This window comes from Molothrus ater, chromosome 22 (assembly GCF_012460135.2).
Source record: "Molothrus ater isolate BHLD 08-10-18 breed brown headed cowbird chromosome 22, BPBGC_Mater_1.1, whole genome shotgun sequence".
Taxonomy (NCBI): domain Eukaryota; kingdom Metazoa; phylum Chordata; class Aves; order Passeriformes; family Icteridae; genus Molothrus; species Molothrus ater.
Genome location: NC_050499.2, coordinates 7,097,429 through 7,157,724, shown reverse-complemented (window position 1 = coordinate 7,157,724; position 60,296 = coordinate 7,097,429). Strand labels below are relative to the sequence as shown.

The 60,296-nt window shown below is 53.0% G+C and overlaps 6 protein-coding genes across 7 annotated transcripts; 2 read left to right on the top strand and 4 right to left on the bottom strand.

The window, feature by feature from the left end:
* Positions 1-1,882: 1,882 nt before the first annotated feature.
* LOC118695653 (junctional adhesion molecule-like) lies at positions 1,883-4,285 on the bottom strand. The gene is made up of 6 exons (XM_036397310.1): positions 4,061-4,285; positions 3,441-3,666; positions 2,803-2,914; positions 2,457-2,517; positions 2,213-2,311; positions 1,883-2,044 (listed from the first exon to the last, which is right to left on the bottom strand). Exons 1-6 carry the CDS (start codon positions 4,283-4,285, stop codon positions 1,883-1,885), a joined length of 885 nt encoding a protein of 294 aa, XP_036253203.1.
* A 5,676-nt stretch (positions 4,286-9,961) lies between these two features.
* On the bottom strand, positions 9,962-15,845 carry MPZL3 (myelin protein zero like 3). The gene is made up of 6 exons (XM_036397613.1): positions 15,767-15,845; positions 14,580-14,746; positions 13,951-14,161; positions 12,671-12,836; positions 11,885-11,948; positions 9,962-9,988 (listed from the first exon to the last, which is right to left on the bottom strand). Exons 1-6 carry the CDS (start codon positions 15,843-15,845, stop codon positions 9,962-9,964), a joined length of 714 nt encoding a protein of 237 aa, XP_036253506.1.
* A 1,988-nt stretch (positions 15,846-17,833) lies between these two features.
* Positions 17,834-22,872, bottom strand: MPZL2 (myelin protein zero like 2). The gene is made up of 6 exons (XM_036397516.1): positions 22,807-22,872; positions 21,259-21,425; positions 20,239-20,449; positions 19,160-19,304; positions 18,392-18,479; positions 17,834-17,884 (listed from the first exon to the last, which is right to left on the bottom strand). The coding sequence occupies exons 1-5, from the start codon at positions 22,853-22,855 to the stop codon at positions 18,419-18,421; spliced, it is 633 nt and encodes a 210-aa protein (XP_036253409.1). The 5' UTR covers positions 22,856-22,872; the 3' UTR covers positions 17,834-17,884; positions 18,392-18,418.
* Positions 22,873-25,753: 2,881 nt separating this feature from the next.
* LOC118695770 (T-cell surface glycoprotein CD3 epsilon chain) lies at positions 25,754-29,644 on the top strand. 2 transcript variants are annotated; one of them, XM_036397540.2, is made up of 7 exons: positions 25,754-25,904; positions 26,918-26,938; positions 27,202-27,216; positions 27,343-27,543; positions 27,760-27,912; positions 28,705-28,751; positions 29,373-29,644. In XM_036397540.2, the coding sequence occupies exons 1-7, from the start codon at positions 25,856-25,858 to the stop codon at positions 29,427-29,429; spliced, it is 543 nt and encodes a 180-aa protein (XP_036253433.1). In that variant the 5' UTR covers positions 25,754-25,855; the 3' UTR covers positions 29,430-29,644. The 2 variants fall into 2 exon arrangements, with proteins under 2 accessions (XP_036253433.1, XP_054373077.1); XM_054517102.1 differs by lacking the exon at positions 27,202-27,216 and having other exon boundaries at positions 26,918-26,944.
* A 493-nt stretch (positions 29,645-30,137) lies between these two features.
* LOC118695652 (T-cell surface glycoprotein CD3 delta chain-like) lies at positions 30,138-32,569 on the bottom strand. Its single transcript, XM_036397309.1, has 6 exons — positions 32,464-32,569; positions 31,973-32,176; positions 31,552-31,683; positions 31,352-31,392; positions 30,723-30,968; positions 30,138-30,236 (listed from the first exon to the last, which is right to left on the bottom strand). The coding sequence occupies exons 1-6, from the start codon at positions 32,534-32,536 to the stop codon at positions 30,138-30,140; spliced, it is 795 nt and encodes a 264-aa protein (XP_036253202.1). The 5' UTR covers positions 32,537-32,569.
* Positions 32,570-33,321: 752 nt separating this feature from the next.
* Positions 33,322-42,046, top strand: ZW10 (zw10 kinetochore protein). Its single transcript, XM_036397586.2, has 16 exons — positions 33,322-33,438; positions 33,974-34,108; positions 34,629-34,730; positions 35,171-35,248; positions 35,350-35,509; positions 35,677-35,826; positions 36,225-36,416; positions 36,605-36,756; positions 36,932-37,114; positions 37,315-37,553; positions 38,329-38,400; positions 39,019-39,188; positions 39,738-39,868; positions 40,115-40,246; positions 40,446-40,648; positions 40,845-42,046. Exons 1-16 carry the CDS (start codon positions 33,322-33,324, stop codon positions 40,963-40,965), a joined length of 2,337 nt encoding a protein of 778 aa, XP_036253479.1. The 3' UTR covers positions 40,966-42,046.
* Positions 42,047-60,296: the final 18,250 nt, after the last annotated feature.

Sequence of the window (60,296 nt, the reverse complement as noted above, 5' to 3'; positions counted from 1 at the left end):
TGCTGGAGGCTCCTTCCCCTTCTCCAGCAGGACCCTCTCCCAGGATAACAGGGACCCTCTCCCTCCTCTCCCAGCCCTGGCACAGGGAGGCTCTGCCCAGCAGCAACAGGGCTGGACAAACTCTTTGGTCCCCTTTGCACCACCCAGGGAGCCTTTGGGCCCCACACCTGGGTCCCACTGCAGGGATGGGGGCAGGAAGACAAAGATGGGCCCAGAGGGGCAGTGACAGCGCTGCTCAGGCCCCGGGACACGGGGGACAGCATCCCTGGGGACAGAGGCGAGGGATGCCCCAGGGCCAGGCCACACCAGAGCCAGGAGGCAGGAGGGATGCAGAGGGCAGGGATGGACAGGGCAGGGATGCAGAGGGCAGGGATGCAGAGGGCAGGGCTGCAGAGGGCAGGGATGGACAGGGCAGGGATGCAGAGGGCAGGGGTGCAGAGGGCAGGGATGGACAGGGCAGGGGGGCAGAGGGCAGGGATGGACAGGGCAGGGATGCAGAGGGCAGGGGTGCAGGGGGCAGGGGTGCAGAGGGCAGGGGTGCAGGGGGCAGGGGTGCAGAGGGCAGGGGTGCAGAGGGCAGGGATGGAGAGGGCAGGGCTGCAGAGGGCAGAGGTGCAGAGGGCAGGGATGCAGAGGGCAGGGCTGCAGAGGGCAGGGATGGAGAGGGCAGGGGTGCAGGGGGCAGGGGTGCAGAGGGCAGGGGTGCAGAGGGCAGGGATGGAGAGGGCAGGGGTGAAGGGGGCAGGGGTGCAGAGGGCAGAGGTGCAGAGGGCAGGGATGCAGAGGGCAGGGTTGGAGAGGGCAGGGGTGCAGAGGGCAGGGGTGCAGAGGGCAGGGGTGCAGGGGGCAGGGGTGCAGAGGGGCTCTGCTGCCTGACCACAGCCAGGACAGCCGGGAGAGCAGGCACGGCAGTGCCCCAGCAGCTCTGCTCAGCAAACACTGCACGCACAGCACTCTGCCACCCATCCTGGGCAGGCAAAGCCCTCTCTCTGCTCTGCTGCTACGGCTGCCACGACCCTACAAAGGCGCTGTGCCATCCCCCGAGCCCCCAGCCCCAGCTCCGGGGGCTGGCTGCTCCCAAATCCCGTCCCGCGGCCGCCTGCGGGAAAAGAGAGCCGGGTGTCAACGAGAACCAAGGAGCGCAGCGCGGCGCTGCAGTGAGCGGCAGCGGTGGGAGGTGGAGGGTCCCGGCTCCCTCCGCACCTGGAGGTGTCAAACATCTATAGATAGCGCCCGGCACCAGAGACAGCGCGGGAGCAGCGCCAGCGCCCGCCCAGGCGCTGCCCCGGGGCCCGGGAGGGGTGGCCGGGCTCCCCTTGCCCATCACCGGCTGCTGGCCATGGCCAGGGACACACGGGGGGAACCCCAGTGCCCCAGGCTCTGTCCCGCTCCCCTCAGTCCCCATCCTGCTGCCAGGGAACCCCTTCTGTGCCCCGTTTGGCTTTGCTCCTGCCTGGGTGCCCCGTGCCAGGCTGTACATGGGTTCAGGGGCTGCCGGGCCCTGGGCCAGGCAGGTTTTGGCACACTTGGACATCACATGCTCAGGCTGGAGGTAAAACGAAGACAGCATCAGGGAAGACTCCCTGAGTTTTATTATGTACAGAAAAACGCTGTGACAGCTCCTGCTGCATCTCCCCCTTGGGGATCCTCACCCTGGGCCAGGATCAGAGCTGGAGCGTGAGGCTGTGCCCACTCTCTGGAGTCCAGGGGGCAGGAGCCACGGGGACAGGCGTCCCCTGGTGCCCTGCACACAGCTGGGGTGGGCTGTGCCCCGGCAGTGCCCTGGCACGGGGCACACAGCGACGTGTCACCAGTTCTCAGTCCTCAGAGGCACAGAGGTGTCCCGGACACACCTGGAACGGGGCTGCCATCCACAGCACAGCTACTTCTGCAGCTCTGGGGGCTGGGGCAGAGCCTCCTCCGGCCTGCTGTGGGGCTCCTGGCTCTGTCCATGCCCCTGGGTCCCCTCTGCCATCCACTCGGACGGGATGGCCCTCTTGGCCAGCTCCACGTAGACGCCGTTGTCCCGGCAGTGAGACGGGTGCTGCAGGGAGCAGGGACAAGGAGTGAGCATCACCACGGGTACCAGGGGCTGTGTGGGGGCACGGGATGCCGGGGTCTGGCACAGGGAGTGAGGCCTGGGTGCCATGGCCCTGGTGAGGGGGGCAGTGAGTGCTGTGGGGGTCCCAGCATGCCTGCTGCAGCTCCTCACCATGGTTATGTACGTGTCCTCAGCTCTCTTCTTCTTCTTCTTTGCTTCCTGCTCGGCCTTGGGCACCTCAGCTCCAGGGATGGAGGTGTAAATTGCTTCCTGCGAGGGGCAGATCAGGCTGTTTGGGACTGAGCAGCCCCCAAACACTCAGGGGCTGCCACAGGGCAAGGTGCAAGAGCCATGGCTGGAGCTGCCAGCAAACAGCCCCGGGTGCCCGGGCAGGGTGGGATCCCCTCACTCTCACCTCTGCTTTGCCTTTGTTGCTGCTCTGTCCCATCCTCTCCAGGGCCGTGACGGTTGCAAACCTCGAGGGAAGGCAGCAGCAGTGTCACCTGCGGCCAGGAGCATCACCCGCTCCTCCCGTCCCTCCCTCTCCCGGGACACTGACACCCCTCTGCACACGCCCGGGCCAGGCTATCCGTGCTGCTGGCACAGCCCAGGAGGTTTGGGAGCCGAGGGGACACACACGGTGACACTAGATGGCAGCAGGGGGCTGGCACCCCACACCTGGGCAGCTGAACCCTCACACCTGCGGGCACCAGGGAGGGCTGCAGGGAGCTCACCCCCTAAAGCCAGAGCAGCGTTTTTACCTCTTCCTCACGCAGAGCCCGGCCAGGAACGCCACCACCACGGCCACGCAGCCACAGCCCACCACGGCCGGCCAGAACCCGGAGTCCTTCGGGGGCGCCGCATCCTCGGCACCTGCGGGGGGACACCGAGGAGGGGATGGATGGCACCGGGGGGACACCGAGGAGGGGATGGATGGCACCAGGGGGACACGGAGGAGAGGATGGCACCGGGGGGACACCGAGGCGGGGATGGATGGCACCGGGGGGACACCGAGGAGGGGATGGATGGCACCAGGGGGGACACCGAGGCGGGGATGGCACCGGGGGGACACGGAGGAGGGGATGGCACCGGGGGGACACCGAGGCGGGGGTGGCACCGGGGGGACACTGAGAGGGGATGGCACCATGGCACCAGGGGGACACCGATGTAGGGATGGCACCGGGGGGACACCGAGGCGGGGATGGCACCGGGGGGACACCGAGGCGGGGATGGCACCGGGGGGACACCGAGGCGGGGGTGGCACCGGGGGGACACTGAGAGGGGATGGCACCATGGCACCAGGGGGACACTGAGAGGGGATGGCACCAGGGGGACACCGAGGCGGGGGTGGCACAGCCGGGACGCCCCGAGCCGGGGCAGCCCCGGGAGCATCGCGCACCTCTGGGTACGGCGGGGCTGACGAGCAGCACCGTGCGGCTCCTGAAGACGCTGCTGGTCTCCAGCAGGCGCAGCTCGCACTCGTAGGTGCCGCTGTCGTTGAGACGCAGGTCCTGCAGCAGGATGGAGCCGTCCCAGCCGGAGATGTTCCCCCGCCACTGCGCCCGGTTCTTGAAGCGGCCCGCGGGGACGCCGTGGTTGCTGTAGTAAAAAAACACCATCTCCTCCTGCCAGGGCAGTGCAGGACGGCAGGGGCAGGATGTCAGGTGCCTGCTCCTCCTCAAGAGCTCCCGGTTCACACTTTCTCCCGTCCCGTGGCTGTTCTGGGCCACACTCAGGGAAAGCCCCAGGATGCAGCACCCGGAGCTGAGCTCCCCCTCTGCCGCTGGAACTGCCCCCACACGGGGACCCTCTCATGGAAACTCCCTCTCCTCATGGCCTGGAGGCAGGAGGATTGGCTTCCCCACAGCTTCTCCATGGCTGCATCCCCATGGCTACTCCCATGGCTGCATCCCACAGCCTTTCTAGGGCTGCATCCCACAGCCTCCCCATGGCTGCCTTGCCCTCCCTCCCCTGCCACCAGCCCCGTGTCCCTGTTGTCCCAGCCCTGTCCTGACCCACCTGTGTGCCAGCTCCTGCCCTGTGCAGCCAGTCCACTTTGTGCAGGGTCCATCCCTTGCTGTCGGGGTCCAGGAAGAGGCACTGCAGCAGCACAGAGTCCCCAGCCCTAGCTCGGAGCTGGGGCTCTGTGAACACCTCGGCAGCCCCCGTGCACCGCCCTGCCCGGGACAAGGACAGCAGCATGAGCCCGGGGAGGAGGGCCAGCTGCAGCCTGCCCGTCCCCATGGCTGTCTCCAGTGCAGGACAGCCTGGGGCTCACGGCCCTGAGCAGCCCAGAGGCCCAGCCCGTGCCTGAGCCCTGCTCAGGGGTGCGGGATGTGGGGCAGTGCATCCTCCCGCCGCCACACCAAGGGCTGCTGCCGGTGATGCAGCCGAAGGGGAGCTGGGAAGCTCAGCCCCTGCCCTCCTGAAGCTCAGCCCCTGCCCTCCTCGCCTCGGAGCCAAAGCCTGCAGCTCCTGCTGTGACTCACTGCCCGGGAGAGCCTGTGCTGCTCTCATCTCCGCCAGGCCAGGGGCGATTCCAGCGCTTCACACGAATTTCAGTTCCTCCCTCACTGCTCATTTGGCTTCCTTCCCCTTTGCTCACAGGCTCCAGACCTGGGCTTGTACTTGTCTGGCCACATAACCACAGCTTGGGGCTTCCAGGGCGGCTGGACAGTGGGAAAACAGCAAAGCAGGGGAACATCAAAGAGCACAGAGCTGACAGCCCCCACGAGGCAGCTGCGGCTGCGGACGGCGGCAGGAAGGGGATTAAAGGTCCCCTCTGAGCTAAAAGGTTCTGTGAAACGAGCGGGGCAGAAAATGTCACTGGAGCTCGTCAGCCCCACCTGCCCCAGCCTGCAGTGGCCCTGCAAGGGGAGGCTGAGGCTCTGCTGCTGTTTGCTGGGAGCTGATTCAGCTCGGGGGAGCTGCTCAGACAGGTAGGCTCGTCCTCGTGGCTGAGCCACTGCGCCCAGCCTGTCCACAGCCACCGAGGGCTGGGCCCTGGCCAGGCACCAAGTGTTTGTCTGAACGCTGTAAATAATGAATGCAAAGTGCTGCAGCTTCCCAAACAAGTTCTGTTGGTCTTGACCAGCTGAGGAGCTGAAAATGACAAATATTTGCCAGCGGAGGGGACCAAGGGAGCTGCCTGCCTCGAGCAGAGCCAAAATCAATACCTTGGAAACCTCTCCCTGTATTTAGAGTTGGTGAAGCAGTTCTGCTTCTTTCAAAGCCTTGGAGCCTCAGTCCGGGGCAGATCCAGGGAGGGCAGTGCAGTTTGCAGGGTGTTTACAGGGGAGATCAGCACACACAGGGCCAGAGAGGGGCTGGCACCCAGGAGAGGAGCAGCTCCACAGGAGGAGAGACACTGATGGGTCTGAGAGCAAAGGCAGAGGGGAAAGCAGAGGGGAATAAAACTTAGAGCTTACCCAGCCATGTCAGCAGCAGGGCCAGGCTCAGCAACACCTTCATCTCCCTCTGAAAAGAACAGCACAGGTGACACATGCTCCAGTGTGCCCTGGGGCAGGACACCAAGGGCTGGCGGCCAGCTCAAGGTCAGAGGAAGACTCTGCTGTGCAGCCTCTGGGGTTGGGAGGCTGGAAATCAGCACAGCACAGAGGGCAGAGACAGGGCTCTGGTCTGTGTGACCACCTGAGCCAGGAAAGGATGAGCGAGTGTGGGGAGAGGGCTCTGTCCCCTTATCTTTTCACCTAAGCCAGTCACGATTCTTTCCGGTGGTTTGGGGGTCGAGCTCTGACATCTCTGAGCTGAGATGCTCACAGCTGTTTACTCTGCTCATCAGAGAAGCTGGGTCCTAAAACAGGAGCTCCTGCTCCAGATCCAACCCTTGCCCCCGGGTGCTGCTCGCCGTGAGCGGCTCTGCTGGAGCAGGGCCACATCTGATCTCTGCTCCAGCTCCACCTGCTCCACATCCCTCAGAACAAAGCTGACTTCTCCCCTCTGTAGGTTTGTCCTGCAGCCCAGGGAAGGACTGGCAGCCACCCCAGAAGGTGCCAGGCAGTGTCCCAAGGGAGGCAGGGGTCAGCTCCCTGCTGCCCTGTCCCTGCTCCACAGCTCCCAGCTGGGGCCCTTCATCTGAGGGTGAACGGTTCCTGAGAGCAGCTCTCCTGTCCCAAGAGCCCTCACGTGAAGCTGCAGCACTTTGGGGCTGCCATTACCAGCAGGTATTTGCCAATACTGCAGAAATGAAATAGAAATAGAAAGACAAGAGCTGAATCATCTCCGGCATTTTGGTGGTTTCTGTCATTTTGCTCCACTGTGCAAGGGAGAGGCTCTCCAGGCCAGCCTCAGACAGGGATTCCAGACCCAGAATCAGCTGCTGGGGACCCTTGGATCAGTTCTAGGCTGAGAAAATCACTACAGCTTTGTTCTTTCATCACCCCACCCTTTCCACAAACCAAGAATCCTGAGAAGTGGCAGCAAACCTTCTGGAAGTCTCTGCCATCTGCCTCTCCAAACACAGGACCCCTCTGGGGCCGGGTTTTTTGCGTGCTTTGCTGTGCTCTGTGCAGCTCTGCCCTGACACACTTGGCCGCACAGCCGACCTACAAACACAGCTCCTGCTCAGCCCAGGCCCACAGCACAGCTCAGGGCAGCAGGCACGGCCCCAGTGCCAAACCTGCAGAGCTGCACCCCCTGCAGCAGCCAGAACAGCACAAACCCAGTCCTGTTTGGCTGCAGAAAACTGAGATTTCTGTACCCAGAACCTCCCAAAGCTCCTGGGGCCCTGGGCTGTGTTTGCCAGCAGGTCCTTGCTGGGTTTTTTGCCCTGGTTTCGAGGAGGATTTCTGGTCCTGGCTGGGAACACATTTTTGCAGGGTCTCCCCCTGTGACACACAGCAGTGAGAGGGTGCTGGGAGGCACCAGCTGGAGCCAGCACCCACTCACCAGGCTGCTCTGAGTGTGCCAGTGCTGACACCTCCAAATCCCCTCTCCCAAACAGACTGGGGGAGAAGGGGCACAGCCAGCACATGGCCCTCACATCCCCTGCCTTTGCACATGGCACTTGTGCTCCCCTGGTTCTCTTCTCAGGAAAAAAAAAAAAACCAAACAAATAAAACCATCCAGAAATAAATATCACAGCAAAAATTACTCACCTAGAGTGGCCTGGAAAGGTCAGCTTGTCTTGCACGTTCTGCAGCAGCTGATTCAGTGTCTGAATCTGGAGTATCTGAATCAGTTGCTAAATCATCTCGAAGCTGCATATGCAAGATGTCTCTTGGCAGGTTTGGTCTGATGGTCACTTTTACACAACAGAAAGCAGAACATGAAATCAGGATGTGCAACAGAGAGGGGAAACCAAGTGCAGATGCATCTGCCCGAGAGGGGTGATGGGGCAGCTCCAGGAGGCACTGACAGCAGAGCTGGGGCTCAGGCCAAGGTGAGGGACCAGCCTGACCAGTCCCAATGACCAGTCCAGGACACAGAGGCTCCTGGCACACCCCCTGCGCTCCCTCCTGCGTTGTTTTGGGGCCCAGAGCTGCTCAGAGCAGCTGTCACTGCTGCACCTGATCCTGTCCCAGTGAGGCAGCAGCAGCACTGCTGATGGGGGTGTGCCTTCCTCCTCAGCTGCCAGGGCCCTGAACCTGCCTGGCCCAGCACAGGCAGCTGCCTCCTCCTGAAACACACACCAGGCACTGATCGGCCTCTGCTGCAACCCCCCTGGCCACTTTGAAAGACCATTCTCACCCTTCCTCTTTCCTTGAAACACCAGAGCAGCTCCTGTTCCCCATTGCAGCATCCGCTCTCCCCATCCCAGTATCCCCTCTCCCCATTCCAGTATCCCCATTCCCCATCCCAGTATCCCCTCTCCCCATCCCAGTATCCCCATTCCCCATCCCAGTATCCCCATTCCCCATCCCAGTATCCCCATTCCCCATCCCAGTATCCCCTCTCCCCATTCCTGTATCCCCATTCCCCATCCCACTATCCCATTGTTCCCCATCCCAGCATCAGTGCCTTCCATGGCACACTGTGGCAATAAAGCAGTCAAGACTCAGTGTTTAAAGCAGAAAAGCCCCTTCTTTACTCACAAAACTCATTTTTCACAGACTTTGTGTTCCATTCTAATTGGCAGCAGTTTCCTTGCTGCACTCATTGGTTAGTAAATGGCATTTTACCTTTCCATCAAATCCCTCTCTTCTTGGATTGTTTACGTATTTTGTTCACTGATTCTCACAGGACAAATTTCTTGTTATTACAAGTGCAGCCTGTTTTCCCTACTAGAATAGGTTGTTTGGTTAACTTATGAGAACTTACAAGCTAGCTGCACTGAGGAGTATCAGGCCAGCTGGTAATTCAGGCCTGATTTTAGGTAATTTAGCTGGCAATTCAGCCTGATTTTCTAAGGCCTTTCTTTTATCTCTACTTGTCTGCATCAGCACACCAAGAAACTCCCATATGGGTGGCAGAGGAGGAGGAAGCTCAGCAACATCCACAGCTCCAAGGTGGCAGCTCAGCTTTGCTGCAGGAACATTTGCCCAGGCTCCAGCACACTCGTGGCCAAGGAGGCCCAGCTGAAATGCAGCATTTTGCAGCAAAAAAGAGCCTTTGGTTCCCCAGGGGAAGTCGTGAGTGCTGAGAGGGGAACAGCAAAGCCACTTCCCCCCGGCTCTGTGATCCCACCAGCCTTTCCCAGGAAAGTTTTGGCTGGCAGAGATGCTGGGTCACCAGGGAGCACAAACACTTGAAATGTTGCTTTATAGCAGACAGAGAGGAAATGGATTTATCTGGAGGCACAGATCTACAGCTGACCTACATCTCACCACACCTGAAAGCTGCAGCCAGCAGAGATGCTGAAGGGGGGTACTTGTCCTCTTTAGGGTTAAATCTGCTCCCTAAAAACCTTCACCCACCATCAAACGACAATTTTTACACCTCAGGGTGGCAGTTTTATGGGTTCAGCTGTATTTAGCCAAATAAACAGACCCACAGCCCAGAATGGAATAATGGAATTTATTGGTAATTGCACAGCAAAATCAGCAGTAAACGTGGAGCACATCTGTAAAAGGAGAATATTAGACTGATACAGAAAGAAAGCAGCTTTTTAGGGATTGAGTGAATGAATTCCACTGCTGTCTGCTATTCATTGTGCACAAGGCTGGTGAAAGAGGAAATGCCCTTCACCAAGGGGAAGTAATTGCTTCACAATTAACCATTTCCCTAAACCAGGTCCTAGAAGAAGTGAGGAAGAAAACAACTACTGCAAACAGAACATTCCTTTGGGCAGTGCTTGAGTCCATGGCTGAGGTAGATGGGGTTGTGTGTCCCCAGAAACAGAGTCCCCATTTGCATTTCTGATTTCAAAAAAGAAGAAGAAGAAAAAAATGGTTTTCTATGAATTGTGCTTCGCTTCTACAGGTAGAAGGAGCAGTACCCAGTGGTGCAGCTGAATAAAAAAATACTTCAAAAGCAGTAGGTTCTCTTCAGTCCAGCACAGAGGATGCCAGGTATCACTTCATCAAACTGCTGTGAGTCAGTATGTTCCAAAAAAACCTGAGAACGAACCTTGGCAGTGCCCAGAGAGCTGGGGCAGCCTTTACTTCAAAAAGTTGGATTTCCAGGGCTCAGGAAAAGAGGGATGTCACCAAAACAATCAAACCAATGAACCAAAGCAGCTTGCAGGAAAACCAAGGCACATTGGCACTGTGGGCACTGAGGCTTCTCTGGGCCCCACAGATCCGAGGGCAAGAGATTTTCTTTTCCCCAATAAATTAGAAAGATTTTTAGGAAATCATCATTTTGTGTTTAAATGGAAGAGAATTATCCCATCAGCATTATTATTCCAAACCACTGAGAGCAGAGCACGTCCTTCAGTCTGCACTGGTTACCCAGCAGCCTCTGGAAGGGTCTAACCATGATTTTCAGTGCTGTAATTTTGGTCTTTTTCCACAGCTTTGGTCAGTAGGGATCTTCCTCATCCGTGTCCTAAACGGGGAACAAGGAGAGAAACTGAAATTATGTGTGAAGAAATGAACCAAGCTATGAGTTCAGCCAAAGGCTGAGCCTGGCTGGGCTTCTGAAATGCTTCCCAAAAATCCTGCTGTGCTTGAGCAGGCCAGAGGACTTGGAAAACCACTGCTATAAACATAAATATAAATATGTTAAAATAAAAATAAAGATTAAAATATAAATATAAAATATAAATATGGATATAAGCAGAAGCACTAAATCTGTTTGACTTCTCCCAGACACAACCACCATGCTATAACCTACATGAAATGTGTTTTAAGAGAAGCAGCAGCTAAAGATGAACCAGAAAGTGCAGCACAGCCCTGCAGAGACAGCCCTGAGCAGCACCAATTATTGGTTTTCAGCCACATTTAGAAGCCCCACAGGCTTCTAAACCACAGCAGGACTTGGTGTCCCACAGGCAGCTCTGCAGCTCTGAGCTGGGAGCTCACCCAAGACCTCAGCTCTGCAAGGCCAATCTCACTGACACCCAGACATTGCAGTCTAAAGAGATTTTCCATTGGCTTTGCAATTTTAATTGTCTGCTCCCATATGAAGCATGAAAAAGCACATTAGGGAAACCTCAAACACGCAGAATTGTTAAAGTGAGAGGGCAGCATTCTCAGAGACCTGATCGGATAAATATTTCAGAGATAAATGTTTCAGTATCAGACAGCAAAGGGTCAAACCTGGCAGAGCACTGCCATGAAAGCAGCAGGATTTTATCATTCCAATTCCACTCCTCCCGAGGGATGAGAGGACAGTTTTCAACGTTTAACATCTCCCACGTCCCGACAGCATTTCCTCACCAAGCTGGGGCTCCATCCTTCCCCACCTCCTCCTGGCACCTCCCTGATTACAGAACATCACCTGGAGCAGCCCTCCCACCTCCCAGGGCAGCCCAGCCTCTGGCCCAAGGCGTTTCCTGCCTCTCCAAACCCTCGTTCCCAACCCAGCAACTCAGTGCCTGCCGTGTCTAATGCAGAACTGTAAATATTTTATGTACCACTTACATAATTGCCTGTTTTTCATCCTGTATCTAATAGAAACCATCAGCACACGCCTGTCTGCAGGCTTGGGCATTTAGGACAGTTTAAAATCACTGGCATTAGGAGAGTGGATCAAACAACACATATTTAAACCCTCCTTAACTCACGTCCCGAGCGTGTGCAGGAGAGGCGAAGGTGCCCCAGAGGGAAATGTGCTCTGCAGGACACAGAGGGAATGAAAGCCCTCTCGAATTGGGCATTACTCTGGAATGCGGCTCCCATTCCAGAGAGCAGGACTCACACAGAACGAGGGCAGCAGGTGGCAAAACCACTCGGGGGCTGGAGCGCAGGCACCTGATTACCAGGAGCTGGAGCTGGGCTGGCCAGGGCAGCAGCAGGATTAGAAGGCAGCCGGCACTGCAGAGAGCGCCACAAACAAAAAGCACAAACAAACAAACAAACAAACGGCGAGGGTTTAGCAGCGCTCTGCTGGAGGGAAAGGGAGGCGAAAGGAGGAAGATCTCCAGCAGCCCTGCAGAGACACAGAGAGGGCTGAGGGGTCACTGCCTGCCTTCCCCAGCACAGCCCTGCCAGCCCCAAACTGCTCGTGCAGAGCCCCCAGAGAACCCCACGGCAGCTGCCGCTTCAACCCCGATTTGCCATCTCCAAGTGACAGCTTTGATTCCATCGGGCCCAGAAAGATCAGTTTGATGGATGTCAGGACAGCTTCCCCAGCAGCACAGGCAGCAGCTCTCACTGCGAGGAGCCTCTGGGACAGCCCTGGACAGCCACAGGTGTTGGGACACTGTACCTGCTGCTCTCAGCACCTCCCTGGAGCACCCAGGTTGGCAAAACCGCTGTGGAAACAGCAACTTCCACTTACCAGGCAGTTCAGGCACCACTCCTTGAGCTTCCCCCCGCAGCCAGCCCTGTCTGGGTGCTCAGGCCTGCAGGAAAAGCACAGCATCAGGCTGGACTTTCCCCCCAGACACCCCAGTGCCACCCCTGGACTGTGAATTCTGGTGGTACCACACGGAACTGAAGGTCTTTCATGGTGAGGAAAAGCCTTTAAGTCAGCACAGCAAAGCCAAAAGGACTGAAAGCTGCCAGATGCCTCATTTTGAAGGTGAAATGAAAGCAAAGAATGAAAACAAAAGTTGCTTTTTGACTGGCAAATCTTACACCACCAATCAAATCATTAATAGACTGCAGTAAAACAAAAATCATTTTGCAAGGAATTGAGCAGAAGGGAGTTCAGTCTCCAAGGCCCTTTCAGCACCTGGCAGCCCTGCTCAGGCCACCACAGGCGACATTATTGGGTTTGTTTTGCTGTTATGGGGATTCACCCCAAAATGCAGCACACAAAGCTCACACATGCAAAACATCCTGCTGACTCAGGCTCAAATAAACCTCATTACAGAAGTGAAATATGCCTGAGCCCAGCGTGCCTCAGCTCCATGGCACTCCTCACACGAATGGCAGCACGCAGGGGATGTGCAGCTCTTGCTCTGTGCTCCAGCTCGGGGATTTCCAGGGCTTTCTGCCTGCTGGGTGAGCAGCAGATCCCAGTGCCTGAGCTGCACTGAAGGACAGTGGGGAAATCATCCCTCGTGCCTGAGCCAACACCCCAAAGTGGAAATACAGGCTCCAGCCTGCAGCCAGGACTTACTCATCAGACACTTCAATGGAGGATTTCTTGTAGCCACATTTTCCTTTCTCCTTCAGCACCCGGAATTTCCTCCCCATCCTCACCAGCAGCAGAACGACCACGAGGGCAGAAGGGAGAAACACCAGGATGGAGAGCAGAGCTGCTGAGCTCAGCTGGAAGGCCAGGCCTGGAACACAGCGAGGCACGGCCTGGCTGAGCCCTGGGACAAACACCAGCCAGGGCACAGCCTGGTGGCCCTTCCATGTGGGACACGGGGCTGGCGGGCTGGGAACAGCCTGTGCCCATGTCTGCAGGGCTCCTGTCCCCATGTCTGTGGGGCTCCTGACCCCAAACCTGTGGTCCCCACACCCGTGGGGCTCCTGACCCCAAACCTGCAGTCCCCATATCTGTGGAGCTCCTGTCCCCAAACCTGTGGTGTCCAAACCTGTGGGGCTCCTGTCCCCACACCTGCAGTCCCCAAACCTGCAGTCCCCAAACCTGCAGTCCCCAAATCTGTGGGGCTCCTGTCCCCAGACCTGTGATGCCCAAACCCACAGGGGTCCTGTCCCCAAACCTGAGGTCCCCAAACCTCTGGGGCTCCTGTCCCCAAACCTCTGGGGCTCCTGTCCCCAAATCCGTGGGGCTCCTGTCCCCAAAGCCATGGGGCTCCTGTTCCTAGACCCGTGGGGTTCCTGTCCCCAAACCTGAGGTCCCCAAACCTGTGGGGCTCCTGTCCCCAAACCCGTGGGGCTCCTGTCCCCAAACCCGTGGGGCTCCTGTCCCCAAAGCTGAGGTCCCCAAAGCCGTGGGGCTCCTGTCCCCAAAGCCGTGGGGCTCCTGTCCCCAGGCCCAGCCCAGGCTCAGGTCTCAGGAGCTGCAGAGGAAGGCACGGCACAGTTCAATCAGCACACTGAGCTGGGAATTTGGGGCAGGGCTGGCACGCAGGGCAGATGAGGAAATTGGTGCTGACAATCAGCGCTTGTGATGTGGGGATTATTTTTAGGCCAGCGTTTCCTCAATGTTTAACTTGTTCTGCCGCAATTTGCGGAGGCTGAGACTCCTGAACAAAGGGACACTTTTGATTTCTGCTGTCACCACAGCTCCCCCCGTCCCTTCCTGCCCCAGATCAATTCAGCAGCTCTCAAAGCACTGAGCTCAGAGAGCGGGGCTGGGGCAGCCCCTGCTGAAACTCCAGCGTGGAAGTGCAGGGAGCGTTTCCCATGTGATGCTTGGAATTCCAGGGTCCCACAAAGCAACTTTTGTCACAGGGGTGAGGCCAAAGCGAGGGCAGGGAGCCTTACCCCGCTCTGTCACCAGCAGCACGGTCTGGGGAATGTTGTGATAAACATCTGGAGGGTTCTTCACGCTGCAGATGAATGTCCCGTTGTCGCTGAGCTCCGGGCTTTGGATGGCGATGGAGGCATCACCGTTAGCAACGTTCCCAACCCAGATTATCCTGTCCTTGAACCTCCCCCCTGTTGTGGGGTGTGGGACGGACCGATAGTGAAAAATCTGCAAGGAGGGAAAGGCGGTGATTGTGGCAACAAAACGCTCATCCAAGGAAGAAGAGTGAACTGCTTCTGCATCGCAAAAATAGAGGAATTTTGCATTGGAAAAGTAAAGGAGTAATGTCACATTAAGAAGTCAGGAAGAATATTTCCTACATGAAGAGAAATAAGGCCACCAACTGAATCTTTACAGTCATCCTGTGCAGTGCACAGTGCAGCACTTGTGACAACCCCCTAAATTTATCTACTTTATCATTATGATGCCGTTTTGTGTTTACCTGGAATGTTTTTTTCCCCCCCAGAGAACACTAAAGGAATTTTACAGGGGAAAGAAGGCAACAACGAGAGTCCCAAACCGCAAAGTGAGGTAGCAGCCCAGCAAAGCAAAGAGAAAATTCTGACTTTGGCCCTGTTCCACCTACTGTCTCCATCTGGCCCCCAGTGAGGGGCCGGTAGGTCCAGTCCACCAGCAGGCTCTCGGTGATGGGGGAGCTGGATCTGAAGGAGCATTTCAGCAGCGCTTGCTCGCCCACAAAAGCTCGGACTTTAGGACTGACTTTAATTTCCAGGGAAAGAGCATTGCAGACGCCTGATGGAACGGGCACAAAAGGCAGGGATTCATTTTGTGCTATGTGTGAGGTGCCCAATTGTCCCAAAAATACCAACACTGCAGGTCAGCCAGAATTCAGGGACTAAAGCACAGCAGTGACTCCCTCCCCAGCACTGAAATTTGCAGCAAAGCAGAAATCTTCCCTGCCCTATTCTCAGTGAGACTGGAACCAGCCCCAGATGAGGCAGCGGGGCAGCAGCACCAGGGGTGCTCGGATTTGGAGACAAGGAGCTGAGCAATGGGATCGGCTGGGTCTCTGATGAGTTACCAGGTCCCGGCTTTTGGGACGTGGAGCAGTTCTGCCCTGTGGTTCCGGCCGCAGCGCCCCAATTTCACACGCACCGGGTCAAAAGTCTCCCCACAGCTCCACAAACTTTCAGTTCTCGTTCCCAGGGTGCGCGGCCGCCTCTGCCCCGTTCGACCCCGGCCGTTCCCGAGTCTCCCTCTGCCCCGGGACATCCGCCGCTCCGGGCAGACCCTTCCCGAGCCTCCCACTGCCCCGGGACGGCTCTTCCCGAGCTTCTCTGCTCCCCCAGAGTACGGGACCGCCCCGGGACGGCTCTTCCCGAGCTTCTCTGCTCCCCCAGAGTACCGGGACCGCCCCGGGACGGCTCTTCCCGAGCTTCCCGGCTCCCCCAGAGTACCGGGACCGCCCCGGGACGGCTCTTCCCGATCTTCTCTGCTCCCCCAGAGTACCGGGACCGCCCCGGGACGGCTCTTCCCGAGCTTCTCTGCTCCTCCAGAGTACCGGGACTGCCCCGGGACGGCTCTTCCCGAGCTTCTCTGCTCCTCCAGAATACCGGGACCGCCCCGGGACGGCTCTTCCCGAGTTTCTCTGCTCCTCCAGAGTACCGGGACCGCCCTTCCCGAGCCCCCCACCGCCCCCGGAGCCGCATCCCGAGCGCTCCCGGCCCGGTTCCAGCGCGGGACCCCCCGGGCACCGCCGCTCCCGTCCCGTCCATCCCATCCCGTCCCGTCCCAGCCCGGAGCCCCCGATACCGAGCAGCAGCAGAGCCCCCCGCGGGAGGAGGAGGAGGAGGAGGCGGCCGCCGGGCCCCGCCGCCCCTGGGCGCCGCATCCCGGCCGGGCTCAGCCCCGGAACATGGCGCTCACCTGGCGCAGGTGAGGGCGGGGCAGCTCCGAAATGGCCGCGGCGCCTGGGTAGCTCTGGGTACACCTGGGTGGGAACATCTGGGAACACCTGGGTGGAACTCCTGGATACACCTGGGAACACCTGGGAGGGAACACCTGGATACACCTGGGTACACCTGGGTGGAACACCTGGATACACCTGGGTACACCTGTGAACACCTGGGTGGGAACACCTGGGTGGGAACATCTGGAAATATCTGAGTACACTTGGGTACATCTGGATACCCTTGGGTACACCTGGGTACACCTGGGAATACCTGGGAACACCATAGCACACCTGGGTACACCTGGGCACACCTGGGTGGCCCTGCTGGGAAAGGTCTGGCGCAGCCACCGTGTTTGTCCCCAAATCCCCGGGCGGCTCCTGTCACTGTCACCGCCAGCCCGCTCTCTGAGCTTTGGCTTTTCTGGGTGCCAGACAATGAGGAATGTGTCAGGATTACATTATTAAGTCAGGATGTTCCTCACTGCGAGATCTTTGTAGATTTTCCAGCACAATCCATCGGCAAAATCAAAGAGACCTAATCAGAGGAACAGAACAGCCACATCCCTCAGCCAAGGACACCCTGGAACTGACAAGTTTTAGGGATGTAATAAATCAAGATGTTGATGTGTGTTTGTGTGTATGTTGCTAACTGGGCTACACACGAGGTTTATATATCCTAGAGCTGAACTATCTTGGTTAAAATACCAAAAATCACACATACAGGTCATAAAGAGCCTGGCCAGGTGAAGAGGCTGCCCCTGAGCAGGGGTAGAAGTTGGCTGGGGTGACATAACTTCTATGGGAGTTAATAACCCATCATAAGAGAGGGGCTGGACTTGGAGAGTTGCTAACTCTGAATTCTGTGCACAGAAAATGCTGGTAAAAGTCCAGTGGATGTGCTGGACTTGTGGGACACCACTAAGCACTCACCCAGGCTTGGACTCCTCTGAAAGTATTTCATTCTCCCTCAAGTATTTTATTATTGGTTTGTTGCACACGGAGTAACAAATCCGATTTTGGGGACAAACAGTGCAAATCTGCTCATCTGAGGTGTCAGGGGCCCCCAGGTCACAGCCCACTCCACACTAGCCCAGCTCTCAGCAAGGTGCCTTTATTTACAACACAGGTGAGTGCAAATGAAAACAGCCAGGGAAGAGCCAGGGAACGCTGGCACTTCTCAGGTTATAAAGCCATAAAGACACTCTACAAACAAACAGGCCAATGCTGTGATTTGGGGCTGGGTAAATACTGTAACAGGATCCCTTTGGGGCTGGTCAGGCACCCTTAGAACTCCGTGGGTTCCAGTTTTGGGGAACAGGGGGAGCACTGGGATAGTGGGAATGGGAACAGGGAGGAGCACTGGGGTAGCGACAGGAGTGGGACTGGGAGCAGAGTGGAGCTGCTGAACCCAGGCAGAAAACTCTCCTCAATCCCCAGATTCTCCCAAAGCTGCCAGAGAAGGATGTCCAAAGCACCCTGGCTGGTGAATGCCATCCCTGGTAACAACCAGCACACCTTGCCCAGCTCCAACTCTGTCCATCTAATGTAGAAAAGGAATTCCAAGGATGTTTGTTGTACCAGCTGAGACCTCACTGCTCAGTCTTCCTTCTCAGGGTGCCAGGGAGAGTCTCAGGGAATAAAACCAGGGCAGGTTTAAAACAAAGGCACGTTGTGGTTTCCAAGGTGCAGGAGTGCATCTGCTCAAACACCTCCCAGCCCTCTGTCCAGTCAGTCTTGGCACTTCCAGAGAAGCTCCCATTCCACAGGTGAGAAGATGAAGGAAAAGTTCTTTGTTCATGGGGCAGGATCCTCCTGCTCTGCTTCGCTGAAGGGAATTCACAGCTCATGTAAAGTCACCCTCTTTCCATGCAAGACTTTCAGGTTGAGCAGAGCCCCATGCCAGCAGCGTGGGGCGTCTGTAATCCAGCTTTGTTCTAACACCCCAAATTACAAGCTTTCACCAGCTGCTTTGGAAGCACCTGAGAAGAAAGATTGTAAGAAAAGCAAACATCCATTACTCAGGGTTATTGTCAAAAGGCAAAATAATAGAGGCAACTGCTGACCTCAGAAACTGTGGGTAAAATTTGTGCTGACATGTTTAAGCAAAGACAATGAATATGGAGACAGTGCCAGACTTCCTGATGCAATTTTAAGACAATAAAGGTTAAAGTAATCAAAAAGCAGATTTCAAACTGACAAAAGGGAAGCAATTCATTCCTCTTCATCTACAAAGCAGGAATGCCATGGAAAGCAGCAACAATGGCTTTCCTACAAATGCTCCTCAACACCAGGGTGGAGGAATCTCTTGTACATTAAGAGGCTGTGATTGTTCAGGGATTGTTCAGCTGTCTCTGAAGGATCTTCAACAGCAAAGTGTGACTGTGGCCTCAGTTCTGACTGTGAACAGCAGGGAAGTACCCGAGGGAATGTCTTGGAGAGTCCACAGGAGCACTGAGACATTAATTAGAGAAGGTTTGGATGTGTACCTGCATTGTGCACACCAGCAAAGACCTTTAATCTTCCAATGGAATGGATTCCTTTTTTTCCCCCATCTTCAGGCTCTCCTTTTCTTTACTGTTATAAAAATGGGAGGGAAAAAAAAAAGAGAAAAAAAGCCCAAATGAGTGTCAGGCAGAGCAGCAGGATGTCCTGAGTCACACACAGCACACCCAAGGTGACATGGTGAATGTGCCACACGAGTGGTGATCACAGCTCAGGGGACAGGGTGGTCATCTCTCCTCCACCACCACGGCAGCTGTGTCCCTCTGAGTGATGAGCCACTGAGAAGGGCAAGAGCCAGATGAGGACTCCAGAGCTGGTCCATCCTGGGGCTCTGTTCTGCCTGCACGCAGCCAATTATCCCTAATTGGGTTGGCAGTTTTGCATTGTGGATGCCCCATGCAGCGTCCAAGCCAAGAATTCAGGAAGGCCATGGGCATAAACTGGCCAAGAATTCAGGAAGGCCATGGGCATAAACTGGCCAAGAATTCAGAAGGACTATGGAGATAAACTGGCCAGGAAATCAGAAAGGCCATGGGGATAAACTGGCCAATAATTCAGGAAGGCCATGGAGATAAACTGGCCAACAATTTAGAAAGGCTGTAGAGATAAACTGGTCAGGAATCCAGAAAGGCCATGGGGATAAACTGGCCAGGAATCCAGAAAGGCCATGGGGATAAACTGGCCAGGAATCCAGGAAGGCCATGGGGATAAACTGGCCAGGCTGTCCCAGGAGCCCCCCTGCCCTCCCTCACCGCTCGGTGTCCGCCGCCTCCGTCCTCTTGTCTCGCGCCTTCCTGCGGTGCTGCCGGCAGATGATCACGGCTGTCACCACGATGATCATCAGCCCAGAGGCAGAGCCGATGGCCACGGCCAGGAAATGGATCTCTGAGAAGCTCACTGCGTGGGGAGAGACAGGGGAATGGAGCAGAGGGACGCACGGGGGGAACGAGGCTGGGACGCTGTGTGTGTGAATAAAACCTTTCCTCAGGCTCCTCCTCTCCCCTCATGCTTTCTGCTTGTGAGAAACGCCAATCACTTGTTTATAAAAGTTTAAAAGTTTAATAGTGATAAAATGGTTATAAAAATAGTAATATAATTGGAGTAATAAAATTTTGGACAATATGAGACAATAGAAATAAAGACTTATGGACAGTCTGGGTACCTCTTTCTGGGCAAAATAGGCCCGAAAAAGGACCCACGTTAACAGAGGATTAACTCTTAAAAACAACAGCCTGTTGCATATTCATACACCTCATCCATGATGCAGAAATTCCATTCAAACACAGGATTCTGGCTGGGCAGTGTCAGCTTCTTCCTCTGAATCCTGACAGCTCTTCAGGCTGAGCAAGGCAGGCAGAAGTTCATTTCTTCTGATAAGGGAGCAATAAATTCCTTTCTCTGAAAGATTCAGGTGTCCTGTGGCTGCTATCTCAGTGCGAGTACCTCATTCCTCTCTTTAAAAAAGTATCTTACACAGCATAGCTTCTATTTTAACATTATAAACCTAAAACTATATACAACCTAAAACTTATAACCTAATAATACCTAATAACCTTATAACCTTATAACATTAACTTATAACCTAAAACTATCTTTAACACACTACTTAAGAGAATTAATACAGCATCACTTTCTAACACAACACATATAATATTCATTTTAATATTTGCAAAAAGCCAATCATAAGATACGCGACTTACAACCCCCTTTCACAACTTACAACCCCTTTTCACAACTTACAACCCCTTTTCACAACTTACAACCCCTTTTCTCCCACGATTTTCCCTCTGCTTAAACCCACACAGCCTCTGGGGGGTTTTTGGCCTCTCACCTTTCTGCACAACCCGGAGCCGCACCTCCCCGATGGTGCCATAGACATCTGGCCAGTTTGTCACCTGGCAGGTGAAGGTCCCGTTGTCACTGGGCTTCAGGTTCCAGACCATGATGGAAACGTCGTGGCGCTCAATGTTCCCATCCCAGGTGACTCGGTCCTTAAACCTTCCCGAGGGGGGCTGGTAGGGCTCCTTCAGGAAGTAAAACACCTGCAAAAGTCACAGGTAGTAAAATATCTGTGAAAGTCACGGGAGCATCCAATGGCCTGGGCTGGAAGGGACCTGGGAGATTCCTGAAGTCTCATCAGGTGCAGGATGTCACCCAAGAGAGTGACATCTCTTAGGTGACATCCTGCACCCGATGGGACTTCAGGTTTCAGCCATGGTGTCAGCAGGTCCAGCTTTGTAAAGCCACAAATATTTTAACCTGACCACTCAAAACTAAACATGAGAGTGTTTTTTAGGCAGGGTCTGTAAACAGGACTTGGATTAATCACTGCGAGTGACGAAGGCCCAGATGTACCTGTGGGTTTGGGGTGTGCCTGTACCCACTCACTGCTCACCTAGTGCTGGGTTTTGGGGTGAGAGGAACCCCTGGAAGGGAGCATGGAGATCTCACTCACTGCTCATCCAAAGCTGAGTTTTGGGGTGAGAGGAGCCCCTGGAAGGGAGCACGGGGGTCTCACTGCTCACCCAGCTCTGGGTTTTGGGGTGAGGGGAACCCCTAGAAGGGAGCACAGGGATCTCACTGCTCACCCAGCTCTGGGTTTTGAGGTGAGGGGAGCCCCTGCAAATGGAGCACAGGGGTCTCACTCACTGCTCACCCAGCTCTGGGTTTTGGGGTGAGGGGAGCCCCTGCAAATGGAGCACAGGGGTCTCGCTCACTGCTCATCCAGCTCTGAGTTTTGGGGTGAGGGGAGCCCCTGGAAGGGAGCACAGGGGTCTCACTCACTGCTCACCCAGCTCTGAGTTTTGGGGTGAGGGGAGCCCCTGGAAGGGAGCACAGGGGTCTCACTCACCGGCTCGTGGGCGCTCAGGTCCTCGGGCTGGAAGTTCCAGCTCACTGACAGCTGCTGGCTCACGGGGCTGCTGCTGGAGAAGGTGCATTTCAGCCGCTGGTTGGTCCCGTTCACGGCCACCACCTCCTTGGCAGTGTGAACTTCCACTGCTGCCGCCAGCCACAGCGCTGCAGGGCAAACACAGGGGGAAATCGCTGTCAGGAGTGAGCTCATCCCTGCTCTTATCGCCTTTAGATCCCCGGGAGCCTTATCTATGCTGGCAAGGGATCGCCTGAGCGGCTCAGGCATTCCAAGGGGGGTGATCCTGCCGATTTATGCAGAAAACCCCATTCAAACTGGACCGAACCCACCCAATAATTGCTATTTCCCATGCCAGAACTTCCCTTTCTACACTTTCTACTCACTTTCTTCCCTTTCTACTCTTCTCCTCAGCCTCGTGCACACCACGGCGAAACTGCTCTTACTGGTGTATCCAGAGCCAGTTTTAGAGGCTTTATAGCCCAGCTGGGCAACTGCCGGCAAATTCAGTCAGGTCTAGAGGAAACCCTCAAGGTAAACGTGGATTTGTTTTTCCAAGAAACATCCCCACAATCACCATGGCTGCTGCTTTAAAAAAAAGTGAGCATCGAGCGAGTGATGCTCCCCTGGAAGAGGGACAACCAGCAAGAGGGAGAGCAAGGAAAGGAGAGGAGGAGAGTGAAAAATAAGAAAAAGGAATGGTTTGCTAGTGAAGGAAATAGAAAATATTAATATCCTCTCACATTAGGAAGATAACCCAGTGTGATTCAAGCAAAAAAAAGCTTACATAGGGCTGTAAAATACAGGTTCAAAATAAAGATGTATTTGGAAGTAATTCATGACTAAACACTTCCTTCCAAATAATTCCTTATCTCAAAGGGGAAAAGACTTGAATGCCAAGGCACTGAAAGCATTCCCACGTGAGAAACCTCATTGGCAGAGATCACGTTACTCATACATGGATTCGGTGCCAAATCTTTTCATTTTTAACTCCTTGAAAAGAACTAAGTGAGGAACAAGAGTAAGATACTTATTTTCAAGCCAGATTACATCCATGTGCTAATGCATTTGGGAAAGGAGGATGTGTTATTATTAAAATCCAGTTGTTTTGATATAAACCAGTGAAAATTCAGATGAGTTTCTTGTCAGTCTGGAACCTTTGCTGTGTAAAGGATCTGAGGCCGGAGCTCCTGGACAATCCCTGACTGTTTAGGAGCAAAGGTAGCAAAAAAAAAAAAAAAAAAAAAAAAAGAAAGAAGAAAGGATGGGAGTAAAGTTCAGATTCCTGGCAGGAGAGAAAAGGACGTTGAAAGCGGAGCCGAGGAGGAAATCAGTGGAGGAGATCGGTGCTCTTCCTCCCGAATACGCCCAGACCTGTTGGGGAAGAAACCCAACCGCTTCGTGCCACTTCCAGCCAAGCCCGAGCAGGAAGAATCGCAGCAAGGACGGGGGGAAAACCTCGGCCTTGGGGACAATTTCAGCGATCGGAAGAGGGGAGGGAGGGCAGCACGGCCGGGTTTCCTTCCTTACCTCGGAGCTGCGCCCCAAGGACGAGCGCAGCGCGCAGCCAGGTGCGCATCGGGGACACAAATCCGGGCTGCAAAGGCAAATCCGCTTGGGGGAAAAGATGAGTTTCTCGAAGTCCTCGCAGCACAAAGGGGCAGATTCCTTGCCCCCAGCCCGGCCTGCTGGCTGGGGAAGGTGAGCGCTCCCCAGCCCGAGTCAGGGCGCGCTCCTTGCCGAGATGTGCCCAGCCCCTCCTCGCTGGCTCCTGCCGTAAATCAGCGATTCCCAAGGTAAGATTAATTTCTTCTCCCTCCCATATTCCCCTGCTCTTTGGTGTTGCAATCATTCCTCCCCCCAGCCGCCACCCGAAACCACTCCCCTTTTGTGGGAGGTAAAAGAAGATTTGCCTGGAGGTGTTCATAGGTGGCTCGAAGAAATGAGAGCCATTTGCTCGGCAAAAAAAAAAACAACCCTGCAAACGATCCTAAAAAGAGCAGCCCAAAACTGACAATCCGTGGCCGCAGTGTGGGCCCTCACCCAGGGGATGGAAACGTCCCACCAACCACAGACACCCACCCTAAAGTGATTTGAACGTTCCTTGGTTGTAGCCAAGGATTGGGAGCTTGGTGCTGGGGAGGTTCTGGGAAAAATCAGGTGGGAAATGGGTCCAGCCCGGCCATTTTCCAGCAAGTGAGAAAATCCGTGGGACACAAAATATTCCGCAGCCGGCACGTGGCTGTTGTGAGAGTGTGGAATCAGTCAGAGCCTGTGTGTTGGCAAAATGAGGATGTTTACACTCGAGGGCCATAAATCACTGGAGCTTGTGTCTGGTTCACCATCCCGTCCCAGAAGTCATCCCAGGTCACCGCTCCCACTTGTGCCTGGTGCGGATTTCCCTGGCAGGGGTGCAAGGAGAGGGTGCCCCAACCTCGGGGTGTTTGGGGGGCTCCTATCAGAGATTTGGCGATGGAAAAACGGCGCGGAGGCCGTCAGCTCCCTGGGTTGTCCCCAGAAACAGAGCAGGGAATCCCGTGTGCGCTAACACAGCCCTGCTAACGCCGCCGGGGCACCTAGGGTCTCCATTCTCCTGGAATTATTTGGGACATCAAGGGTCTCTATTTTCCTGGAATGATTTGAGACACCAAGGGTCTCCATTCTCCTGGAATGATTCGGGGCACCAAGGGTCTCCATTTTCCTGGAATGATTTGGGGCACCAAGGGTCTCCATTCTCCTGGAATGATTTGGGGCACCAAGGGTCTCCATTTTTCTCGAATGATTCGGGGCACCAAGGGTCTCCATTTTCCTGGAATGATTCGGTCCCGCGTTAGTCCTTCATCACTTCACGTCCCCAGACTCCCACTCGGTTACAACTCCAGCATATCGCCTCCTTTTGTTTCCTCCCCGCTGTGAATATTTATCACTCTGGGGCTTTGTTCAGGTTCAGTTTAATGTTTAGCAGCCAATTTGCTGCCACTTCCTCATCCTGATTCCCAGGCACGGGGCTGGGAACAGCCCCTTTTCCTGCAGACTTTTGTTAATCTTTATCTTTTAACAAAACACTTGGACTCCGACTTTTAAGAGAAGACCACGTTCCTGGCACACTCACCGGTAATCTAAATTCTCTGATGTTTCACTTGGAAACATAAATAAGGAAAAGAAAGCCCTGGCGGCCAAAGAGAGCACCCCAATGAAGGAAATGGGGCACACCAGCACCCCCCCTGTCCCTTCAGAGCCTTTACAGGTACTCTGCACTTCATCCTAAAGCAGCCGGGCCAGGAGCCCCCTCTAGCGGGGCCAGGCACGGCCACGGCAGCGCCCGAGCGGGAGAACATCCCAAAAATGCTGCTGGGAGAGGGGCTGAGCGCAGGGGATGTGTTACAGACATGTTTTATGAAATATCCTTTCTTTAGGATTTTTTTCTCTTGAGAAGACTCAAGAGCAAAATGTAAACAATAATTATCTGTTGCCGTAGGATGCAACAAGTGTATCTTTGATTAGTTTCATGTAGTTGTTTGTAATTAATAGCTAATCACAGTCTAGCTGTGTCTCTAGTTAGACACAAGATCTTGTAATCATTCTAATTTTCTCTTTTGCTTTCAAGCTTTCTAATAAAATCTGTTCTTCTATTATTGTAGTATAGTTTTAATATAATGTATATCACAAAATAATAAATCAAGCTTTTTAAAACATGGAGTCCACATTCTCATCTCTTCCCTCATCCTGGAGCCCCTGTGGACACCAGCACAGGGGGTGGGCAGGAGCCATGGCCTCGGCTCTGTGCCCGTGCAGGGCTCTGGGTGCTCAGCCTTGGGGGCAGCTCCTGCTTCCCTCATTCCAGCCTGCCAGTGCCTGAAGGGACCTGCAGGAGCATGGAGAGGGGCTCTGGGCAGCAGCTGTGGGGCAGAACAAAGGGGAATGGGTTCATACTGCCAGAGGGCAGGGCTGGATGGGAGATTGGGAATCGGGAATTGTTCCCTGGCAGGGTGGGCAGGCCCTGGCACAGGTGCCCAGAGCAGCTGGGGCTGCCCCTGCATCCCTGGCAGTGCCCAAGGCCAGGCTGGGCACTGGGAGCAGCTGGGGACAGTGAGGGTGTCCCTCATGGCAGGGGTGGGGTGGGATGGGCTTTATGGTCCCTTCCCACCCAAACCTCGCTGGGATCCCACGTGAAATCCTTTGCCACACTTGGAGCCTCTCAAGCTCTCACTTTGAGGAGCTGTTGGGAAGGTCCTGATGGATTCCAGCTCGTTTCTCTCTCCTCGGCTCCCAGGGCAGCTCCAGGAGCTGTCCCGAGCCTGCAGAGCTGGTGCAGAGCAGAGCAGCCACCCCTGGCTGCTGGTGACGTCCCATGAAGACATTTTGAGCCTCCGCACTTCCTGACCTGGGCTTATTTCACGTGTCTGCCTCAGCCTTGGCTGCTCTGGAAGGAGTGAGTGCCCCAGCCCTGCTCGGGTGGGCAACAATTCTGGGAAAAAGAATCCTGGGCTCCTTTCTAGGAAAGCCGCCGTGTTCTTTCCTGCCACAGCCACGCCAGTCTGATGTGGTGGAGAGGAGCAGCAGGAGGAGGAACACGAGGATGAGGCTGGAGCAGTGCCTGCCCCTCCTGGGGCTCCTGCTGTGTGCAGGTGAGTCCCCAACCTTCAGGCAGCTGGGCTGGAGCTGGGTGCAGTGTGAGCTGTAAGGTTCCACACCTCGAATTTTGGGTTTATTATCCTTTATCGGTGCACTTTTCTCAAAGCGTTTGGGGATCCAGGGTAAGTGATTCAGGCTTGATGGGATGTCAGGGGTGGGGCGACAGCTGGGATGCCCCACTGGCTTAGGATGAAGTGCAGAGTACCCGTAAAGGCTCTAAAGAACCCAGTAATGAGGAGAGAGAAGTGTGCAAGGTTAATCTATTTAGAGGTGCTACAAGACTCCAGCTACTCTGCCAAAGTCCTGCGAGTACCAACCTTTGTGAAGATAGAAAACGTGGTTTATCAGTGTCCTGTTCTTTTTTCAGATTTAAATGTATCTCTGTAAAATAAAAACCATCAGGTCACCTTCTCTCCAGGGAAATCCGCTGTGGAACTCAAATCTGCAGTCGCTTATTCAAATCTGCAGTCGCTTATTTAAGTTGTTTTTTGCAAAAGGACAAATGTCTTTAAAGGAAATCACAAATGATTCACACCTCCTAAAAACTCTTTCTTTAATATTCCATCTCCAGAGTCTCTCGTGGAGCAAGTTGTTTCCTACAAGGCAGAAAACCCACACAGATAAACAGTTTTACAGCCTTAAATCAACCTCAGGCTCCCACTCTTGCAAAGGACAGAGGTTCTTACCAGGATTTTCCGGCAGTGTTTGCTCCACGATAATAAAGCAGAATTTTGGGGTTTGCATCTTGCAATAACAACCCTTTTTCTGAGCTGGGTTGGAAAATTACTCAAGTTTCCATTCTGCGTTAGGCTGTGTTGAAAATGGCTTCCAAGTTCAGAACAACATCCTGTCTCACCAGCAGAATATGTCTGATGCCTTCAGCATGAATGTGGGATTATAAACATCTCTTTCAAGCTGAGTTCAGAAAGGATGTCCTGGGAGTAGGAAAGGTGTGTGATATCTGAAGCTCAATTATTTAACATTTCTTATTCATTTTTTTTTGCAGTTGGCACCACAGCTCAGCAGGGTAAGTGTATTTTACTGCCATCCTTAACTATTTATCATGCTAAAAACCCCAAATATGCCTCAAAAGTGAGGACTAATAGTCAAATAGAAATATTTAAATTTTGTAAATACTGCAGGATAGGAAAAAATTCACTGTTCATTAATTGACAGTGGTCTTACTGATTGGAGAAATTGGTCCCTAATTATTAGCAGTGTTGGGCATTTCCAGCACTGTGAGGCAATGGTGAGATGGTTTTTTAACACTCCTTGTTTTCTGTTTTGCAGATGAAAAATTGGAGGGTAAGTGAACTTTACCAGCATTCTTTAGTATTTACCGGGATATAAAGACTGTAGCAGACTAAAAACCAGGTGGAAATATTTGACTTTTGCCCTTGGTTTCCTTTCCCATTGGTGTGTCCTCCCAAGGGGAGTTCCTGGTGGAGATTTCTGGCACCACGGTGACCATCACATGTCCCCTGGAGGACGAGGACATCCAGTGGGAGCTGTCTGGGAAAACCCAGGACACCAGGGAGAGGAAGTTCATTATAAAGGACCACGACAGCACCCCTGCCAACCTCAGCTGCTCCTGGGGTAGCGAGAAGCGTCAGCTGTACCTGAATGCCAAAGGTGAGCGCTTACCCCTCACCTGGCAGCTTTTGGGGGCTGACTCTGCGTTTCCACTGGGGCCTGGGGTGAACGTGGTGCTGTTGAGACCAGTCCCAGAGCCCATTTTTGGCAAATCTGCCCTCCCAGTTTGCCCTGTTCCCTTTCCCAGCTGCCCATAGCCCTGTGCCAGGCCTGGGCTCTCCTGGCTCTGAGCATCCCCTGCCCTCACCCCTGCAGTGTGTGCCACCTGCGAGGAGCTGGACGCCCTGACCGTGGCAGGGATCATCACTGCCGACCTCCTCATCACCCTGGGCGTGTTGATCCTGGTTTATTACTTCAGCAAAGGCAGGAAGGGACGAGCCAGCTCTGCTGGGGACAGCCGGCCACGAGGTGAGAGCCACTGCAGGCACCCCTGCTGCCCGTGCCGCCCTCTGGGCACACAGGTGTGGTATTTTCGGGGTCCCCAGATGGAGGAGGAAGGAAATGATGAATCTGACTCCATGTTTTTAGAAGGCAGATATATTATTATTATATTATATTATATTATATTATATTATATTATATTATATTATATTATATTATATTATGCCATACTAAAACTATACTAAAGAATAGAGAAAGGATACAGACAGAAGGCTACAAAGAACGATAATGAAAACTCGTGACTCTCTCCTCAGAGTCTGACACAGCTTGGCACTGATTGGCCACTAAGTAAAAACAATTCGCATGTTGGATAAACAGTCTCCAACCACATTCCAAAGCAGCAAAACACAGGAGAAGCCAATCAGATAATTACTGTTTTCCTTTTTCTCTGAGGCTTCTCAGCTTTCCCAGGAGAGAAATCCTGGGCAAGGGGATTTTTCAGAAAATGTGACAGTGACACCCAGGGAAACCCTCATTGCATCCTCTGCTCCCCACGAGCTTCCAGGCAGTGCTCCTGCATCCCAGGGGTGTTCTCCAGGTGTTCTCTGAGCAGGGACGGGCTGGCTGCTGCAATGGAGCCCATTTCCCAGGCCGCTGTGCTGGAGCCAGCCCTGCAGCTCCTGGCAGCAGGTGGCTCTTCAGGAGCTCAGGATAAATCCATGGCAGTTGATCCATGGTGTGCCTGGCCCTGGCATCAGCCTGGAGGCCCCTCATGGCAGGAATCCCCAGGGATTCACCCTCTCTGTGCCTCTGTTTCAGGTCAGAAGATGCAGCGGCCTCCCCCTGTACCCAACCCGGACTATGAGGTGAGGACAGTCCCTTTCCATCCCTGCAGGTTGGGGAGGGACATCCAGGTCATCCATCCTTGGAGGAGCATCCAGCTCCTGGCAGTGCAGGAAAAGGGAAAAGGGTGCTGGGGGTGCAGCCCCTTTCCCTGGTGCTGCCATGGGGGTTTATTTGGGGGCAGAGCTGTAGCTCCCTGGGCACTGCCCCTGCTCTGCTGTGCCCTTCTCCACGCCCTGTGTGGGCTCAGGTGAGGGCTCCTTATAGCTGGTGCTGAAGGAGGAATGATGAGGGGGACTCCATCTTATCAGAAGGCTAATTAATTACTTGATTGTACTATATTATTCTGTACATCCAAAACTGAACCTGCCAAGCACTCAACTCTGCACACACTGCACAGAATCTCGTGACTGTCCCGACAGTCCTGACACACACACACACACACACACACCCCCTGATAGGCCCAGGAAACAAAACACCATCACTGTGGGTAAACAATCTCCACATTGCATTCTCCTCTGGCACAAAAACAGGTGCATCAAATGAGATGAGAATAATCTTGGGAAGAATTGTGCCTTGCTTTTCTCTGTGAGGAGAAATGTGGGGCTCCAGCTCCTTACCCAGGATCTCGTGTCTCCCCACAGCCCATCCGGAAGGGGCAGCGGGAGGTGTACGCAGGCCTGGCCCCCAGGGCCATCTGAAACGCCTCTGATGGCAGCCTGGAGCCAGCAGCTCGGGGTGAAACGCTTCTGCCCACCTTGTCCCAGCTCTCTGCAGCTCTGCTGGGCCTCTGGCGCTCTGGCCACAGGACAGGGACGTGCTGTCCCACGCTGGGGTGTGCTTGGGTTTGCCAGCCCAGAGCAGAAATGAGCACATTGGCAAGAGATTTCCTTCTCATTAAAGGACTGCAGCCTCACTGGGCCTCCCTGGTCTCCTTTTCCCCTCACACTTCCCTCTGCTCCTGCAGCCTTTCCCTCAGGTTTAATGTCTGCCCTGAGTGCCCTCACTTGCTTCTGGTGTTCCCTGGGCTGAGAACAGATCCCTTTCAGGGGAATTTGCCTCTGACCTTTTCCTTCAGGTTTAATTTCTACTCTCAGTGCCCCCACTTCCTTCTGGTGGTTCCCTGGGCTGAAAACAGATCCTGTTCAGGGGAATTTGCTTCTTCTACTTTTCCCTCAGGTTTAATATCTGTCCTGAGTGCCCCCACTTGGTTCTGGTATTCCCTGGGCTGAGAACAGATCCTTTTCAGGGGGATTTGCCTCTGACCTTTTCCTTCAGGTTTAATGCCTGCCCCCACTTGGTTCTCGGTGTTCCCTGGGCTGAGAGTGGATCCTCCTCAGGGGGATTTGCCTCTGACGTGGTCCCGCTCTCCCCTTCCCAGCCTGGCCCCCATTTGCAGCAGTGCTGGCTCACAGGAGGTGACAGCGTGGCCCTGTGTGGGTTTGGGGCTCTGGGGCTGGCTGGTGCTGTGTGTATCTCGCCATCTCCCCGCCGGGGTGTGGGGCCTGCTGCGGTGAAGGAGCCCAGCTGTGCTCTAAACCGCATCCTGGAGCTGCTGGGGTGCAGCTCAACGCCCCCAGCCCTGCTCTGCTGCTGCTTCCTCTGCTCAGGGCTGCCTCAGCCAGGCTTTGAGCTCAAACAGGCACCAAAACAACCCACGGGCACCTCTTCACTGCTGCACCCCCACTTTGGGGTTTTACTGCCTGCAGGACTGAAAATTTCCTTGTCCTTCCAGGGCGAGGTGATGCTGCCTGGCCCTGTTGGTGTCTGTGTCCTGTTTTGGGGGCTCAGACCACATGAGCTGCTTCTGCTTGGGGCTGGGGAGTGGAGACCTGGCATTGCCATCCCAAATCCCATCCCTGTGCACCTTCCCAGTGACCAGACCCCATCCCTGTGCACCTTCCCAGTGACCAGACCCCATCCCTGTGCACCTTCCCAGTGACCAGACCCCATCCCTGTGCCCTTCCCAGTGACCAGACCCCATCCCTGTGCACCTTCCCCAGGAGCTGCACACAGCAGATGGAGCAGGGAGCTCGTGGGACAGGCTCATCTTTAATGGCATTAATATAGAAGTGCAAGAGGTGTGGAATGAGCACAGGGCTGCAAGCAGCCCACTCTGGAGGGACCCCCAGGCAAAGCCAGCGTGCTGATGAAGGCAGTCCCAGAGTCTTCCTCCTCACTTGCGGGCACGGGCAGGGGGCCAGCCGGCTGTACTGCTCCTCCTCCCGCTCTCCCAGGGGCTGCCAGGGGGAAAAAAAAGGAGACATGAACCCAAACTGCACCTGCCCTGCCCTGGGAGGGAGAGCTGGGTCAGCCTTGGGCAGGATTCTCACCACACTGAGGGGCTGAAAGTGTCCCTACACTCACAGGGGGCTGAAAGCGTCCCCACATACAAAGGGGTGCTGAAGGTGTCCCCCCACACACACAGAGGTGCTGAAAGTGTCCCTACACTCACAGGGGTGCTGAAAGTGTCCCCAAACACAGAGGGGGCCTGAAGGTGTCCCCAAAAACACAGGGGGCCTGAAGGTGTCCCCCCCCGCCACACACAGGGGTGCTGGAAGTGTCCCCAAACACAGAGGGGTGCTGGAAATGCCCCCACACACAGGGGTGCCCCCAGACTCACCTGGTAGAGCTCGTTGGAGATCAGGTTCTGCTTGTCAGAGGCTGAAGGAAGAAAAAGGACAAGCTCAGGGACCAGGGGAACCATGGGCAATGTGGGGAACGTTTCCAAACAAACCCAAGATCTCGCTGCAGCCCCCAGGGGTGCCACACAGAGCTCCCAGGGGTGCCAGGCACAGCCCTGGGGCTGTTCCCATCCCTCACCTCGCGAGGTGTGTCCCCTGTTGTGGCCAGAGATGCAGTACACGGCCACTGCCAGGAACAGCGTGGCCACCACGTCGGCGATGACGATGCCCGAGATGGTGGGAGCGTCCACCTCGATGCAGTTCTGGCACACTGCAAGCACAAAGGACACAAACACTGAGGGTAGGGCCAGCTCTGCCAGTCCAAGAGAGCCCAGCTGGCTTTGCTGCGTGACCCATGTGTCCCCCACACCAGGGCAGGGCAGAGGAGCAGGTCATGGCACTGAGCAGGGCTGCGGGGCTCTCGCAGGGACACCGCACACAGAGGAACCTGCAGCAAACTGCTGGAGACACTCCCAGGTGAGGGGAAATTCCCTCAAGGCCTGGCTTGGGGGAAAACTCCAAGCAGTTCTAGCTCTGGCAAGGCAGCAGTGAACACTTACTGCGGTAGTGCACCTGGAGGCTGATCATCTTGTCTACTGTCTCACACGTGTAGAGGCCCCTGGGGTCATCATAAACCCCGCTCAGGTCCAGCTGTGCCTCGTGCCCAACAATGCTCCCATCTCTCCACCAGGTGATGTTCTTGCCTTGGCCTCTCACACACTCCAGGAACACCTTCCCGCTGAATTCCTTCACGAATATCTGCCCTGTGCAAGGAGAAGGGAGCAGAGAGCTTCATCTCTGAGTGATGAGCAGCAGTGCAGAGCTCGGAGCTCCTTCCTGGGCAGGAAGCATCACATCAGGCTGTCCCAAAAGAACTCTGGGCAAACTCCCCCATCCTCCTGCACTGATTCCTTTCTCCCCATGGACATTCCAAACATTCCCTGCTGGAAAAGGGAAGGTTTGGAATATCACCAAGCCCTGGGGTTCCTTCCCAGCATGTCCAGGGACCACGGCGAGTGTCCGGCCGCTGACCCCACACCTCCGGACTCACCTCGGACCCCCCAGCTGGCCACGGCCAGGCTGGCCAGCAGCGCCCAGGCACTCAGAACCTTCCCCCCCGGCATGGCACGGCGGTGGTGGCTCTGTCCCCGCTCCAGGACGTGGGGACAGCTGTCACCACGAGGCACCTCCCGCCCGGGCTGCGTCAGGCACCGGATGCCGGGGGCTGATCCTCCCTCGCCCGGCATGGATGGATGGGGGCTCGGTGCCTGCCTCCTCACTACAGCACCCAGGGAACCCTCTGAGCCCCGCATCTCCCTGTCCCCCTGCAGCCAGGGATATCCACTGATGCCCCCCAGCCAGGAAACACTGCAGAGATGGGGAATCCCCTGAATTTCCACACCCCCTGCAGCCACTGGTCCCCCATAGCCACGGACTCCGGCATCCACTGGTGTCCACTTGTCCCCTGCTAGCCATAGACCCTCTACATCCACTGGTGTACTCCAGCGACCACAGGTCACGCCGCCAGATCCCCTGGCATCTCCATGTCCCCATAACGGCGGTCCCCCCCATCTCCGGGTCTTCCCATAACCACCGTCCCCGATCTTCGTGGCATTTCCGTGTCCCTATAACCGCGGTACCCTCTTCCCCTAATCTCCGAGTGTCCCCATAACCGGGGTCCCCGATCTCACCCGGCATCTCCGTGTCCCCATAAGCGCAGTCCCCCCCAATCTCCGTGTCCCCATAACAGCGGTCCCCGATCCCCATGGGATCTCCGTGTCCCCATAACGCGGTCCCCTCTCCCCCCCCCCATCTCCGGTGTCCCCGCGCAGTCTCGAACCCGCGTCCCCCCGATCGAGCTCCGCGCCGCGGTCCCGTGTCCCTCGCGGCCGCCGTAGGGCGCGCAGCCATGGCGGCGCGGGCGGGCTCGCTGGTGGCGGCCGTGCTGGCGCACTCGGGCCGGCTGGACAAGGAGCACCTGGGGGCCCGCGTCGGGCGCCTCTCCCGCCGCGTCGAGGAGCTCAAGGCAAGGGACGGGGAGCGGAGGGGGCGCGGGGAGAGACGGGGAGCCGGCGCTGCGGCGGAGCCGGCCAGGACTGGGTGTCCAGCTGTGGGTCAGCTCGGGTGTCCAGCCCTGGGTCAGCTGATCGGGTGTCCAGCCCTGCTTTGGGCCGGGTATCCAGCCTCGGGTTAGCTCGGGTGTCCAGTCCTGCTTTGGACCGGCTGTCAGCCCTGGTTTGGACCGAGTGTCCAGCCGTGGGTCAGCTAGATCGGTGTGTCCAGCCCTGGTTTGGACCAAGTGTCCAGTCCTGGGTTAGCTCGGGTCCAGCCCTGCTTTGGGCCGGGTGTCCAGCCCTGGGTCACCTGGATTGGGGTGCCCAGCCTTGGTTCAGCGCCGGGTGTCCAGTCCTGGTTCGTTCCGGGGTGCCCAGCCCTGCTCAGGGGCGCCCAGCCCTCTCCATCCCGCGGTGCCCCGGCCCTGCCCCTCTCTCTCACCCCGTCCCGGCTGTCCTGTCCCTGTGTCACCGAGGTGACACTGTCCCTTCGCTTGCTGTCTTCAGGGAGAGGTGTGCACCATGATCAACAAGAAGTACAGCGAGTTCCTGCCCAGCATGCAGAGCGCAGAGGACCTGGTGGCACAGGTGGAGGGGCTGTCCAACAACATCGACCTGCTCAAGGCGGGCATTGAGAACGAGGTGACTCCCAGGGACATCCTGCTCCATTTCAGCCCAAATCTGGAGCCCCCCACCCCACTGTGGGGTGCTTGGTCACAGCCCCAAACCTGCCAGAGCTCAAGGAGTGTCTGGGCAACACTTTCATGATTGGATTTTGGGGTTTGTGGCAGGACTCAGTGATCCCTTCCAGCTCAGGGGATTCTGTGAGTCTGTGGTTGGGATCCCTGGGTGATATCAGCTCTAAAGAATGCCTTGAGGTGACACCAGGGTGCACATTAAGAGCTGCCACTCAGGGGTTGTCACTCTTGTATGGGTGGAAAAGTGTGTCACAGTGTCCTTCAGAGAGAAGGACCAGCCTTGGCTGTGGCAGGGGGTGGGACACAGGAATAAAAAGGATGGAGTTTTTCCCTCCTCACCAAATTATTCTCTGAACAGAAATAAATGATAAGTGAAATTCAAGAGGAAAATGTGTGTGCTAACCAATGCTGTCATGAAACTGAACTGAACTGAAACACTGAACTGAAAACTGCTGTTGTTTTAGGTCCAGCAAGATCTAAACGTGGCTGTTGCTGAGTTCACAGAGCTGAAGCAGCAGCTGGAGAGGGACACCCTGGTCCTGAGTGTCCTGAAAAAGCTGCAGGAGGTGAGGAGGAGCAAAATAATCCAAAATAATCCTGCTCCTCAGTGTGAGCATTGTTCTGGGCTTCTGTTTGGGATGAGTGTCTCACGGGTTTGGTGAGTGTCTGTAGCTCACAGACTTGGGAGTGTCTGTAGTTTCCCAATTTGGGTGAGTGTCTGTAGTTTACAGACTTTGGAGTGTCTGTAGCTCACAGATTTAGGTGAGTGTCCATAGCTCACAGGTTTGGGTGTCTGTAGCTCACAGGTTTGGGTGAGTGTCTATAGTTTCCCAGTTTGGGAGTGTCTGTAGCTCACAGATTTAGGTGAATGGCAGCAGCTCACAGATTTGGGAGTGTCTGTAGTTTCCCAGTTTAGGTGTCTGTAGCTCCCAGGTCTGGGTGAGTGTCTGCAGTGTCAGAGCAGAGCTGCAGTGACACCCCCTGTGTGTGTGTTTGGCCTTTGCAGTTTGACACAACCATCAAGGAGTGCAACTCTGCCCTGCAGGAGAAGCAGTACGTGGCAGCAGCTCAGCAGCTGGAGAAGGTAGCAGTGCCCCTTCAGGGTGCTGGGTGCACTGGCTGGGCTCCAGGGGATGCTTTCCCTGGCAGGGCAGTGCCTGCCTGAGCTGTGTCTGCTCTCCCCAGGCACGGAGCAGCCTCAGGAGCCTGGAGTCCCGCAGGGGCTTTGAGCTGAAGATCCTGAAGGCCCTGGGCACAGAGCTCACAGTGCAGACACAGAACATGATCTACCACCTCGGGGAGGAGTGGCAGAAGCTCATTGTGTGGAAACTTCCCCCTTCCAAAGGTGCTCACAGGGGTTTTTTCACTCTTTCTGCCCCACTGAAGTTCTCACCTGCAGGGTGGGACATGCAGTGAAGCTGTTGGGCTGAGGGGGCTGGAGGAGCTCTGGGGAGGGGTGGATCTTTGCTTCTGCAGTGCCCTGTGGCAGCCCTGGCTGTGCTTTGTGTGCAGGGAGTAGCAGCCTGGAGGCCCTGGTGCTCTCGGAGCTGCACTTGCACACGGTGCCACCCCAGGATGAGGACACTGCTGTGCCCCCCGTGGCTGCTGTGCTGCAGGCCCTGGCTGTCCTGGGAGAGCTGCACTCCAAGCTCAAGGATTTTGGTAAGACAGACCCCAGAAACAGCCCCAGTACCTTGAGGGGATACTTCAGGCTTGGTTTAACACTTCACTCCAGCGGGACACTGGAAAACTTCCTCCTCTCCTGGCTTGTGTTTCCCACTGAGGTGAATGCTGGAGCTCTTACTAATAGGAAAATATTTATCCCATTATCTACCTGGAATTATTTCTCCTTTCCTGACAATTCAGTGTATTTTTGGTCTGTGACTATGTGGTTTCATAGCCTGATGCTTGAAGAGTTTTACCTCATTAGTAATGCCCTGATAGAGCTGATCAAGGGATTATTCTCCCTCTTCCTGCAGTCTCTGAATCCAGAACAGTCAGGGCTGGACCTCACTGGAGCAATCTGCTGCTGGAAAACCTCTGTTTTTCCCTTTCCTCAGGCCACTTGTTGCTGCAGTACATCCTGAAGCCTCTGATCTCACACCCATCTCTGGAGCCAGTCCCAGAGGAACAGCCAGATGTGTTCATCCTGAGGTTCAGGTCCCAGGAGCTTGCTCTGGACGAGTCCTCTCCCATGGAGGTGTTTGAGAAGATCAAGCTGGTGTTTGAAGTTCTGCACAGACACCTGCTAAGTATGCAGTTCCTCTCTTCTGGAGTTAGTTATGATCAGTACCTGTTCATTTAATGGAAGTTTTCTAGAATATCTGGTTGTTAATCAGCAATATGTGCAAGGAAAATGGAGGAACGGCTTTTGAGCTGATGGAGGGTCTGGCCCGGGCAGCAGCTGGGTTAAAATCTGTTTTTCTTCTCTGGGATGCAGATGTGCCTCTGGAGCAGCCTGGGGAAGGCAGAGTCACCCTGGCAGAGCTGCTGGGGGAGCTCATCTGGGAGGAGCTCTCAGACTGCCTCATCCACAACTGCCTGGTGAACTCCATCCCGACCAACAGCAGCAAACTGGAGCAGTACAAAGAGGTGGGTCCCAAAAAGCCCCTCAGGGCATCCCAGGCACTCCAGGGGGATGGCATTCCAATGGTTAATGCCCTCCAAAACCTCCTTCATCCTTTGCTTTCAGCCTTTATACCCAGTTTAACTTTGTTCCCTGATTTTTGGGGGCTGTGCTAACATAGAACACATCTGCTCTCCTCAGGTGATCGAATCCACAGAGGAGTTTGAGAAGGCCTTGAAGAACATGCAGTTTTTGAAGGAAGACACCACTGCCTTGCTGAAATACGCCTGCAATGTGGATTCCCACTTTGCCAACAAGAAGTGCCAGGATGTGATCATGGCAGCCAGGAACCTGATGACCTCAGAAATACACAACACTGTGAAGGTGACCGGGGATGCCTCACACAGTTTTTCCATGTGGAAAACAATCTCTAAATATTTTTTAATAGTGCTGCAGTGTTGTGTTTATCTTGAGTCTTAAACCTCTGCCATTGAGTGCTTTTTAATCCTGCAGATTTTCCCTTTCAGAGCTCCAAATTCTGTTTGGAGAAAAACCATCCTGTTCTCTCTCTCTCCTTCCCTTAGATCACACCTGATTCCAGCATCGCCCTCCCAGAGCTCCCTGATCCTGCCTCAGGAGACCACGTGAAGCTGCCCAGAGTGCCCAGCCTGGTGCCCAATGGCACAGTGAGCGTGGGCAGCGAGAGCAGGCTGAGCCCCCTCACCCTGTGCCTGCCCTCCTGCCGCATCAGCTGCTCCGTGCAGCAGCTCGTGGAGCTGGCTTACCACACCCTGCTGGAGGCCACAGCCAGCACTGACCTCTGGTAGGGATTGCCTGGCATTCCTCAGTTAGCATCACTTATCAAAGCAGGATTTGTTTATTTATTTAGTGGCTTGTGTGTCAGCCCCTAGCAACACCCAGCATCTGGGAATGGATTTAAAGAACTTCAGAAATTGGACTCAGGCATTGCTCTTGTTTTGGCTGGAGGATGTATCCCTGGGTTTGGGCAGGAGATTGACACTGCTGCAGGCTGTTCCTTCAGGTTTTTAGAAAAATCAGTTGTTTAGAAAAATCAAACCCATCTCTTTTTGCCAAAACCAAGTGCTGGCCTCAGTGTGAGCAGAATTCTTTGTGCTGGTGAAAACAACTCCAGGCTGCAGCTGGCAGGGCTCTTGGGGAAAAACAAACAGGATCCACATAAACTCAACTTTAACCACAGCCCTGAAGCAGGAGAGTTGCCCAGGTAACAGCTGCCCTCAAGAGGCAGAGAGGGCTGGGTCTTCTGCCCACCTGGAGGGGCAGGGACAGTGTCCCCTTTGTTCTGGGCTTTCATGGCTCTCCCTTCCACACTGATCCTCAAGGTCAGCACAGCCTTTGAGAGTTTTCCAGAGTGTTGACAGTGCTGTCATTGATGCTGACAATCCCCTCTTTGTGCCAGTGCTTCACTGCTCATAAAACCTTGTTGTGGGGCAGGCTGAGGGTGAGCTGTGAGCAGGACATCAGTGCCAGGCTGACACGAGCCCTCTTTGGGCAGGCGGAGGGGCAGCTGTGAGCAGGACATCAGTGCCAGGCTGACACGAGCCCTCTTTCCCTTGCAGCTGTGTGCAGCTCTTCGACTGTGTCAGGAACATCTTCCAGCTCTTCTATGAGGTAGTGCCCACATACCACAGGTGAGTGTGTCCACATTTCCTGTTCTGAGGGGCAGTACTGCTGTTGGAACAGTCCCATTTGTCCACTACAGCTCCACCAGCAAATATCAACTACTCAATCTCTAACTAAGCCATACCTGTGCAAAGCAGGTGCTTGAGAGTTTCTGTGTTGTCAGTCTATGATCGAGGGTGTGGGTGAAGTTCTCACACAGCTGTACCTGTTTCCAGCCACATAACTTTGACCTCAGATCTGATGCACAGATTTTCCAGGATGTTTTTCATGTGAAAAAAAGAGCAGCAGTGAAGATGGAAAGTTTACAATCCTGTCAGAGACCTTCTCTCCCCTTTCCTCTCTGTGACTTTGCTCTAACAAAATATATTCCTGTTTGAAAGCCCATGGCTGGAAACAGTGTGGGATAGCACAGGGTTCAAGTGCCTCAGTGCCATTTCTGACTCTTTTCCTGCCAGTTCCTGTGGAGTTTGTGAGATTAAATGTTTTCACTCTGAAGTCAGTCAGGCCTTGCCAGCTCCATCTCCTGACAGACCGTGCGTTTCTCTAGGACAGACACGAGCATTTTTTTTTTAACAGAACCAGCTCTAAATAAACCCATTCATCCTTTTCCCTTCTTGCTGGGCCAGGGAGAACCTGCAGAAGCTGCCCCAGCTGGCTGCCATCCACCACAACAACTGCATGTACATCGCCCACCACCTGCTCACCCTGGGCCACCAGTTCCGCTACCGCAGCACCGGCGTGCTCAGCAACGGGGCTGCCACCTTCGTGGACCTGGTGCCTGCCTTCAGGAGGCTGGGTAACTTCCCTGCCCCCTTCCCCTCTCCAGACGTGCTTGTGGGTCCCCTGGGAGCTCACCCTGGCAGTGGCTGCTGGGTGCTGTCAGGGAGGTGTGGCTGCTCACCCAGTGCCAGCAGTGGGTTGGTGTTTGGACAAGTGGCAGAAACATTTTCTGAGTTAGGAAGTTTTGGCTCTTTGAAACCTGTATCTTCTTGTGAGCTTAGTCCCAGGAACAGCTCAGCATGCAGCAAGATGTGTTCTGGGATCTGCTGCTCAGTCCTTGGATATTTTCATTAGTTATTCCACAGGAATAAATTCAGAGATAGGTTTGTGTGAGCTAACAGGAGTCATGCACAATTCCTTCTGCTGCTCTGCTTTTTTTCCAGCAGTGCTGTAGCAATGCAAGCTGCACTGGTTAAACTGGCTCTGGGAGACTGTTTGGAGACTGGAAATTGATTAAAAATAAAACATTATAGCAAGTTTATTATTCAGCACTTGCAGTCATAAATAGGCAGAGCAAATTTAGTAATTGTTTAATTGCTTCTCTCTGCTTGTTTTGCTCCTAAAGGGATGGAGTGTTTTCTGGCCCAGATGCGAGTGCAGAAGGGAGAAATCCTGGAGAGGCTCTCGAGTGCCAGGAACTTTTCCAACATGGATGATGAGGAGAATTACTGTGCAGCAAATAAAGCCATAAAGCAGGTGAGGAAGGCAGAGAAAGAGCATCCCAATGCCTGCAGGTATCCTGGGGAGGGTGCGCTGTGGAATCTCAGCCCTGACAGCTGTGCAGCTGCTAAAAAACCTGTTTTGTGATGTGATGGTTTGGGGGTTTTGTCCTGGGCTGTGTCTTTAGCAGGATTGCTCCATTGTTTCTCCCCATTTGTACTCTCCTGATGCCCTGGTGCCTTGCCCAGGGTTCTGGTGTCACACTCAGCTGTTGCCTTGCAGGTGCTGCACCAGCTGAGGAGGTTGGGCATGGTGTGGCAGGATGTGCTCCCTGTGAACGTGTACTGCAAGGCCATGGGGGCCCTGCTGAACACAGCCCTGGCAGAGATTGTCACCAGGATTGCTGCCCTGGAGGTAACAGCCATGGGGGTGCTGGGGACAGCGTTTGTCACCTCCAGAAACTCCCCACAATCACATTTCAGGGGAGCAGTTCATTCACACAGAAATTATAATCATGTATCCATGGGAAGTGTTCACAATCCCAGTTTTTCATTTCACTTGGTGCTCCAAAAATAAACCTACTTCTGCTCTGTTCATGTTCTCCCCATTCCAGGATATCTCTGCAGAGGATGCAGACAGGCTGTACTCACTCTGCAGGATCATGGTGGAGGAGGGACCCCAAGTTTTCACCCCTCTGCTTGAAGAAGACAAAAACAAGAAGTACCAGGAGGAAGTTCCAGTCTATGTGCAGAAGTGGATGACATTCAAGGAGCTGATGATCATCCTGCAGGCCAACCTCCAAGAAATCGTGGATCAGTAGGTGTTTTCCTTTCCAGCTGCTTCTCAGGCCTGTGCCAGGGAGCTGCAGTTCAGAGGAAGAGCAGGAATTTCCCTTTCCCTTTTCCATAGGAAAGAGTCAGGATCAGCTGCTGGCACGGGTCCTTGGAGGCTTGTTGGAGGTGCCATTTCTGGGCAGGTTGGTGCCATAAAGCTCTCCCTGTCTCCCTTCCAGGTGGGCAGATGGGAAGGGGCCTCTGGCAGAGGAATTTTCAGCAGCTGAGGTGAAGAGTCTGATCCGAGCCTTGTTCCAGAACACAGAGAGGAGAGCAGCAGCACTGGCCAAGATCAAGTGACTCCACTTCACACCTGCACCTTGTGGCACAGCAAGAGCAAACTGACACTTCCAAATACTTTTTTGATTTCACCTTTCTTATTTCTGCTGGTCTGGGAAACATTGGGATTGGGTTGGTGCTTCCTGGAGCTTGCCTGGGGGAAGGAGCATTTCCTGCTCAGTGTTCCTGTCACCTCATCTCAGGCTGGGCCCTTTCAGTGCCCAGCTGGGACTCCTCTGTGCACTGCTGCATCTGGGACCTGCAGCCCCTCTGTGACCTCTGCTGTCCCCCAAAGCACACATGGAGCCCAGAGACTTGGAGAGTTTCTGATGTCCCTCCAGGAAGGGCCAGAGTTTCCCACCTCAGCTTCCCCTGAGACCTCAAGGGAGAGACACTTCAGAGGGGGATGTGGGGAAAGGAGATCCTGTGCTGGGTGAGCCATTGGTCAGGTCACAGGATTTCTCACAAGTAGGAAAATTCTCTTTTTTCTCATGGAAAATATCCTCAAACTGATTTAGAGCTTTCCAATGTCACTTTCCCGAGTGTAGGAGGCAGTTCAGCTCCTTCCTTTATGTTTGTGTTGGGTGTGAACTCCACACCTCTGGTGTCTTGCTGGTGTATTTTCTGTCCTTCAGGAGTGATGAGAGAAATGTAAACCAATATACAAAGGGAATGAAAGGTGCACTCACAGCATGAAGGCACAAAAGGCTGTTTGACACTTGGGTTGTTGTGCATTTCTTTTAATTGAAAATCTCACTGAGAGCATTCACTGAGCTCAGCCCAGAGACCAAGGTGCTGCAAATCCTTCCTGCCCTGTAGTGCTTAGAAGAGTTGCAGTCACAGTTTAATGTTTTAATCTGTTGTCTCCTGTTCTGTCCCTCTCCTGTTCCCATTCCCAGGCATTTGTGCAGGGGCTGAGGCTTTCCTGTCACCCCAGTCCTTGCAGAGCCTTTGTGGTTTTGTTTTCCCAGAACACCTCATGGGATCCCCTGTCCCTTCAAACACAGGAATCCAAAATGCTCTATTTTGAAAACACTTCTCTTCTGTTGATTGTTCACAGAATTGGAATTTGCTATTTTCTTTAATAAACTATTTATACTGAGCACGTTTGGGAGTCTCTTTGGGTTACAGTGAGGCAGCAGGAGCCAGTCCTGGGCTGTTCTTTACTTGTGGGAAGGGCAGGGTGTTTCCATGTGCAGTCTGTCCTTTCCTGAATCCTAGTGGGTCTAAGAAAATCAGTAACAAAGGAAACAAAAAAAGCAATCAGTACCATAAAAAAGGTCCTCAAGTCTTGTACATCCAGGGAAGGAATTCAGCAGGATCCTGGTCTGAGGAGCAGCTCCTCCCCACCTTGAGCTCCCCAGGAGCTGGAGCTGGGTTTGCCTGCCTGGAGCCCACAAGGAGCAGCAGGGCTCAGGCAGAGCTCCCAGCTGGCTCCTGACTCTCCAGGAAATTCCTTGCTGCTCAAAGAGGAGTTTCCAGCCCGTGGCTGGGCCCTGTTGGGGCAGGAGATGATTTTCTGTCCTGGTGGAACAGAAATCCCTGGGGCTGCAGCATCCCCTCATCCTCCTGTGCCCCAAACCAGGAGCAGACTGCAAGAGCTGTCCCATGCAATAAAGGCTTTTTCCCCTACTCCTCCATCCCTGCCAGCCACAGCTGCTGGCTCAGTGCTCCAGTGAAGCAGCAATGAATTTTTAATGCTGTTTGACCAAAGGAACTCCCAGGAATGTTTCATGACCTGTTCTGCAGTTTCAGGTGGGGTTTGTTCTCCCTGTGAGCAGCACTGGGCAGCTGCTGTGAAAACAGGGGGTTTGGCCTTGGTTTGGGTGTTTTTTCTCCAAGCCTCCTGTCTCGTTTAGAGTTCAGGCCAGAAAAGCTGCAAACACCCCCCAGATCACACCTGGCTCAGCTCCTGAGCCTTCCCGTGCATGTGCTGCAGCCGGAGGCTCTGGAGCTCCCTGGCAGGACTGTAGATGGTGCTGGAGCACCAGAGGGAGAGGAGGGAACAGCGCGGGCACAGAACCCAGCCCGAGCATCCTCTGCCAGCTCTTCTGGGCACAGTGGGACTCACCAGGCTGCTCCTCCAGCCCGGGGCTGCTGCTGGGCCGGTTCAGGGCATCTCCCCTCCCGGAACCTGCCACAAACGGAACCTTTTCAGGGTGAAACGGAGATGAGAAGTTCAGGGGTGTGAGTGCCAGGGCAGGGACAGCTCCCAGCGCAGCTCCTGGAGGATTTTCCTGCTCATCTCCCACTGCAGAGCAGCCCCCACCCCCTGCCTCTCTCCCGGGGTAATTTCCCGGGAAATGATTATGGAGCTGAGAAGGCAATTTCAGGAAAACTGGGAGGAATTGCATGGAGGCACTGCTATCACCTGCTACAACAATCTCTCTGAAAAGCAGCTGGCACGGCGTGAGGGAGAGGCGATTTCCAGGCCATTCCCTGCAGGGGTGATGCCAGCGTCCCCAGGGCAGGGAACGGGCACGCTGCTCCTCAGAGGGCACAGCAAGAATGTCCTGACCCCTCTGACACCACGACGGTGGTGGGGACACCTCCGCGCCCACCCTGAGCAGGCACTGTCACCTCCCACCTGGCACAGGCGAGGGGCAGGGATCTGATGCCTCCCCTCTGGTTGTGTCTCTGCAGAGCCAGGAGAGGGCTGGGCCCTGGGTTCTCATCCATCAGCCAATAAAGAGGGAATTTAGGGATGGCAGGGATGAAATGTTTTCATTCTCTGTGCCATGTTCCAGCACAAAGATATCCCCAGGGATTTATTCTCGGAGATGAGTCAAAGAAGAAGAATAATTGTTACAGGGAAATTAATTTATGCTCTTTTTCCTCCCGTTTCCAAACAGTTTATTTGTCACTTGTCAGCTGAACCTTTGCCCTCGCAAGCTGCTGAGGACCCAAATCCCAGGAACGGAGAAGGAAAATGTTTGTCAGGAGGCTGGATGGCATTTCTGCTTTGTCGTACCCTCAGTCCCTGCGTTGAAACCGGAGCTTTTAACCGCGGGGGGGTCACCCTGGGGCGACATTTGCCACCTCGAGAGGGAGCAGAGCGGGGCTGTGGCTCACGGCCAGCCCAGACAGTGACACAGGGGCCACTCGCCCTCCTCCCAGCCCGCATGAAGTCACAGCTGATGTCACCGGGGCTGGCGGGTCCCTGCGGCATCACCGGCTGAGGGAGCAGCCTCCTTTTTATCCCAATTTCCCAGCCACATTTCCCTTCTCTCCTTCCCCATTTCTGGGAACTTGAGAGGTTCAGGCTCCCCAAAACGCCTAATCCTGAAGATTTCTCAAAGACTCCCTTCTAATGCATAACCCTCGCTTTTAATTTTTAATTTAGTTTAATTTAATTTTTAATTCTTATGGAATTTAAGGAGTTTTCCCCATTTCTGAGGTACTTGAGAGGTTCAGACTCCCCAGAACACCTGATCCCAAAGACTTCTCTCTAATGTATAACCCTCCCTTTTTCATTTTTAATTCTTATGGAATTTAGGGGGTTTTTCCCCATTTCTGAGGTACTTGAGAGGTTCAGACTCCCCTGAACACCTGATACCAGAGATTCCCCTCTCATGTATAACCCTCCCTTTTCTTTTTTAATTTTATGGAATTTAGGGGTTTTCTTCCCCATTGTTTCTTTCATCTCTCAATGTCTAATTTCGTTCATCAGCAAACCCAAAGTTTATTTGTAAACGCAAATCTCTTTTTCCATTCATCAATCAGTGGAATGCTTCCCATTGTTTCTTTTCTCTCCCAGTGCTGGTTTTATCCACCAGCAGACCCAGAGCTGGTTTGGAAAGACAAATCTGCCATTCCTCTTATTTGGGACAGAAATCGAGGTTTCCTCAGGCAGCAGCAGAGTTTTCCTGCTCTCAGTTCCTGGGTGCACCCTCCTGGATCCCAACTTTCTTCCCTCCAAAAGCACAAAGCCTTGGCCAGTGCTGCTCACCACAAACATCTGCCTCCGAGCTCCCTCCCACAGCCTCATTATGGATCCTAATTAAATAATTGCACATTTGCATTCTCTGTAATTACAGCCACTGCTGATGTAAATAAATACGCCGCCTGCAATTACAAAGTTATGAAAAGCCATTAGAAAATATGGATTTGGTCAAGGAGAAAATCACTTCAGGGAGCTGCCCCTGGTCCCCTTCAGACCCCGACACCTCCTTTGGCACCAGGAACCCCCTTCCCACCTGGAATTCTCTGCATTTCCCCAGGCTACAAAGGGAAACACCTTTAATGCATCTTGGCAGAGAAGTAACTCCCCTTGTGCCAGCATTTACCAGCAACAGTGCTGCAAGGCACAACATTCGGGGGAGCAAAGGTCCAAACCAGCCTTTCCTTATTTACTTCCTCCCATAAATTCACACGGGGGAGTTCCTCAGCACTTTAAAGCAGCAGCCTCGATATTTCCCTGAGGGATCACCTGAACCTCAAAAAGAAAAAAACCAGTTCCACATTTCTCTTTCTGTTTCATTTCTGCAGCAGTTTGGGAATGATCGCAGCCTTTCCCGGGCACGCAGCTTCCTGCAGCTCTGAATGCTCAGGTTTGCAAAGCAGCCGACTGGAAAAAGGAAAAAAGAAAAATAAAAGGGATTTTATTTAGGAAGTGCCTGAATGGGAGAACAACGATCCTGAGCCCTGGGACTGTGTCAGCCCTTGTGGCCAGCAGAGCTTTTGTGGGGTGCTGAGGAGGTGCTTGGCTTGACAGAGCTGCTACCTGAGACTCAAAAATACCACGTTTCAGGAGGTTCTGCAACCCAAATGCTTTTCCTTTTCTTTCTTCTTTTCTCTTTTCTTTCTTCCTTTCTCTTTTCTTCTTTTCTCCTTTTCTTTCTTTTCTTTTCTTCTTTTCTCCTTTTCTTTCTTTTCTTTCTTCTTTTCTCCTTTTCTTTCTTTTCTTTTCTTCTTTTCTCCTTTTCTTTCTTTTCTTTCTTCTTTTCTCCTTTTCTTTCTTTTCTTTCTTCTTTTCTCCTTTTCTTTCTTTTCTTTCTTTTCTCCTTTTCTTTCTTCCTTTCTCTTTTCTTCCTTCTTTTCTCCTTTTCTTTCTTTCTTCCTTTCTCTTTTCTTCTTTTCTTTCTTCTTTTCTCTTTTCTTCTTTTCTTTCTTCCTTTCTCTTTTCTTTTCTTCTTTTCTCTCTCCTCTCCTCTCAGCCATAAAGCCCACAAGAGGCCACGCTGACACACGTACATCGAACGGGCTGCAGTTTCCAACTCATTAATTCGTTTTTTCCAGCAGCTGGAGCCGTGCAGGGCTCAGGGCAATGGCTCAGCCCGGCTCACCCAGCTGTGAATCCTCGTTAAACGCCGATGGAGCCGCAGGCAGCGCTGCCTGGCCAGCCCAGAACGGGGAATTTTGGCTGCTGTGAACCCCCCGTGTCGCTATAAAACACCAATAACGCGACGTGGACACGCAGCTCTCCCAAGGTAAAAAGAGAATTTTTAATTTCTGACTCCAACATTTACAGATTTCCAAAAGTGACAGTGGGTTGGAGGGTGACAGTGCCACCTCTCAATGACACTGCACAAACCAACAGCCCATCCAATTTCTCTTCTCCAATAAAAGAATGCAAAACAATGAGTTATTTACAGAAAGTGTGGGAGAAAGTTCGTTACAAGAATGTAAACATCAAGAGGCTTAAAAGAACGTAAAAAAATAAATAAAATAAATAATAAACACATAAATAATAAATAAACAGGACGACAGGGTCTTAGGGGGATCTGTGGGCTCTTGTTGCTTTAGGACATGAAATAAAACCACGTGGACACTGGAATCTCCAAGGTAAAAAAGAAAGAGGTTTAATTTCTGACTCCAACATTTATAGATGTCCAAAACTGACAGTGGATTGGAGGGTGACAGTGCCACCTCTCAATGACACTGCACAAACCAACAGCCCATCAAATTTCTCCTCCTCTAGAAAAGAATGCCAGACAATCAGTTATTTACAGAAAACGTGTGAGAAAGTTCTTTACAAGAATGCAAACATCAGAAGGCTTAGAAGAACTTAAAAAAATATTAATAATAAATGTAGAAATAATAAATAAATAAACAGGACAACAGGGTCTTTGGGGGATCTGTGGGCTCTTGTTGCTTTAGGACATGAAATAAAACCACGTGGACACTGGTTTCCCTTTAAAAGTCAAATCTGATCCCTCCTGGGCAAGGTGGAATGTCACAGACACATTTTATGAAAAATCCTTTTGGCAGGGTTTTTTCTCCTGCGAAGCCTCAGATGAAAAGAAAAACAAGAATTATCTGCTGCTGTGGAATGCAACAGGTGCATCTGGGATTGGGCTCATGTGGTTGTTTCTGATTAATGGCCAATCACAGCCCAGCTGGCTCGGACTCTCTGGTCAGTCACAAGATTTTATTCTCATTCCATTCCTTTCTATCCCTTTCAAGCCTTCTGATGAAATCCTTTCTTCTATTCTTTCAGTATCATTTTAATATATCATTTTCTTTTAATATAATATATATCATAAAATAATAAATCAGCCTTCTGAAACACGGAGCCGAGATTCTCATCTCTTCCCTATCCTGGGACCCTCAAACAGCAGCACAGTGCAGAGCTGATTTACCCCGTTCACCCTGCACAGAAAGCAGAGCTCCCACCCTTCCTGCAGCAGGGCGATGTTTTTAACCCACTGTACGCCCTTGGGCAGCCCCTCAGGAGCCGCCCCTGTCCCAAAGCAAGCCCAGCTCCCACCCCAAAGCGGCCTCCAGAGCTGCCTGCCAGGCTTTCCTCAGAGCAGCTTTATTGCTTCCTCATTTCAGAGGTGATGATCTAATGAGTCATTAAAGACAAACAAGAAACAGGAGAAAGCGTTTGACTTAGCACTTCTTCTTCCCAAAAAATCCTGTAACTGCAGAATTTTAAGCAGAGCGAGCCAGAGCAATTTTAATAATATTAAGCTTAAATTGACAGCGAAAAGGGTGAATACAAAAGAGTAACAAAAACCCAAATATATATAAACCATAAGGCTTTGTGAAAAGAAGATGATTAAGCTTTCAAAGTTATACATTGAAAATCGAGGCAGCGCTGGGAGCGAGGGCTTGTTCTTCCCTCCCATGGCAGCGCAGAACAAAGGCTGCAATAATTCAGATAAAGGGATTTGCTGCCTTCTGGTTTCCATGTCCAGCTCGGGTGTGCCCTGTGCCCCTGGGCACGTGTGGCATCACAATTGTCACCTTCTTCAGCCAGGGAAAGCAGGAGCTGTGCAAGCAGAGCCCAGCTCCGAGAGCCTTGGCTGCTCTCCCTCAGCCCCAGGCAGAAACTGCAGATTTGCAGTGAAAATAAACAAAAATAAACGAGCAGTTTTACCGTGCAAATTCACCTGAAGGTCCCTGCACAGGTTCCCTGCGTTAATTGCCATTGTTAATAAGTGTCGTTGTTAATTGTCATTGTTAATTGTGGTTGTTGCAGCCCTGCAAACCAGAGCCAGGCTGTCACCGGGGCTGGCATTCCCCAGCAGCAGCAGCAGAGGCTGCGGAGCACAGGGGATGCTGAGGGGCAGGGCTGGAGCAGCAGCCCCCAAAAGCTCCCTGGGGGTGGATTCTTGTTCCTCAGCTCTGCCCTGACACTCGCTTTGCCAAGCTGGACAGAGAAAAGCATCTCCACACCCAGAAGAGCCTTTTGGCCCCTGGTTTCATTTCCAGAGCATCTCCACACCCAGAAGAGCCTTTTGGCCCCTGGTTTCATTTCCAGAGCATCTCCACACCCAGAAGAGCCTTTTGGCCCCTGGTTTCATTTCCAGAGCATCTCCACACCCAGAAGAGCCTTTTGGCCCCTGGTTTCACTTCCAGAGCATCTCCACACCCAGAAGAGCCTTTTGGCCCCTGGTTTAGGACAAAGCCCAGCATTTCCCGGGGCCAAGCCCAGCCTGCAGGAGCTGCTGGCACCACTCCCTCCCCAGCCCCTGAGCTGTGCCTGTGAAATGGCTCTATTGGTCATTACTGGTTAATGATGGCGTTCCTGCTAATTGCAGCTCCTGCAGTGCCTCTGTCGCTTCTCTCCAGGTGAGGGTTGATAAAGTGTCACCTCCTGTTTGACAGCCTAACAGGTTTGCAGTTGTTTTGTTTGTTTGTTGGTTTGTTAAAGGATGGTGGAGGGATTGAAAGAGCAGAGTGAGGCTGTGGTGTTCCTGTCCCCTCCTCAAAAGTGTCACCTGTCCCTTTGACCACACTGGGGCACTTTGGGGTGACGCTGCCCTGAGAGGCTGCAGGACACAGGGTGGCAAGAGAGCAACTGAGATTTGGCAAATGAACGGTAAATAATTAAGGATATGACTCCTACAGGGCTGATTTTTCACTGTCACATAAACAACAGCAACAGCAACAACAATAACAGGCCAATATTGCCAGATACCAGGGGGATTAAACATCAACTTAATACTTAGCAAGGTTAGGATTAAACAGAAATAACAGCTTTATGATTAGAGCCTGAAACTGCCGCTGATAATGACTGATTATGCTCCTGCAGAGGAAGAATTACAAGTACTTAAGGACAAATAACCCTCCCAAAGTTGCTGGCAGCCTAAAGCTGAGAAGCAGAGCCATAAATCGTCTGTGTAATGGGGCTGGAGCTCTGTGGACAGAGCAGGGAGGTGAGGGAGGATGGCAGTGGTTTCCAGGAGATAAAACACTTGCTTGTCTCCATGTCACCGCCACCAAAGTGCTGGGGAGGAGTTAAACTGAGCAAAAAAGATGAAAAAAAATCTTCTCAAGTCCTCTCTGCGTGAGATTTGGAGCCCTTGTGGCAGAGCCCTTGTTTTGTGTGAAATGATTTTATCTGGAGCTTGGCAGTGTCTGGCTGCAGTTTCCAGCCCATTAGGTTGGTGTTCCTGGAGCTCCTCAGCTCCTCTGGGCTCCTCTCCACGGGCTGGGCTCCCCTGGGTTTGTTCCTCCCAGCTGGGGTGCAGCAGCAAGGCAGGGACAGCACATCTGTGCCCTTGGGCAGAGCTGGGGATGGGCAGAGAGACAATCCTGGGGTGCCAGGGCAGTGACTGTGGTACCAGGGCAGTAACTGTGGGATTAAAGCAATAACTGCGGTGCCAGGGCAGTGACTGTGGTGCCAGGGCAGTGACTGTGGTGCCAGGGCAGTAACTGTGGTGCCAGGGCAGTGACTGTGGTACCAGGGCAATAACTGTGGTACTAAAGCAAAAACTGTGGTGCCAGGGCAGTGACTGTGGTTGGTACCAGGGCAGTAACTGTGGTGCCAGGGCAGTAACTGTGGTATTAAAGCAATAACTGTGGTGCCAGGGCAGTGACTGTGGTTGGTACCAGGGCAGTAACTGTGGTGCCAGGGCAGTAACTGTGGTATTAAAGCAATAACTGTGGTGCCAGGGCAGTAACTGTGGGATTAAAGCAATAACTGTGGTGCCAGGGCAGTAACTGTGGTGCCAGGGCAGTAACTGTGGTGCCAGGGCAGTAACTGTGGTGCCAGGGCAGTGACTGTGGTGCCAGGGCAGTAACTGTGGTGCCAGGGCTGTGACTGTGGTGCCAGGGCAGTGACTGTGGTGCCAAGGCCAGAAGGGAAGCTCCATGCCAGGCTGGTGAGCAGGAGAAGCTCTTTCTCCACTTGCTGGTGGCTCCCAGCTCAGGATTTTCCAGCTTTCCTGCAGCCACGTTTCCTTTCCCCTGCCTGCCTCTCCCTGCCTGATTTACTGCCCCCACGACAGTCTGGCCACGGAGCTCGGCTCGTCTGGCTCCAGCTGGCTGCTGCCCCTTGGAGAGCGTCCCTCAGGCCTGTCCCTGTCCCCTCCTCCTGCCCAGCCCCTCCTGACCCTTCCCAGCCCTGCTGCTCCCTGCTCCGGGGAAGGAGGGCACAGGAGCTGGGATGGATGGGCTCTGCCTGCAGGGCTGTGTGCTCCAAAACCCCCTGAGCCTGGCACAAACCCAGCCTGGGGGCTCTGATTCGCGAGGCCTCCAGGAGCAGCTCTCCCTGAGCTGATCAAACGAGAAGAGGAGGAATTCAGTCTTCAATTAATCTTGCCCTGTCCTCGCCGAGCAGCCTGTGCTGCTGAACTGATCCACAGCAATTTGCCAGGAGCCAGCAGGGAGAGGGGAGCAAGCTGGGACAGAGGCAGCTCGGATGTTTTGCCTAAACATCAACAAGAAGCCAAGGAGAAAAAAGTCCAGGTTGTGACTAAACAGTTTTTATTTTAAAGTTGATTTTTTACTCGCCATGACATTAGTAGCTGTTAGGAGTTATTTTATAAGGATCAACACCTCTGACATTCATCTGTGACCTCTAAATTTATGTTGGTCCTGAAGCTTGGCCAGCCCAAGCCCAGGTGAGGGGGAAGGAAGGTCAGTGGTGCCCGAGAGAACACTCAGGTGTGATGCCCAGTGAGGGGCAGAAAGTTTGGCCAAAAAACCAAACAGCACTGCCAGTGTGGGGTGAAAATGGTGCTGAGCCCCCTCATTTGAGACCATGGAGTGCCTCCTGCACCTCTGGGTGGCTTCCCAGCTTGGGGCACTGGCTTTGGGCAGGGGCAAAAAAAATGGGTTATTCCTGGTGGATCCATCAGGGACACAATAATGGGTCATTCCTGGTGGATCCACCAGGGACACAATAATGGGTTATTCTCCATGGATCCAGCAGGGCACTGGGTTTGGGCAGGGGCACAATAAGGGGTTATTCCCCATGAATCCATCAGGGGCACAATAATGGGTTATTCCTGGTGAATCCATCAGGGACACAATAAGGGGTTATTCTCCATGGATTCAGCAGGGCACTGGGTTTGGGCAATGACACAATAATGGGTTATTCCTGGTGGATCCAGCAGGGCACTGGGTTTGGGCAATGACACAATAATGGGTTATTCCTGGTGGGTTTGGGCAATGACACAATAATGGGTCATTTTTGGTTTGCTTTGCTGGGGCCACCAAAGGCAATGAAAAGGAATTTATAGGAAATATAGACTGGGCTGCTGTCAGCTGGGCTAATGAGGTTACACAGCTGCCTGGGGATGGGGTGGTGCTGCCAGTGCCATGGGATGAGGGGACTGGAATTAATCGGAGCCCACAGGGCCCAGTGTCTCCCTGTATGGATTCGATTTCTTTGATCTTTGTCAGCAGCGAGGATCGATTTATTAAAAATGATGCAGAGCAAAAGCCCTTTTTCTCATTTACTGCAGCTGCATCCCACCAGGCTGGGTGAAAACAGCTCCCTGATCCCTGGAAAGTGCCCTGCTGGAACTTTGCTTTTGGAATTTGTACCAGTTTGGGGTGGACTAGCCAGAAACCCACGAAGGACAGTTTTCTTTCCCCACTCCTGGATTACCCTGGATAATCTGAATGCTTTCAAGCTGAGAAATAAAATGACCAAGACAAACATCCCTCCACAAGCCTGAGAGCTGAGCTCTGCTGTTTAATTACTCTGCAGATGTACAGGGTCTTTTCTGTATTTAATGACCCCCGTGTGCCAAGCAGGAGCAAGGTCAGCCCTTGTGCTTTGAGAAGAGCTCTCCCAGAGGAGCTGCCAGCAATTCCTCCCCTGTCAAGAGCCAGCATCCCCATGCAGCTGGGTGAAGAGTTCTCCCTCCTGCCTACACAGCCAGGTAAACGTGGGCTGGCAATTAAAGTCCGGATTTCAAACTCTGAACGAGTTTGCCTTTGATTGCCGTGCGTCAGTCGCAGAGCACATCATGTTTATTCATGATCTGCCTCCCAGCCTCGGGCTCAGGGGAGCTGCTGCTCCCTCCACACCCAGGGGAGCTCCTGGGCAGAGCCTGGGCTCCCTTTGGGCAGCTGGGAGCAGCCAGGCTGGGCTGGCACAGCAGAGAGCCCTGCATGGAGCAGCCTGGCCCCTGGAGGGTTCCCTGCCCATGTGTTGGGATCTCTGGCTGCTCACAGGGACCCTGGGAAATGTTCAAAGTCTCTTTTCCCAGCCCGGCGCTTGATGGAGGAGTCAGGGCTCCTCATTTCTCGATCTCAAGGTTGTTCATTGTTTCTTATCTATAAAATTCGTTCTCCTGTCCTGCCGAGGTCCATCCAGCAGGACAGACAGAGGGACACTGGTGCTATCTTTTTGTACTAAAAACTACCTGTACAATATTTACCATAACTTCCCAATACCCATCACCTGTGTTAGACACTGAGCTTCTACTCTAAACCAATCCCAAAGTGCCACCATCCCAGCAGAAGATGGAGGCCAAGAAGAAGAAGAAGGAGAAAGGCTGGACATGCCCAGTTCCCTCCATCTTGCCCCCTGAACCCCCATACCAGAAACTCCAAAATCTATTTTCCACCCTGTGATAACTTCACTATTATTCTTCACTATTATTGTGGCTTGCAGATCTTCATCCAAGGTTGGTAACTTGCTCCATGGGTCATAATCAAACCCACAGGGGTTCTGGGCTCTGTGCCAGGGTCTCTGAGCCCCCTGACAGGGGTCCTGGCAGTCCAGGACAGCCAGAGGGATGTCCTGGCTTCCCACACCCATGGAAAGGGTGCAGCTGGAAATATTTAATGCCCTTCCACCCCAAACCTTCCCGTGGGTCCATATTTCACACAGCACCTTCTCTGTGCCCCTGCTGCCCGGGCTGTGGGATGCAGCTCCTGCTCTGCACACCCACTGCCCTTCATCCTCCCCAAAAGGGGAATATTTCCCACAGTGCCCAGCCAGAGCTGTTCCAAAGCCCAGCCCAGCAGAGCTGGACATTTGCTCTTGGTTATAAACATGTGGTGGAACAGAAACCTGCACAATTGAACAGCCCTGGGCTCTCCTTCCCAGGCAATTTCCTTTCACAGGCTGCTGGTGGAAATTACCCAGGGCAGCCATGGGAAATCAGAGCCTGGACTGATCACAGCCTTGTCTTTCATTCATATTTATACATTTGGCTTCATTTCCTGGCTGCTTTTCCATGCATGTGTTTGCTGCAAGGCCCGGGCACCCCAGGTTAGGCATTTTCCACACCACAATTCCCAGGCTGGGCAGAGCCTTGCCTTGCACTGGGAATTTTTGCTCTGCTGCTCTTTGCACGTGGGGATGAACATCCAGACACTCAAATAACACCCAACAACCACCAGCACAGAGGCCAGGGTGAGATCCATGGATTTCTCCAATATTCTTTAGAGCTGGTGTGAAACAAAAAATAAAACCAGTTTGTGTGAAGGTCTGTGACAAGGCCTGAGTGCCACAGGCTGAGCTGTGCCTCACTCACTGCTCTGGGAATATTGGAAATGGAACATTCTCAATGGCTGGAAACCTTCTCCACCTCAAGGGCTCTCCCCAGGTGGAACAACATCCTGCAAGCTTTTGCTAAGAGATTTCAGAGATCCCTCATTTCATACAAATCTCAATTGTCGGAACATTTCTGAGCCATGGGAACCAATAGTGGATTTAATTCAGATTTAATTCTGGTCTTGGTGCAGCCACAGATTCTGCCCCTTGGGAGGGGATGAAGGAGCACCTGGGAAGATTTTTTCCCCTAATCAAACCTTAGTCCTGATTCTCATTTGTGAGATATCTGGTATTTTGTGTGTAGGTCTGATGCAGTCCTTTACACCTGTACATCACCCTCAAGCAATGCCCAGCAGAAAATCCACATTCTGCTCCTTTCCCACCTTTGTGATTTGGAGAGCCAGAGGAACAAAAGATATATTTATTGTTTTTCTTTCTCTGCAGGCTTGAATCCTAATCCTTATTCTCCCAAGATCCACAGAGCCCACAATAAGGAGATATCACCTCTTCTCTCAAAAAATGAGGAAGAGATTTATCACTGAGGAGGTTTCTGAGCTGTCTGGCAACACACGGAGAGATTTAGGAAGTTTTATTTTATTGTGACACAGAGAGCCCCAATCCTGGGCTGGGAGGATCCTGAGAGCGCAGCCCAAGGTGAAGCAGTGGACTGGGACTCGATCTGGGCAGTCCCAGAAAAGTCCTCTGAAAACCTCCCATGCCTTATTTTAATAACACACAAAAAAGTTATAATTTCTGTCATTTGAATTTCAAATCCAACAGAAAGATCTACCTGATGCTTCTATTTTAAAATGCAATTCTTTCTTCTCTTTTCTTTTCAACTCCTTTGCAGAACCAAACATCATGTTTCATCTCCAAGCACTGAGATTAAAAAAAGCCAAAACAATTAGTGGGGAGCTGATGAAGGTGACAGGGTCATAATTAGTGCTGTTCCTCTCCAGCATGTGTTTATCATGCTAACAGAACAAGTCACTCACAGCGCCAGAGTCATGAGCTGCAGGAGCACACATGCCTTGTGCAGCTCTCACACTGCTGGCGCTGCTCTGCAGGGGGAAAAAAGCCCAAATTTAATGTTTCAAAGTCAGCTAGAGAGGTAAACAAACAGGCACGGTTTGGATGCTGCTGGTGGCTGAGCTAAGCTGGCTTTGCACAGCTCCCAGATTGCCTCTGTTTGGTGTTTTGAGGGTGGTCCCTGCCGGGATGGGAGCAGCCCTGGTGATAATTCTGGGATGTTCCGAAAGGAAATGGGTTTGTAGCAGCAGAGACTCTGCAGCATCCTGCACAGAGAATCCAGCAGGGCACTGGGTTTGGGTTTTGTGAGCACAGGGAGCAGGAGGAGCTGGAGGCAAATCCCCCAGCAGCCCCACACCAAACTGGGGGAAATCTGTGTCATTAAATACTCCTAAAGAACCCTTTGTAAACCCCTCCTTTCCACCCTCCTCACTCAAACACTGCGTGCTCCTCGCAGGATTTTACAGGGAATTGAATAAATTAAAATTGGATAAATTCAAATGGAATAAATTCTCCCTAAAACAATTTTGTCTTCCTGAATCCACAGCTGAAAATGAGCAGCAATCACCCGGGGAAGGCGTCCCTGTGAGAGTCCCTTGCTAATGAGTTCTTAAGTGATTAGTTCCCTTCCCATCCTTCCCTAAACCTCTGCATTTTCCCCCGGTGTTGGAAAGTCAGCTGGAGAAAAAGCAACAGTTGGTAAAACTCTTATTGAGGACGGGCAAACAAATGTCCAGGAGGAGCAGAGCCAGTGGGAAAAGGGAATTGTGGAAGCTGTGGAACGAGCTTTACATGGAATGTGACGTCTCCCTCTGAAATGAGATTAAAAATGGGGTGATTTTGGATGATTTTGAAGAGATAGTGACATCTCTGCTTCAAGATCCACCAGCCCTGCACTGAGAGGCCAAGGGAAAGCTCTCCCTGCCCTACCCATCCTGCACTTCAGTGCCACATCCCAGTGGCAAACCTGAGAGCCACTCCCAAACTGCATTTCCATGGCTGAATCCTCCCTTTTGCTGGGTGCTTCTGCACTTGTTTGGCAGAAATCTGCAGGAGAATGCCCTGGGCCACCAGAAATGGCTTTAAACCAGCCTGGCTCCATCTGCCCACTGCAGGATGGCTCCACATCACGGAAATGATAATTAACACAGGGCCATGATAATTAACACAGGGCCACGACTGCCTTAACGAGTGGGTGGCTGTCACTGCTGGCCCCTGGTGAATGAAAAGTGCAGTTCTGGAGCCCTGATCTGAGAGGAAAGTGATTAATTGAGCTCATTGGCACCTGCCTCCCAAGCACACTTTGCATTGGGGATTTCTTGCTGGGATACTTGGGTAAATTTTAGCGCAAGAAAAGTGGGAATAGGGTTCCCAAACCCTCAGAGCAGGCATTTGCATTGCTCAGCCTTATGGGGATTTCTTGCTGCCACAGGTGGGCACATTTTAGTGCAAGAAAAGTGGGAATTGGGCGTCTCATCTGCCACCAAATGACAGCAGAGCTGGGGCAACCCCAGCCGCTCTCTGCCTGGTGTTTGCATGGGCTTGTTTGGGGCAGGAGCAGGGGATGCTCCCGGCTCTTGGTGCAGGAGCAGAGACTCAAGGCAGGACACGGTGCTGGGGCATTCCAGAGCTGATCCCAGCCAGGAACAGGCAGATCCTGCTGGATTTGCTGCCCACAGAGCCTCGTTTGCCAGAGCCCTTCTGTTCCTGCCACCTGCCACGCTGGGAAGGCTCTTTGGAAATCCCAGTGGGATGGGGATCAATACTGGGATCAATGCTGGGATCAATGCTGGGATTGATGGGGCTGTCTGACAGCCAGGGGGGCTCAGGACAAAGCAGGGATGGGGGTTTGGTTAATCAGGCAGCAGAAGAGGTGACAGGCAGGGAAAACCCCTGGATGGACCCTGCAAAAGCATCTCCTGCTCCCCGAATTCCAGCCCAGCAGCCAGACAAGAGCCCTGCCAATTCCCACAGCTCTGCCAGCAGCTCCTAAAGATAGAGCTTTCCTGTGTGTTGGGTCAATAAACAGCAGCCTGTTATCACATTTATTTGCTGATTGAATCTAAATTACAAGTGAGCTGCGAGCTGCAGAATGGCTCTGTGGAATTAGCAGCTCAATCCTGCTCCTTTCTAATAAGGATTCTGATTGCAGCAGTGATACATCCTGCAGGCTCCACGGGTAAGCCCGAAATGAATTCAAAATAAAAGGGAAAAACGAGAGTGGAGATAATCTGCAAGTGTTGATTTGCCTTTTAAACCCGATTTGCCAACTCCTGAAGCAGCCCTTTGCTGGCAGTGGAGGAAGCAGTGAGCTGGAACGCTCCTGAGAAGACGTTTTGTCCCTAAATAAGCTGGGTTTAAAGGTTTAACTGGGCAAAACTCTGGGAAAAGCCAGGCCTGGGGGCTGCCAGGGCCCTGAGTCAGCTGCTGTCCCCTGGGCAGAGCTGCTCATCAGGCATGCAGAGCTGACCTTTGCTGTTTTATTGCTGAGCTGCTCCTCCGGGAGGGCTCAGGCAGCAGGTGAGCTCTGGGCAAACACAGGTGAGGCTCCTCCTGAACTTTGCACAGCTTCCCACAGGAGAGCTGAGCCAGGGACGAGCATCCCGGCCCTGTAACCCCTTCAGGGGTGCCCTGGTGAGAAGAAAATGCTGTAAATCCAACCCCATTTTCCCCCTTTTGCCCGTGGTTATTGGGAGGAGGTTTCCTCTGAAAAAAGCTCCTTCAAACACAGATCCACCATAGGTGGCTTTTCTCTCCTCGAGGATGAAACAGGTAGGGAAAAAAAAGCACAATTTGTGGAATTTGCTTTGAATTTCCCACCCTCAGATCCTGAGCACAGACTTTTCCCCAGGCTTCCTCAGCACAGCAAAGTGCCCCATGGATAAAAATCTATTCCAACCCCAAGCAGAGGAGCTAACAGGAGAGAAAGAAGTGCCAAGTTCACCTCCCTGCCTGTGACAATCCAAAGATGTAATTTCCATGACAGTTTTCCTCCCTAATTAGAAGCGTAATTAAAAATTACACTTGGGGAAAAAGGAAAAAAGGAAAAAAAGAGCAGTTTGTGCTTTCCCACCCCACCCATTTAAGGGAACAAAATCCTTTTGAGGATTGCTCTAAAAGCAAGATTGAGTCCTTTGGAAACAGAGCGAGCTGAACACTGGGGAATTCACCTCTCACTGTGCCCACTGTGGTTTGGGAGGGAAAGCAGGGGAAGGACATTAGCTCTGTGTCAAACCTTGCCCTTGTTTGCCTTTTTCCTCTTTTTATTGCCCAGAATTCCCCCGGGCACAGGGTAATTTCCTCTCAGAGCACAGCCCTCATTAGACACTCAAAAACTCAACGGTGAGGGCACAAAGTGCAGGGAATGAGGCAATTTCTGCTGCTCTTTGGCAATTTGGGAGCGTCAGGACACTGAACCCAGTGGGGTTGGTGTCAGTGGTAAATGCAGGGAGGTTTTGGGCAGAAATGCGGGGAGGGCACCTGAAATGGAGCTGAAATCAAACATCTGCACTGCAGGCAAATATCTAAAGTCAAGGAATTTGAATTTTCAAACCTAGCCTTCCTCCTCTCCACCCTGTGTAAACCATAACGATGGAACACCCCTGATGAGACGCTTCAGAATTTTTATTGATTCCTGCCTCCTGTGCGATGGTTTTACCAAAAACCACACGAACCAAGGATGGAAAACTCAGACTTCAGGCAGTGAAAGAGCCCATGAGCGCTCACCCTTCCACAGGAGCAGCCCCATTTCTGTGATGACAGGCAGAGCTGCAGAACACTCGGCTAATTACACGGTGAGGGTAATTATTGGTATAAAACCGACGTTAAAGGCAGATGAAAAGTGCTGGTGTCGTTTTTAAGGCTCAGAGTTACAGGGCTCAGAAATGTCAAGTCAAAATTTCGGTTTGAAACACAATTCCCAGCCTTTTTTTTTTTGCGTGTGTGGTTTTTGATCTAATGGCAAGCTGGAAGCCTGCAGTCAGAGAAATCTCATTTCCAGAGGAAAGCTCTCAGATTTTATGGATCCTGTTCCTCCTTCACAAGGGCACATCCGAACCACCCCTGGTCTGGATGTTTGTTTGGAATTATTTGGGAATTAAGGGAGGGGTTTTTTTGAATTATTTGGTTTAAAGGGGAAACCATGCTGTTGTGTGCAGTTATCAGCTCTGCCTGGAGCAGCCTGGGCCAGTGCAAGGTGTTCCTGCTCGTGGTAAATTGGAATAAGATGATTTTTAAGGTTCTCCCCTACCAAAATCATCCTGGGATTCCCCATTGTTATGAAGTCCTGCCTGTCCCTGCTCCCGTTCAGGCACACAGGTGGGTCAGGGCTGCCTGTGCCTCCAGCAGGCTGACAGAAAGAACTCTCCATATTAGTGTAAATTACACTTAATTAGTAAAAGACAGTAAACCTTTGCTATGGGCAAAGAGATACAAGATGGGATGCAACCACACTCACCAGGGCCATCTGCTGAGAGCCAGCCCTGCTCTAAAGACTCCATGCCTTGATTATGCAAATCAGGGCGATTATTCCATCCTCAAGACTGCGGCAAGATAATTAGCCAGCAATAAATCACCCCAACTCCAGCGGCTGCAAATGAATTTTCGGCTTTATGGCCATCATTGCAATTGGATGGTGGTGATGAAGTGAGCAGGAGAGAGGACATCAGGCCCCAGAGACCCCTCCTGCTGCTGGGGAGGGGAATTGGAATGGTTTGGCTTTGCTCAGCCTGCCAGGAGGCTGCAGAGGGTTCACTGGCAGGAAAAAAAAGAAATATATATATATATAAATAGATAAAATATATTATATATAATATATAGATATATTACACATAATAATTATATATAATAAAATATAAAAAATTATACTGAAATATATAAAATATATAATAGGAAAATATATAATATAAAAATATTATATATATATATATATATATATATATATATATATAAAATAATAATAGATAATTTTCTATATATTTTCGGCATCTCTATAAATACAATTTTCACCTGCCCACCACGCTGGGTTCTGCTGGGTCAGGCCCTATAAATATATATATAATATATATTAAAATATATATAATATATGTAAAATATATGAAATATGTTATATTTATATATATATATATATATATAT

What these genes read in the sequence shown, in the direction of transcription:
- LOC118695653 (XM_036397310.1), bottom strand. Translation starts at nt 4,285, where the DNA reads ATGGGGACGGGCAGGCTGCAGCTGGCCCTCCTCCCCGGGCTCATGCTG. An exon ending in GCAACAAAGGCAAAGCAGAG is followed by an intron (nt 2,312 to 2,456) that starts GTGAGAGTGAGG and finishes TGCCCCTCGCAG; the next exon opens with GAAGCAATTTACACCTCCAT. An exon ending in AGGACACGTACATAACCATG is followed by an intron (nt 2,045 to 2,212) that starts GTGAGGAGCTGC and finishes TGCTCCCTGCAG; the next exon opens with CACCCGTCTCACTGCCGGGA.
- LOC118695770 (XM_036397540.2), top strand. Translation starts at nt 25,856, where the DNA reads ATGAGGCTGGAGCAGTGCCTGCCCCTCCTGGGGCTCCTGCTGTGTGCA. An exon ending in GCTGTACCTGAATGCCAAAG is followed by an intron (nt 27,544 to 27,759) that starts GTGAGCGCTTAC and finishes TCACCCCTGCAG; the next exon opens with TGTGTGCCACCTGCGAGGAG. An exon ending in TGGGGACAGCCGGCCACGAG is followed by an intron (nt 27,913 to 28,704) that starts GTGAGAGCCACT and finishes CCTCTGTTTCAG; the next exon opens with GTCAGAAGATGCAGCGGCCT.
- LOC118695652 (XM_036397309.1), bottom strand. Translation starts at nt 32,536, where the DNA reads ATGCCGGGGGGGAAGGTTCTGAGTGCCTGGGCGCTGCTGGCCAGCCTG. An exon ending in CCTCCAGGTGCACTACCGCA is followed by an intron (nt 31,684 to 31,972) that starts GTAAGTGTTCAC and finishes TTGTGCTTGCAG; the next exon opens with TGTGCCAGAACTGCATCGAG. An exon ending in GTGTGCAGCTCCTGGGGAAG is followed by an intron (nt 30,237 to 30,722) that starts GTGCACAGGGAT and finishes CCTTCACCGCAG; the next exon opens with CAGGCCCCACACCCCGGCGG.
- ZW10 (XM_036397586.2), top strand. Translation starts at nt 33,322, where the DNA reads ATGGCGGCGCGGGCGGGCTCGCTGGTGGCGGCCGTGCTGGCGCACTCG. An exon ending in GAAACTTCCCCCTTCCAAAG is followed by an intron (nt 35,510 to 35,676) that starts GTGCTCACAGGG and finishes CTTTGTGTGCAG; the next exon opens with GGAGTAGCAGCCTGGAGGCC. An exon ending in ACAGCCAGCACTGACCTCTG is followed by an intron (nt 37,554 to 38,328) that starts GTAGGGATTGCC and finishes TTTCCCTTGCAG; the next exon opens with CTGTGTGCAGCTCTTCGACT.
- MPZL2 (XM_036397516.1), bottom strand. Translation starts at nt 22,855, where the DNA reads ATGCGCACCTGGCTGCGCGCTGCGCTCGTCCTTGGGGCGCAGCTCCGA. An exon ending in GCTCCGGGTTGTGCAGAAAG is followed by an intron (nt 19,305 to 20,238) that starts GTGAGAGGCCAA and finishes CTCCCCACGCAG; the next exon opens with TGAGCTTCTCAGAGATCCAT. An exon ending in GAGGCGGCGGACACCGAGCG is followed by an intron (nt 18,480 to 19,159) that starts GTGAGGGAGGGC and finishes TTTTTATAACAG; the next exon opens with TAAAGAAAAGGAGAGCCTGA.
- MPZL3 (XM_036397613.1), bottom strand. Translation starts at nt 15,845, where the DNA reads ATGCGGCGCCCAGGGGCGGCGGGGCCCGGCGGCCGCCTCCTCCTCCTC. An exon ending in CTGGGGGCCAGATGGAGACA is followed by an intron (nt 14,162 to 14,579) that starts GTAGGTGGAACA and finishes CCCTCCTTGCAG; the next exon opens with ATTTTTCACTATCGGTCCGT. An exon ending in TCCATTGAAGTGTCTGATGA is followed by an intron (nt 11,949 to 12,670) that starts GTAAGTCCTGGC and finishes CTTTTCCTGCAG; the next exon opens with GCCTGAGCACCCAGACAGGG.